The following is a 72,089-nucleotide window of genomic DNA, read 5'->3' on the forward strand; positions in this document are numbered from 1 at the left end:
GCAAGGCCAGCCTCCTGTCTTTCCCCGTCATTGAGTCTGCATAGGCGAGAAAAGGAAGGGTTAGTTGGCCAAGTTATGCAAGTAAGTCAAAAAGCACATAAAAACATGCATGAGAAGAGACAAGTATCCTAAGAGGTGCAAGAAGAGCTACCTATATATTTTTTCAAAGCCACCACATCAAATTCATCCTTGATGAGGCGGGCGGAGTTGTACTTAGCCCCCAGGAGCAGCCCACATAGCTCGCGCTCGTAGGGAGCCATAGCTTCGAGGTCCCTGGACTTCTTGAATTCAACTCCAGGAACCCAGTAGAGGGGGTATCCCTCGAGCAGATTTGGACTTTGAGGGGTAGCAGATATCATGTAGAATCTGCCCTTCCAGTCTTTGAAGGATTGCTGGTACAGGCCCAGGAGCACCCGCCCAGCAACCCCGTTCAGGCTAACCCAGGACCTGTCCCCAGGGTTCTTCGCTTCGAAGAAGTAGAGGAACACGTCCACGGAGGCGTTGTGCCCGAAATAACTGTAGAGGATCTGAAATGCCTGGATGAAGGCCCAGGCATTTGGATGGAGTTGACAAGGTGCGACGTTTAACTCCATCATCAGCTCCTTTTCGAAGAAGGTGAAAGGGAGGCGCAGCTTCAACCTCTTGAAGATAGCGGAGTAGATGAAGACGAAGGGCACCCCATTGGTGGCCCTGTCATCCGCGCAGATGGGCATTCCTCGAGGAGGAATGCGAATTCGGATATTGAAGTCATTCTCCCTGTCGATGGCGCAGTAAGGCTCATCAGGATTGTGGCTCAGCAAGGACGTGAGGTGGCCCTGGGGCAGTAGAGTGGAGGTTTCAGCGAGCAACGCCAGGGAGGCCCATTCGTAGACCCTGGCGTTGTCATGGAGGGAAGTAGCAACAGGCGGTGGTGGAGCTGGCGCACTCGCGGAAGGCTGTGCACCAGAGGTTAAGGCAACTATACGCGCAGTTTGTTTCAAGCGAGCCATCGCGAGATAGCTGCAAATGGAGGAAAAACGAAAGTCAGAATGAATGGAAGAAGAGGGAATGATGAATGTTTCGGTGAAAACAGAAAGGGGAAAGGAGAAGGAGATGCCCAGGTGAAAAGAGGAAGAAGGAGAAGCAGAAGCCAGAATGAGAGCGTGAAAAAATCCTAGCGCGGGTTCGAGAGAGGGAAATAGAGAAGATGAATGCATGATAACCAGAATGATAAATGCAATCGGTAAAGATGACCAAAAAGGGGCCAGGGAGAAGAAAAACCATACCTTTGGATGATCGCAAGAGATTTGGCAGCAGAGAATTTGAGGAAAGAAAGATGCGCAGAGGAAAAGTTCGCAGAGAGTCTGGGAGTAGAATGAAGAAGATGGAGGAACAGTAAAGGAGCGCGCCAATTTGAATAAGAGAAGCGCAAGCGACGCGCAGCGCTGGCCGTCGATGGGGCCACGTGTCGCGAGATTAAGAGAGGGAGTCCAAACGTTAAAGAAGCAGCACGTGAGGTGGCACGTGAGGCGGCCCCACTTGCCACGTGGACTGAGGGCACGACCACTTAGTCTCTTCGCTGAGAACGAGTTCTCGACTCGGGACTGGGGGGCTTGTGATCCGATCGGTCATCGGTAGTCGATGACGTCAGCAACAGAGAACCACGTGGACCACTCGCAGGGTGACACGTGGACCAGGTGGCAGAGAGGTCAGGGAGACGATCGCCAAGAGCGGTGATCGGTGGTCAGTAACCAAGTGACCACCGACAGATCAGGCGGCAGAGAGGTCGGGGGACAGATCATCCAGAATGGTGATCGGTGGTTAGTAGCCAAGTGGCCACCAACAGACCAGTTCTCAGACTAACGCCTGAAGGCAGAACGCGAGAAGCAAATAAACACTGATCAGTCATCGGGTGTATTGTCATCGGGGTCTCGTGTTACACGCAGTTAAACTGGGACTGAGGTTCCCAGCGAGAGCGTTACGCATGGATCTCGCATGAGCACACCTCAGGGAATCATGCACGAGAGTGGCCTGAGGGAACCAGTAAACCAGTCAGTGATTGGTGATTCCCTCAACCCATTACGTGCGTGACATCGTGAAGGGTAAGCTGTATACGCAGAGAGCAACGTCTGGTGAGTGTGCCTAGACCAGCCACACCCGACGTTCTCCTAAGAGTATGCGACTTACCCAGATGAGAGAAATATCCTAAGTTACTCTGCAAGGGCGTAACTTAGGCACACAAAGAGAAGCGCTAGAGCCCTTCCAGTAAGTGACACGTGTGCGGTTAGATGTGAGTTGCAGGCCTCCACGTGTCACCATCTGAGAGGGGTGCGGTCCAGACAAAAGTGCACTCCGTACCATTAAGGGTACAGACAGGCGCAGCCCAGCGCAGAGACGCGCGGACACGCACAGACACCCACACTCTCTGATTCTGCAGGTACACTGTCTCTGAAAAGCATAACAGGGTTCTGCCACATGCCAGAAAAGCATAACAGAATTCTGTTATGCCTAGAAAACAGAGAGAGAGAGAGATAAAAAGAAGGGATCAAGGAGAGAAGGGGGAGACGAAAAACAGAGAGCAAGAGTTTTTCACACACACTACTAGTTTTCTCATTTGGTGGTTCTGTGGACTAACTTGATCGTCGGAGTGCAAACGGCCGCTAGAGGCGTCGTCTGTGTGTTTTGCAGGTCACGTTTGGAGATCCCAGAGAAGGTTCTGAGGGTGATTCTGTAGAAAACGCAGTCGCGTAGACGGGACAGAGTGTGCTACAGAGCGATTCCTCCACGTTCGAGTTGCCGGCAGGATCAATGGCATAATCACTAAACTCTAGGGTGGCTAGCTTAAGCTTATGCTCATCTTGGATCTCATGGATCTCAAATATTTGTTCACACTTAGCCTCCCAATCTAAATATACATTAGGATCACTAGAGCCATTAAAACAAGGAAGCTTGACCGAAGGTAGCCTAGCCTTTGCATCTTGGTAGTAACCATTGCCGTAGTGATGTCTTTCTCCTTGAAGATGAGGTCTTTGTCCATGAAATTGTGGTGGATTCCTCCTTCTCCTATGCTCTTCTTCACGGCCAAAATCATTTGAAGAGGCTCTTGAAGATGGTCTATGAGAATGATGCCCATCATGGATAGAAGGAGATGGTCTAGCTTGTTGGACCTCCATCTTTTGCATTTTCTCTTCCAAGCGTCTAATAGTTCTTTGTGCTTCATGTAATTCACCAAGGATTGAAGCTTTGGAAGGAGAATTCTGCTTGTAGGATGCATCACTTGAAAATCCAGCCATTTGTAATTAAAAACAGCAAACACACAAAAGCAACAAACAAGTTAAAAATTAGCAAAAACAGTGAGCTTGGTAATTGAAACTGCTGAAGTGAAATGAGGTAGAAAAAAGAGGTCACTCTCAAAGAAATAATGTTCTCGCACCAATCTGATCTTGAGGCCTTGGAATCCTCAAATGAAAGATGTCAAAGCAAGCACACCAATCTCAAAAGCAACCACCACAAATCAATGAAACAATAAAGACAAACAAGAAAAGGTATAAACAAAGAAAGGTAATTGCAAAAGGAAAACTATATGTAAGACAAACTCAAAGAGTAAGAATGAAAGACAATCAAGAAAATAAAGAACTCAATGAGAAAAGTAGGCACACAAAAGAATACTTAAGGAAAAGCTCTAGAGTAGATGAAGAAAACAAAAAATTAGCTACTGGAAATTTTTTTTAAAATGCAAACTGTGCTTGATATTCACTGATTTAACTGGAATTATGTAGAGCAAAATGGATTATGAAATTTAAACCACAGAAACTTAAAGATGTTAACTCAATAATGGAACTGGATTCAATTAAATACAGTAAGCCAATTGAGAGAAATAAATTTTTCAAAATCGCTGCCAGATTACCGTATTTTTTTCGGCAGAATTGTACACTTTTTTTATTTTATTTATCATTTTTTGTGTACTTCGTATTTTTGAATGATTCTTTTTTCTATTCTTTTCTAACACTTTGAATATCTCAAATCCAGAATTTCAGAATTTTCCAGTAAGTAAATCAATTGCAATAAGGAAGAAACAGTAAGCACTTTTTTCAGAAACAGAGGAATCCTAGTAGGAATAAAAAACAGGATTATGAACTAGCAAAGACATAATAGAAAATGATGTATTGGAACTTGTATAGGTCTAGAATACAAGTATGAACTCAATTCTAAAAAGAAAATGCACAAAGGATCAATATCAATTCAGAAAATTATAGACACTAAAGCAAGAAACAATCAAAACAAGAAAAGTACTACTAGAAGTAATGACAATTATGGAATAACATGACTAAGACAAAACTTGACATGATTACAAAATTAAAAGACACATCACAAATTTTAACAACAAGTGAAAGGAAGCTTAAGGTAAACTCTAGGAAGGATAATGCCATTCCAAAAGAGCAACCATACTCATAAGAATTATGAGTGCCATAAACCTTTTCACAAGCACTTGGTGTAAAAGAAAAAAAAAACAGCAAGAATACTCAATTAAAATTCTAAAACAGAAACTTAGATTCCAAGAAATTAAAGAGCTCTTGAAATTAAAGTGCACACAACTCAACAATTAAGCAAGAAGAACCTAAGACTCATGATACCACATGATGTGATTCCACTAGCCATATAGAGAATGATTCTTGACATTCTTAGGAATCACCTTGAGTTGGACATTATAGAGGCACTTTTCTTAGAGTTGGATCATTGTTCTAAGACAAGAACTCACCAAAAACTAGTACCAAATCCCAAATTCATTTGGATGAACCAATTATAGTCAAATTGAACCGAACAAAAGAGCAAGAAAAGCAAAGGAACAAGATGAATGGACTGAAATATAAAACTGCCGAACCAAAACTCATAAAAACAGCAAGAACACCAAACCAAAACTCAAGAACACAAGCTAACAAAAACAATAGAAAGAGGAGAAAGGAAGGAGAGAAGAATTGCTCATGAAGATGGAAGGAGGATGGATGATCTCGCCACTAGAAGTGTGGAATGCTCCTAGATGAGAGTGATGCCACCACTTGAGGACTCCATTGATCCATCAAGATAAGACTAGAGAAGAAGGCTCAAAGCTCTCCAAAGTTCACTCAAAATTTGAGTAGAGTTTTCTTAGATTAATTCCAATCTGAATTTTACAAAGAGAGCACCTCTATTTATAGCCTAAGGTGCTGAAAAGTAAGCTACACAAATTCAAAAACTCCCTCCTAAAAAGCTTTTAGAATTTGCGCCTAAAACAAAGCATGAGGAAGGTGTGATCCCTTCTCTCACTTTGGCACCTCCTTATTTACTCCTACACCTATCTACTAACACCCCCCCCCCTAAGACTCTTAACTAAAGACTAAAAGATGCTTTAACAATAGAGGTTTCTAATGTTTCCCTCTAAGCACCTTTGGGATGGTCTTTGGGCTTTTGGGGGCTTTGGCCTTCTTAGGCTTGGGCTTGGGCTTTATCTTTTGCAAAGATTAACAAGAAAAACTTTAAATGTGAAGGCGAATGATCTTGTTCTTCATTATAAAAAGCCACCTTTAGTTGATTCTCATCATGGAAGGTACAAGCGAAGACTGATAGGAAGATGGGGCCCAACAAGAACGCTTAGTGTGAATTCCATCAGGCGAATGGCCACCATATATGAAACTGTTTAGCCCTGGCGCATCAACTAGACGAGTTAGTAAAGAGCGGATTCTTGAAGGACTACCTACAAGAAGAAACGAAAGATCAAACATTGGTGGCTACGGGAGAATATCAGGGGCACGAGGTTCCTATTCATGGAGAGGTAAACACCATCTCGGGGGATTTCCCAAGAGAGGAACGTGCCTCCTAGGCAACAGTGGAGGCACGACAGACAGATCTCGCTCCCGACGTCGACCTCACCTTCATGCAAGCCGATCTCCAAGGTGTTGTATCCCACGATAACGACCCGTTGGTAATTTCTCTAATCGCTGCCGGGAGGAGGGTACGCCACGTCCTCGTAGATCAAGGAAGTTCGACCAATGTTATGTTCTTAACAACCTTCAGTTGTCTACGGTTGTCCGGAGAATAGTTGACACCCTACGCCAGACGTTTGTACAGCTTTGTCGGGAACGAGGTAGAAGTCCATGGGTCCATTGAACTAAGTAACACATTCACGGACAACCTGTCTTCGCGCACCACTAAAATCAGGTACCTTGTTGTCGATGCACCCTCAGCTTACAACATACTATTGGGAAGGCCAGCTTTAAACAGGTTGAAGGTAGTTCCCTCCACAAGGCACATGAAAGTGAAGTTGCCCTCCCTCGAGGGGACATTAATCACCATCGTGAATGTTCAGGGAGAAGCTAAGAGGTGTTACGAAAACATCCTAAAGGCGAGTGAAGGAATATTCTCCATCACGTTCAGACCACCAAGGGAAGATGGAGTGACCCGAGAAGAGATCGTCAGGGAAAATCGACCCGAGCCTGCTGAAGGGGTTGTAGAAAGGGAGATCGGGAGGAATATGTTTAAACATGGGCGATCTCTAAGCATAGAATTGCGGGACCAAATATCCGAAGTCATAGCGAGACACCTCGATGCCTTCGCATGGCCCGCCGCTGACATGCCCGGCATTGACCCTGACTTTTTGTGCCATCACCTCACTATGGACCCCAACGTCCTGCCCGTCCTCCAAAGAAGACTAAAGTTTAACGAAGAGAAGCGACAGGTCATTCGGGAAGAGACAACGAAATTGTTGAAAGCTGGCCACATCAGGGAAATCTAGTACCCTGAATGGCTGGCCAACGTGGTGCTAGTAAAGAAAGCAAACGGGAAGTGGAGAATGTGTGTTGACTTCATGGATCTTAACAAAGCCTGCCCAAAGGATTCTTATCCACTGCCCAGTATTGATGCCCCAGTAGACAGTGCTGCCGGGTGCAGATTGCTCAGCTTCCTAGATGCCTTCTCCAGCTACAACCAGATCATGATGCATCCTAGGGAGGAGTGTAAGACCACATTTATGACCGAATCATCCTGCTATTACTATAGAGCCATGCCTTTTGGGATAAAAAACGTAGGGGCCACCTACCAACGGCTAATGGACAGGGTACTGGCTCCCATATTGGGACGGAAGGTCCAAGCCTATGTGGACGACATGGTAGTCACCACCCAGCAAAAGGAACAACACGCAACCGACTTGGAAGAGCTATTCACTACGATAGCGAAGTATAGGTTAAAAATAAACCCGGAGAAGTGCGTGTTTGGAGTAGAGGCAGGGAAATTCCTAGGTTTCTTATTCACTGAACGAGGGATCGAGGCGAAAGAAGTACAACAGTTGACAGGGCACATGGCTGCTCTGTCCAGGTTCGTGTCAGCCAGAGGGGACAAGGGTCATCCTTATTTCCAGTGCATGAGAAGGAACAACAGGTTCGTTTGGACAGACGAATGTGAGGAAGATTTTGAAGAAGTACCTAGCCAACCCTCCAGTTTTGTGCAAACCCGAGCTAGGTACCCCACTTCGCTTGTATTTCGCGGTCATAGAAAAGGCTATCAGCTCAATCCTGTTACAGGAGCAGAACCAGGTACAAAGACCAATTTATTTCATCAGTAAGGTGTTACAGGGGCCCGAAGTAAGAAACCAGGCCCTAGAGAAAGCGGCCTTAGCAGTAGTATTTTCAGCCAAAAGGCTCTGTCATTACTTTCAAACTTTCACCATCATGGTTATGACGGACCTTCCAATCCGCAAAGTCTTACAAAAACTAGATGTGGCGGGAAGAATGGCACGATGGGCGGTAGAACTCTCTAAGTTTGACATACATTATGAAGCCAGGGGCCCCATCCAGGGCCAAATCTATGCCGACTTCGTATTGGAGCTCTCCTCCGCAGCCACCCATAAAGAAGGGGCATATTTCAGGTGGGTACTCTCAATAGATGGTTCTTCAAACCAACAAATTAGTGGAGCAGGCGTCATTTTGGAAGGTTTGGATGGGTTGTTAATCGAGCAGGCTCTCCATTTCTCTTTCAAAGCCAGTAACAACCAAGCAGAGTACGAGGCCCTGATCGTAGTAATGCTGAGCGAGAGGATTGTTGGCAAAGAGTGATTCTTTGTTAGTTACAGGACAGGTCACAGGAGAATACCAAGCTAAAGACCCTCAGATGGCCGCATACTTAGAGTACGTCTAGGTACTTAGAGAATCATTCAACGTGTTCGAGTTAGTCTGCGTACCCAGAGAGCAAAATGCCCGAGCTGACTTGCTTGCAAAACTCGCTAGTTCGGGCAAGGGGGACAGGCAGAGGACTGTAATTCAGGAAACCCTGAAGACACCTCGAACGATTACAGACAAAATGGCAGAGATCCAGCACGTCGACACTTCGGAAGGGACGAGGAGGAGTCATCAATCGTTAATGCAGGAGACGATGAAAACACCCAGAATAAGCAGGTACCCGGTTGCTGCAATGATAATACCATAGGTTCAACAAATTGAGGAACGGGAAACCTGGATGACAGCTTATCGGTATTACTTGGCCGACAGAACACTCCTGGTAGATCCCACAGAAGTTCGGAAAGTAAAGAAAAACTCAAGTAAGTACACCATAATCGATGGAAATTGTTCAGGCACGGGTTCACTCACCCCCATACTGGTATGTGTGGACGGTGAGCAATGCACACGCATCATGGCAGAACTACACGAAGGAGGAGTGCACAAGATATGATGGAAGAGGTCCAAGCACAAGCCCACATGCAAGCCCACCAAAGGGTAGATTTGGGCCAACCAAAGAGTTATGGCCAAGAGGATCCAAGAAGACGTTCTTTTACATGTTCAAATGCCATAAACTCTAGTGTAGAGTAGACTTTAATTTCTTGTCAAAATTAGCATAGGAACTTTATTTGTAATTTTCTTAGAATTAATTTTGGCACCTAAAACACCAACCTAGGTAAACTTAGAGTTTCTAAAAAAACCTCTAAATTTACCAAGGCCGGTCTAGAAAGCCCATGGGGGTGAGCATAAAAACTAGACACACCCCTCCCCATGTGCTCATTTGTGCACCCATGTGCCATGTGCACCCATGTGCTTCACATTTACATTTCATTTGGCTAGCATTAGGGTTGCATTATGGTCCTCCTTAGCCTATAAAAGGAGGAGCCTACACCTTGTATTTTCAAGTTTAATTGAGTAAGGTTATGCTGCCATTTTTGTGCACAAGCTTTACTTCTCCTAGAAATCTAGGCTCTAAACTTCAATCCTTTCATCTTTTCCCTTGAGCTGGCCGAACCACTCAAACACCATACTCATCATGCACCTACAAGGCCAACACAACTCCTAGGAGGGTCTTGATCATCTCACCCATTGCTTCCGCACCTTATTTTCTACTTTGATTCAAGAAGAACACATGAAAATGCCATCATTTGGTATCATGAGCTTTGGTTCTTCAAGATGAGTAGCTCTTTGTCTTTTCAATTTTAGTTCTTCTTTATTTCATATTGTCATTTAATTTCCATACTTGTCTTGCTGTTTTTTTACATTTTAATTTTGTTCTTGGTGTGCTTATGGAAGATCCAACCAAAGCACAATTGTTCAATTGATCTTGAACAAATTCTGTGCAGCTTGTGATAGGATTCCTTACACCATTGAGTGACTGTTTTTCTTTTAGGAATGTGAGTCCTTATTGCTTTCTTAATTTTGCTTCATTTTATGCTTTGAGTCTTTATTTTCTGAATCTATAAATGTTGTGTCAAGTCATGTGAATCCATATTTGTCAACAATTCTTAGTAGTCCTATTATTGGCTTGATTGTTTCTTGCTTTTGGGTCTCTTTAATTTGTTTGAATCTGCTGTTCTTTGATCCTTTGGTGCCTTTTTAATTTTTAGTTTGAGTTCATATTGTGTTTAGATCATACACAATTCTATTTCACAAATTTCCATTGTGTCTAAACTTTGGTATCTTGCTGTTTTTGTTTCCAGTTTTCAGATTCCCCTATTTACACCTTCTCTGTTTTGGCTGTTTTAACCCAGAAAAATATTTCCACCCATAGAAAAATTCTGATTTTCTGGAAAATGCAAGTTTAAAGTGTTATAGAAAAGACAAAAAAAGAATTAGGTTAAAAGAAGCAACCGAAAAAAAATGATAAATCTTACAAAATCAGAGTGCAAATCCTGAGCGCTCCAGCTGGCCTAACCGAACACCAATTTTGCAAAATTTATTAAAAACAAATGGTGCATCCGTTTTGAGTGAATCCAAAGCCAGATTTTAGATAAGATCCTGAATATCTTGCATAACAAATTTCAGAGCCAAATTCCAAAAATACAGATCAGCATAAATCGGGGAACAAACACGTTTTCTGGCCCACAACATTTTCCAGTGGTGCTGTTTTTTTATTTGGTCATCTAATCTAGTGCTTTTCTTTAGGAATTTCTTTTGTGTGCCAACTTTTATTGAGTACCTTTATTTGTTTGCTTTAATTTCTTGACTCTCTTTCTAGTTGTCATCATCTAAATCCTTTTGGTGGTACTGTTTTATTCAATTAAATTTGTTTCTTGCTTTTGTTCTTTGACCTCTAATTTGGGTGCTGGAATTTAATTCTTCTTTGGTGCTTATGTGAATGGGAACTTGATTTGGTTAAGGTTTAGCCCTTTGCTAGGTGCTGGAAATTGGAGGATTAAAGGCCATCATTCTAAGGAGAAGACAAGGTCAAAGCCGAAACAAATATTCTTGAAATAAACACTACAAACACTTGGAAGATCAACAATCAAAGACAACAAGGAAGTGCACTAATCAAAAGAGGATCAACAAAGGGAGTTCTCTTATTTCCTTTGCAACTTGGTTTATTGTTAATTACCTTGTTAATTACGTTTTAGACGGTGAGTGTGTCTTCAAGGGCTCAAAGTGTCCAAGAAGCCTCACCTAGGGCCGAATAGTATAGCAATTTCTTGATTAGTAATTGTTACTTGTTTGTAATTGTTTTTCTTTTGCTTAGTTAGTGACGCTTTGCATGCTTATTTTTGTTAAGTTTGTGATAAACCGTCTAGCTTTGTTAATTAGTTAGTATACATTGTTTTTCTTGCATTGAAAAAAAAGTTTTGATTTCTCAACTTAATTGTGTTTCAAGTGGTTTACTAAGAGAAAGCTTTGTGAAGACATTGAGGGATAGTTTTTGGCTAAGGCAAAGGCTTGGTATTTAAGTAGTCCACTGTGACTCACCTCCCTTACCTGGAAGACTACCTTCTTTGACTTCCCTAAATTTTTCTCAAGGTAAAATACTTCTACACACAAAGCTTTAGTCATGTCTTCTCACTCCTCTAAATCTCTTAAAAGTGAGGTGAAATCCTTGAAATCTCTTTTGAAACAACTTACTAAGGATATTCAATCAATTTCATCTAAACAATTGGAGAATGAGATCAAAACTAATGAATTGACTAAAGCAAAGAATGAGAAGTCTCAATTTCCAAAAAAATTACATTCTCATGCATCTAGCTCTAAACATCATGATTATCTTGGGGAAGAAAGTCTTAGGAAAAATGAATATCATCAACAATTCCCTAGGAGAGCTAGGAAAGAGAGACAAGAAAACCTAACCAAGCATATCTCTCACACTCCAGCTAGAGAAATTCCAAGTTTAGAATACCTTGGCAATGATCAATTAGCATCTCAATGTTTCAATGAAAGATCTATGATCTTAAGGGACAAAGATGAGAATAGTAGCCAAGAAAAAGAAGCTAGTGAGAGTGAAGAAAATGTAAAAATAGAAAAGCAAGAGAAAACCCTTGGGAAACAAAAGGCGTGGGAGAAGAGTGTTCCTTCCCACAAGGTCATTCAACAAGAAGGAAAAGTTGAAAATACATTTGAAAATATACCTCTTGTTGACCAACCTAGCCTTACCTTTTGTAAAGGAACACTTGCAAGCCTAAGTGAAAAAGAAGAGTCTTTAAAAGAAGCTTGCATAGATAAAAATGAAATAGATTATTTCTCATATGAACTAGGATATCACCAAGTGAATGTCAAGTTTTTTATAAGCATCTACAAAAACAAATTTTTATGTGAAGTAGGGCCTAAAGAAACTTGGCATGTCTTATTGAGACAACCATTGCAAAGTGTACAAATCCTTATAAACAATGGTTGTCACAACGAGACTATCCTTACACATAAGAGAGAAAGTCTTCATGAAGGAGAACTCTTGGGACAAATTAGAGTTGATAAAACTCTAGAGCTTTTAAAAGGAAAACTTTTGTCCCCCATGAGAAAAGAAGTTCAAAGACATTACCTTAGGTACAATTCTTGTTTTCAAACTACACCCAAGGCAATGTCTCATGAACTCTATACTCCTTCACCTTTTGCAAATGATCTTTGGGAAGATACAAATTTCATATTAAAACTCCCTAGGACAACAAAAGGTTTTGATTCAATTTTCATGGTTATGGATAAACTCTTCTCTAGAGAAGTGATACATCTTCATGGTTTATCCTCAAGCATAGTGTTGAATAGAGCTTCAAATTTCGCAAACCATGATTTGAGGATTTCCTTTGGAAAACTTGCAACTAAGTTGCACACTTTAAATTCTTATCATCCTCAAACACATGGTCAAAATACATTTGAAAATCTAGCTCTTTCTACTATGCGTAATATAATCATAAAGTGCACACACAACTCTAGAGATGAGCAAACATACTATAAAGTAGTTCACAAAACTACTTATTTTTCTACTTTTAAAGTTATGTGTGGCCTAAATCATCTTTCTCCTTTTAAGTTGTTACCATCTCCTATAGGATTTATGCCTAAAGAGAAAGTAACCACAAATGAACATTTTAAAATACATAAGATGATTAGAGACCACACACAACCAATAAAAGAGAAACTTTGTCCAAGGTTGCCAAAACCAAAAGAAAAACAAAAATGGCAACCTAGTAAACTTAATTTGCAAACTAACACCTATGCCTTATTTGATTATTTCTATAGGTGGACGTTTGACCCAGGAGGACAAGCTTTGGCGAAGCAAGAGGCTGCTATCCGAGATCAAGTCTGAAGATCTAAGGATAGATCTTCTCAAAGAAGGAGGAGATGATGGACACCATCCAGCCACAACCATCCCCCTAGTTGAAGAAAAAGCTTTGGATTTGAGGACAAATCCTTTTCAAGAGGGAGGGGATGATGGAAGAGGTCCAAGCACAAGCCCACATGCAAGCCCACCAAAGGGTAGATTTGGGCCAACCAAAGAGTTATGGCCAAGAGGATCCAAGAAGACGTTCTTTTACATGTTCAAATGCCATAAACTCTAGTGTAGAGTAGACTTTAATTTCTTGTCAACATTAGCATAGGAACTTTATTTGTAATTTTCTTAGAATTAATTTTGGCACCTAAAACACCAACCTAGGTAAACTTAGAGTTTCTAAAAAAACCTCTAAATTTACCAAGGCCGGTCTAGAAAGCCCATGGAGGGGGTGAGCATAAAAACTAGACACACCCCTCCCCATGTGCTCATTTGTGCACCCATGTGCCATGTGCACCCATGTGCTTCACATTTACATTTCATTTGGCTAGCATTAGGGTTGCATTATGGTCCTCCTTAGCCTATAAAAGGAGGAGCCTACACCTTGTATTTTCAAGTTTAATTGAGTAAGGTTATGCTGCCATTTTTGTGCACAAGCTTTACTTCTCCTAGAAATCTAGGCTCTAAACTTCAATCCTTTCATCTTTTCCCTTGAGCTGGCCGAACCACTCAAACACCATACTCATCATGCACCTACAAGGCCAACACAACTCCTAGGAGGGTCTTGATCATCTCACCCATTGCTTCCGCACCTTATTTTCTACTTTGATTCAAGAAGAACACATGAAAATGCCATCAAGATATGCCCAACGATGCAAGCAGTGCCAACAACATGCTGATTAGCACAACGCTCCCCTAGAAGAGTTAAGATCAATATATAGCCCATGGCTATTCCATACGTGGGGAATCGATATTTTGGGGCCTTTCCCCTTGGCAGTGAGGCAGACAAAGTACCTTGTGGTTGCCATAGAATACTTCACGAAGTGGATTGAAGCGGAACCGGTAGCACAGATCACGAGCCACTAAGTTCAACACTTTGTGTGGAAGAACATAGTGTGCCGTTTCGGGATCCTGAAGAGGCTAGTATCTGATAATGGTACCCAGTTCGCAAGCCAGCAGTTGGGTAAGTTATGTGCAGAGTTGGGAATAAAGCAAGTGTTTGCATCGGTAGAACACCGCCAGACAAACGGACAGGTCGAGTCAGCCAACCGAGTTCTCGATTCCAATAGCACAATATGAATGATTCTTAGGAATCAACTTGAGTTGGATATGAGATAGGCACTTTATGATAGAATTGGATCAAGGTTCTATGTTTAAGAACTCCCCAAGACTAGTACCAAAACCCAAACTCACATGGAAGATCCATGTATTGTCAATTGAATCAAAACAACAACTAGAATTGAAGAAGAAGCAAAGAGGATCGGCAAAAGCAAAAGGAACCGAAGCAAAACAGCAAAGGAACTAAAATACCGAACTGAAAATGCAAGAACACAAGCTAAGACATGAACATAAAAGTAGAAGGAAAGAAGGAGAATAGAAAGCTCATGAAGATGGAGGAATTGGTTGGATGATCACGCCACTTAGAGGATGGAGACTCCAAGATGAGTGTGCTATGCCGCCACTTGAGGTAACCAAGAACTCTCAAGATAAGACTAAGTGAGGAAGACACAAAGCTCTCAAATTCTCTCTCAAATTGAGTAGAGTTTCACTAATACAAATTTCCAATCTGAATTGTACAAGCTAAGCACCTTTATTTATAGCCTAGAGGTGCTGAAATGCAAAGCTAATTAAATTCAAAATTCCCCCCAAATTACATGAAAGTGGCGCCAATCCTAGAGCATGAGGAATGTGTGACTTCCTCTCTTAGTTTGGCACCTCCCTATTACATCTACACCTCCCTACTAAACGCACACCCCCCTAAGTCTCCTAAACTAAAGACCTAAAGATGCTTTTACAAAAGAGGTTTCTTATGTTTCCCTCTAAGCACCTTCAAACAAAGAAATTACAAAAAGAGAAAACAAACGTCCATTAGCTCCTAAAGCCTTGAACATGCTCCTTGTAAGTCTTTGAAGTGGGCTATTGACTCTGATCCTGCCTGTTGACCAGGACGCAAGAACCTTGCCTCGTCAAATCTGGATCGACTCTGCACCGTGTTAGCTTCCGTCCTTCGCCTTGATTCACCTTAAGAACCTGCAAAAGACAGAACGGCGCCGCTGCGGCCGATCACGCTCCGACGCCCAAGTCAGCGACTGAACCACCAAAATACTAAGAGAAAACTAAGAACAGGAACCGTGCAAAATTCTCTCTCTGCGTACTCAAGTTCTCGCAAGCGTAAAAGAAGTATTCTAAAATACGCGTACCTCAGAAGTTCGTTAGAATCTCTTATATACCTGTGCACTTTCTCTCTCCTGACAGTTACACATTTGGACACGTGGCTCGCATCCAGCTGTACACGTGTCACCATTTGGCGCCACTTCTTACTCTTCAGGCTTTTGGCTAAGTTACTTAGGCATGAAACAACTCAGCGCATAGCTGCCTTGGAGCGTGATCTCGTCTGCGCGGCGAGTACGGGTGCCTTCATACACACCTTCCCTGTGGTCTCGCCGGCCGCCTTCATGATCTACTTCACTTGCTTCATCGTGCATGTTCGGGTAAGCTGTTCCCCGACCTCAACCTCTGGCTAGCTAGGGAATGACTATCTGACGACTTCATCCTCTGCTTTGAAAGCCTGGAACAAGATTCCCTGATCCTTCGGCGATGTCCTTCTTTCGGCGATCTCTAATCACTTGGTCGTCTGGACTCGCATCCGGCGACTTCATCTCAAACCCGGTAACTTCCGGTTTAGGTATGCTAGAGATCGGAGCACGCCAACTTAATAACTGGCGACTACACGAGCCCCCCGACCTCCTTCCCTTCTGCCAGTCAGGTGCCCCGTTCAACACGCCTATATAATAGTTTGCTGCCACATCATCACTTCCGACTACCTGGGCGGTACACAAGCCCCCCAGTCTTAAGCGAAGACTTGTCCAGCGAAAAGACTAAGTGGTCACGTCACTGCCGATCTACGTGGCGCTGGCGCAGAATTCCAAACGTTCGTACCTTCTGCTTTTCTGACGCTCCACCAAACACCTTTTCCAATCGCTCGACACGTGGCTTCATCAACGGTCATTTTTATCTGTCGTTTGCTCTTCCAAAAACGTTTGAAAAACCCTTAAACCCTTTTCATTTTTACTGTTTCATCATCTTTCTGCCTTCTAAAAAACGCTTTGAGTTTTCTCTGCAAACCCACGATGCTCTTCGACTCTCTCAATCCCCAACTCCCTTCAACGCTCATCTGATCATCAAAAGGTACCTCTTTTACTTCCTCTGTTGATATTTGCTGCATTTTAACTGATTCGCATCATCCATTATCTGCCTGGTGCATACGCTGTGGGTTGTTTCTTCTTCGTCTCCCTTTTCGTAACTTAGGGCTTCGTCATCCATTACTTTCATCACAACGAACTCTCGTTCGTTCGTTTTTCATTCTTCGTCCACAATCGAGTCCATCTCTACGACCTTCGTTCATTTTTCTTTTTCCATTACTTTCATCACAACAAACTTTCGTTCGTTCGTTTTTCATCTTTCGTCCACGATCGAGTCGACCTTTACAACCTTCGCTCATCTTTCTTTTCCTTTTTCCTTTGCAGTTGCCGCGATGGCTCGTACAAAGACCACCGCGAATCCTCCTCCTTCGTCACGAAACCCTCCATCCCAAGCGCATAACCTACCGCGAGCATCTGGTGCTCCCTCTTCCCAGGCTGAGAGGCCTGCAACCTCTCATCCCAACCTTGCTCAGGCAACTCCACCAGTGGCCGGAGGAGCCTCCATTCCCACTCCAGACTACAAGAAACTCTACCCATGGGCCACCTCAACTTTGCTGAAGGAGACTTCTTCAGTAAACTCTGCGCTGGCGGTGCTACGGTTGAAGAAAGGGGACAAACCCAACCTCTCGTTCCACAAGGAGCACGATGACAAACTGATGGTGCTGCCTTGCCCTCCTGACGTGTCGATCTGCGCGGATGACAAGGGGAACAACGACGAGTTGTTTTGCTTCGTGTACACTACCCTCTTCAAGAAGGTGAAACTCTGGCTTCCCTTCAGCCGTTTTGAACGGGAACTATTAACCGAGCTCAACATCGCCGCCGCCCAGCTCCATCCCAACAGCTGGGCATTCGTGCGGGCGTTCCAAATTATGTGCGCGCATTTGGGACTACCGGCCTCGATAGACGTCTTCCTTTTCCTGTTCGAGGCCAAGAATCCTGGAGATCGCCCCTGGGTGAGCTTGAACGGAATTGCTGGGAGATCGATCTTCTCTATCTTCCAGCAATCTTACAAAGATTGGAAGGGAAAGTTCGTCCAAGTGCGCCAAAATGATGAAGACCCTTCGCTGCTCGACGGCTTTCCCTTGTACTGGGTAAACAAGGGAAATAAGGACTCCAAGGAAAGCTTCAGAAGGCCAAGAAGTCCTAACAACATGGGCGAGTTGGACAAGGATCTATGCCTCTTCTAGAAAAGCGTGGCAGCCGCTAACATTACCTTTCCCACCTCTGCAATAATCTCCTTCGAGTTCCTCGAGGGCCAACTCGAAGCTCACATTGGTTAGTACTTACCTCGATATTTGGGTTTTCGCCTTGTGCTGCATCTCTGTTATCTATTATTGGGCGTCCTGCTTGTTGCGCACTAGACTTGGTTTTTATTTCCTGCACCATTTGTTTGTCTCATTTGCACACGTACTCACACATTTCACCTTTGCCTTTGCGCTTACTTGTATATTTTTGCACTGTGCAAATCTCATGCTGGGCAAAGGCAAGTTAGCTGAACTGAGGGTGCTCGCCCGAACGCACAAATTGGCGTCGAGTTCCCAAACTGTGCCTAACTCAGTGGTGGAGATCGCCGCTGCTCAGGGCAGATCGCCCCCTCAAGGCCCAGCTCCTCCAGAGGCACTGCCCGCCCCTCAACGAAAGAAGCTCGTCTTAAAGAAACCAAAGAGGAAAACTCCTCAAGTGGTTCAAGAAGACGAGGATGAGGATGATGAGGCAACTGAGGACGACCTCATTACCAAAAGGAGAAGGGTGGCACCTTCATCACCACCTGCTCTCCCAACACCAACACCGCCCTCTCACCCAGCTCCAACACCGCCCTCTTCCCCAGCTCCAACACCGCCAGTCCAAGCAGTACCCTTGGCAGCTGCACTTCCTGCGATTGAAGGCCACGAGCCCAACTTCATGGAGAACCCTCCGAGCGCCTCCACGCCATTCGTATCTGCTGGAGAGGGTCCTCCTTCAACTACCTCAATCGCTGAAGCCGCACCAGGTGGGGACGAAGGCGCTCATAACTCGCCAATACTCATTACCGAGTCCCCCACATCACCACCACGCCAGGAAGCCCAACCTCATCAACCAATTCAAGAGGGTGGTGGTGAGAGTCAGCACCAGGCTCCTTCAGCACCTCCACCGACAGCGGCTGCAAGCCTTCCCCTTGCGGTCAAAGGAATCTGGTGGCCCTTCACGGCTAAGCTCAAAATGATGGCAGAGGACCTCCCCTCTATCATAACAAAAGCTGTGGAGAGCTCCAACAAAAAACTTCAGGATGATATCTCCACACTCGAAGAGGAGAATCGCCTGATAAGAATCGAGGCGGAGAAGCTGTCTTGTAACTTGATGATGGCGGAGATCGACCACTCAAGGGTGGAGGATGCTATGAGTGCCGAGCTGAGGGTCGCACGCAAGGAGACCTCCGATCTACACCAGAAACTGCACCTCCTAGCTCAAGAGAAGATCGAGCTGGAGAGTAAGCTGGTTCCCTACCGGCTCAAGGTGGCTGACTTGGAGGCATCAATAAAAGCGGATGCAGCCAAGGTAGAGAACCTTGGGAAAAGGTCGGTTGATCGGGAGGTTCTCCTAGGAAAGGTCAAAAAGGAGAGGGATGACGTCGTGGCTAAGCTCGTCGAAGCCAGAGAGGAGAATGAAAAGATTGCTGCAGAGTTGGCCCAGGCGCGGGAGGAAAGCAAGAAGGTTGCTGATGACCTCGCTCAGACTCGTAGGGAAACTGAAGAACTGAAGAAGCGAGCTGACGAGCTGAAGCAACAAACCGAGGGGCTCAAGCAACAAAACAAAGAGCTTGAGCTGAGCTCCGCCCAAGTCCTCGCCGCTGGGTTCGACGCCGCCCTGGAGCAAGTCGCCTGCCAATACCCTGAGCTCGACCTCTCCATGGTGTTAATATGTAATGAAGTGGTGGATGGGAAGATCGTTCCTTCTGAAGACTAGCTGCTTCCCTCCATCACTTATTTGCCTACTTTCTTTTGCACAATCCTTACTTGTAATTTTCTTTTCCTTGTATTCGAACTGATACCACTTTTATCATAAATTTTTCTGCTTCTTCATATGGTCTCTTTGCTTGCTTTGCTTCTTCTTGTAAAAACCGCTTAAACGAATTTAACTTAGTGATTCTGCGGGCGCAACTGTCTACTTACTGCTTCGAACTCGATCAAACTATCAAATTTCGAACGATAGCATTTTAATAACTTGTGAACTTAAGGCAATGAACTTCAGCGCGAAACTAATGCCCAACTGTTGGGGTGGAGCTGGGCGGGGGCGGTATTAATTTCGGTGAGGAGTTCCCTTTCAAAGGGGGTGAATGGGAGACGCACCCCTACGCGTTTAAACACCGTCTGGTACAGAAAGAAGAAAGGGTTCCCCTTTCTAGGTCTGTCATCCACGCAGACAGGTTCCCCAGGCCTGCCGGGACGGACGGATATGTGAGCGTCGTGAGTGCGGCAGAAAGCGTTAAAGTTATACAAGTGGGGATCCCCACGATGAGCTTCCAGGTCCTGGAAGGTAGTCAGGCTGGTACACTCGTTCAAGAGCTCGTCGGGGGCCCATGGGTAGTAGGCTTTGTAGTTGGACTTGGGGGTCTTGGGGGAGGAATCAGACTCCGCGTTCGTGTGCGTCATGGTGTGAATAAATAGCTGGAGAAAGAAGAAAGGAAAAAGGTTTTAACAAGTGTAGCCATGACAGGAAGGGGAGTGAACCCCAGGAAACACCACCCACGCGAGAAAACCCAGAGAGAAGGAGAAGGGAATAGAGAAGGAAGGAGAAGCGGAAGAACGCGGTAATGCGTAAATATCAACAGTCCCAGGCAGTTCAATAAATCATGCAATGCGACGAAAGGGAAGAGTCGTGGATATGCGGAAATCATACCTTTGCTGTCAAAGTGAAGGCGGAAGAAGAGCACAGGAGGGAGAGAGCAGAAATTGCAGAGAAAGGGGGTTGAAGGCGATGAACAGTGCAGAGACGCAGAGGGAATGAATGTAACATTGGGGTGAGCGCGGGGTCTGGGGGTAACTTGAACGTTACATTCGCAACCCAAGAGGCGCTAACTAGGAGCCGTGAGATCGAGCCACGTGTCGAAGGATCAATTGCCCAGGGGAAACGCAAGGGTCTCTAGAGGCTGGCCGTACGATGGGCCACGTGGCGCGCGATCAAGGATAGCCCAAAAAGGTGTTATTTTCCCCGTTTCAGAGGATGTCCAATCAGTCATTAAGAGCGCTCCTATGGTTCAGAGAGTGTCACGTCAATAATTCGAGAATTGTTGAGTCAGCAGGGAGTAACACGTCATCAGGGTGGCACGTGGACGGCGTGGGCTAGGCCTTAGTCTTTGCGCTGAAGACAAGTCTTCGGCTTAAGACTGGGGGGCTTGTGTACCGTCCCATATCCGGGCGTTGACTAGGTCAAGGTCAAAGTCAACACCAGGAGTCAAAGTCAACACAAGGCCAAGTGCCTAGGTGAAGAGACGCCAAGTGCCAGCGTCGTCAAGAAGAGGCGTCGCCAAGGCAGGGCGTCGCCTAGGTGAAGGCGTCGCCCAACCAGGGCGTCGCCAGATCAAACATTACTAAAGCAAGGCAATCACAGTGTGGTTCCCCGATACCCATGGGTAGGAAAGACCATGGAGGGGGCAACGCCGTGGGAAGGCCCCAAACCCTGGATAACCAGGGAACAGTAACAAAGAGAAGAGAAAGGTGGCTTCAAGGCCATAGAAATAACGCCAGTATAGGGCAACCTGCCTCGTGAAGTGCCCCTGTCGTCCAGAAACGCCCTTGGGATAGATACGACCCAGGAGAGGGGTCACGCCCGGGGGAAGCCAGGCACAGGGCACGAGAGGAAGGTAGATACGCTCTCACAGTAAGTGACTAGAGGCTTGGGGGCATGAGTTGGCACCCAAAAAGTCACCCCTTGCGCAGTAGCACTCCCAGGCAGGAGGACTCACACGTAGAAACGCCCCCAGCTGGGCAGAAACGTCCCCAGATGGGGTCATGGCGTCGTGAGGCCCTCCACGTGTACGACAGCCGGTTCAGAATAGAAACACCCTTTAGTCAGGTACCAGGTAATTAAAGTCATTTAGTACAGTTTCTGTTTCGAGCGTTTAAGGTACTATAAAGGCTCCCAAGCGTTTTAACGTTTTAAATGCGCTACGTTTTCTAATTAGACACGCTGATTGAGTGCGTTACATTTGTGATTAAAAGCGCTTTAAGGCGCTTTAAATGCTTGGGTAGTTTAAATAGCGCTGAGAATGTTGGGAACGGGGTTCGGACTTTTGGCAAATTTTCGAGAGACACTCTAGTTGCTTGCTCGAGCCCTGAGGTTACGCACAAGGGACTAGGGAAAGATTGTTTGCCAGAACGAGAATATACACACAATACACAGTCCATTTTTAAGACCTTCAGAGTGCCATACGCGATGCTCAGAGACGGAGTGCAAACGGCCGCTAGCGCGCCCTTTTGTCCTCTTTTTGCAGGAATCTACAGGTAACCAGTGGGAAGGAGTCCCTAGCTGACGATCTGAGGTCCCGCACGAAGACGTCCCAGTCAACCGGACCGAACAGTCATCGTGCTCCTTGTGGAACGAGAGGTTGGGTTCGTCCCCTTTCTTCAGCCGTAGCACCGCCAATGCAGAGTTTACTGAAGAAGTCTCCTTCAGCAAAGTTGAGTTGGCCCATGGGTAGAGTTTCTTGTAGTCTGGGGTAGGAATGGAGGCTCCTCCGGCGACTGGTGGAGTTGCCTGAGCAAGGTTGGGACGAGAGGTTGCAGGCCTCTCAGCCTGGGAAGAGGGAGCACCAGATGCTCGCGGTAGGTTATGCGCTTAGGATGGAGGGTTTCGTGACGAAGGAGGAGGATTCGCGGTGGTCTTTGTACGAGCCATCGCGGGAACTGCAAAGGAAAAAGGAAAAGAAAGATGAGTGAAGGTTGTAGAGGTCGACTCGATCGTGGACGAAGGATGAAAAACGAACGAACGAAAGTTTGTTGTGATGAAAGTAATGGAAAACGAAGCCCTAAGTTACGAAAAGGGAGAAGAAGAAGAAACAACCCACAGCGTATGCACCAGGCAGATAATGGATGATGCGAATCGGTTAAAATGCAGCAAATATCAACAGAGGAAGTAAAAAAGGTACCTTTCGATGATCAGATGAGCGTTGAAGGGAGTTGGGGATTGAGAAAGTTGAAGGGCGTCGTGGGTTTGTAGAGAAGACTCAGAGCGTTTTGAGAAGGCAGAAAGATGATGAAACAGTAAAAATGAAAGGGTTTAAGGGTTTTTCAAACGTTTTTGGAAGCGCAAACGACAGATAAAAATGACCGTTAATAAAGCCACTTGTCGAGCGATTGGAAAAGGTGTTTGGTGGAGCGTCAGAAAAGCAGAAGGTACGAACGTTTGGAATTCTGCGCCAACGCCACGTAGATCGAAAATGACGTGACCTCTTTAGTCTTTTCGCTGGACAAGTCTTCGCTTAAGACTGGGGGCTTGTGTACCGCCCAGGTAGTCGAAGGTGATGACGTGGCAACAAGCTATTATGTAGGCGTGTTGAGCAGGGCTCATGGCTGGCAGAAGGGAAGGAAGTCGGGGGGCTCGTGTAGTCGCCAGTCCTTAAGTTGGCGTGCTCCGATCTCTAGCATACCTAAACCGGCGGTCACCGGGTTTGTGATGAAGTCGCCGGATGCGAACCCAGACGACCAAGTGATCAGAGATCGCCGAAACGAGGACACCGCCGAAGGGTTAGGGAGGTTTGTTCCAGGCTTTCGAAGCAGAGGATGAAGTCGTCAGATGGTCATTCCCTAGCTAGCCAGAGGTTGAGGTCGAGGAACAGATTACCCGAGCATGCACGATGAAGCAGGTGAAGTAGATCATGAAGGCGGCCGGCGAGACCACAGGGAAGGTGTGTATGAAGGCACCCGTACTCGCCACGCAGAAAAGATCACGCTCCAAGGCAGTTATGCGCTGAGTTGTTTCTTGCGTAAGTAACTTAGCCGAAAAGCCTGAAGAGTAAGAAGTGGCGCCCAAGTCAAGGATGCTCCAGATGGTGACACGTGTACAGCTGGATGCGAGCCACGTATCCAGATGTGTAACTGTCAGGAGAGAGAAAGTGCACAGGTATATAAGAGATTCTAACGAACTTCTGAGGGACGCGCGTTTTAGAACACTTCTTTTACGTTTGCGAGAACTTGAGTACGCTGAGAGAGAATTTTGCACGGTTCCTGTTCTTAGTTTTCTCTTAGTATTTTGGTGGTTCAGTCGCTGACTTGGGCGTCGGAGCGTGATCGGCCGCAGCGGCGCCGTTCTGTCTTTTGCAGGTTCTTGAGGTGAATCAAGGCGAAGGACCGAAGCTAACACGGCGCAAAGTCGATCCAGAGTTGACGAGGCAAGGTTCTTGCGTCCTGGTCAACAGGCAGGATCAGTGATAAACATTGATTTTCAAGAAATTAGCATGAAAAGACTAGAAACTAGTTTTTTGTGGTAGTTGCATGAATTTATTGTATATATTTGATATATAACTCTCTAGATACTACATAATAGTGATAAACATTGATTTTCAAGAAATTAGCATGAAAAGACTTGAAACTAGTTTTTTTGTGGTAGCTGCATGAATTTATTGTGTATATTTCATATATGAGTCTCTAGAAAGTATAAAATAGTGATTGTCATTGATTTTCAAGAAATTAGCATGAAAAGACCTGAAACTAGTTTTTTTGTGGTAGTTACATTAATTTATTGTTTATATTTCATAAATGAGTGTCTAGATAGGTAACCTCGGACCAGGGCACGGACAAATGAAGGCACTCCCACCACACACAGCTTTTGGATAGACCTTAAGGAGCTAATTGTTGTCCCCAACGTGGCGGACAGACTGAAGTCACCTCCGAAGACCGACAGGAGACTAGGGCCCAGCAAAGACACGTGGTGCGAATTTCACCAAGCCTTTGGCCACAGCTTGCGAATTTCCTTAGCGCTGGGGCACCAGTTAGACGAACTGGTAAGGAATGGCTTCCTGAAGGAGTACTTACAAGAGAACCAAGGAGCCCCGACGTAAGTGGCCCCCGCGAGAGATCAAAGGCATGAAATACCCGTCCATGGAGAGATCAACACAATCTTTAGAGGATTTTCAGGGGGAGAATGTACCGCCTCCCAAAAAAAGTAGTATGCTAGAGAGGTGATGGCAGTGGAAGCAGGAGAGCCCAACCAGCCCTCGGAACCCGACCTCTTCTTCACAAAGGCTGATCTGTAGGATGTGGTTCCCCATGACAACGATCCACTGGTGATCTTAGTGGTGACGGCAGGAAGGAGAGTGCATCGAGTCCTCGTCGATCAGGGGAGTTCGGCAAATGTGATGTTCTGGTCAACTTTCAATAAGCTGCAGCTGTCGCCCGATCAATTGCAACCTTAAAACGGATGCCTGTACAGTTTCGCTGGGGACCAAGTGGAGGTGCGAAGGCACATAGAGCTAAGGACAACTTTCATAGACGACATCGCATCCTGCACAGTTAACATAAGGTACCTTGTTGTCAACGCCCCATCAGCTTACAATATCCTTCTGGGCAGGCCTACCCTAAACAAAAGAAGGGCAGTAGCATTGACGAGGCATATGAAGATGAAGCTACCCTCCATTGAGGGAACAGTGATAACAATTAAGTATGACCAAAAGGTAGCAAAGATGTGCTATGAGAATAGCCTGAAGACGAAGAGAGGGGTGTGCACCGTCACCAACCAACCTCAAGGGGAAAGGGGGTTACCCTAGTAGAGATAGACCGGGGAGATCGACCCGAACCTGCGGAGGAGGTGCTGGAAAGGGAGATTGGGGGAAAGAAGTTCAAGCTCGACAGAACCCTATGTCAGGAGGTGCAAGACTAGATTGCTGAAGTAATAGCGCGACACCTGGATGCCTTCGCGTGGTTTGCCTCAGACATGTCTGGTATCAACCCAAATTTCTTGTTCCATCGCCTCACCATGGACCCCCAGGTTCGGCCGGTGCGCCAGAGACGAAGAAAGTTTAACGAAGAGAGGTGACTAGTCATCAGGCAAAAGACCAAGAAGTTGTTGAACGTTGGTTACATAAGGGAGATCCAATATCTCGAATGGCTAGCCAACGTAGTATTGGTCAAGAAGGTCAATGGTAAGTGCAGGATGTGCGTCGACTTCACAGACTTGATCAAGGCTTGCCCGAAAGACTCATATCCACTGCCCAACATAGACGCCTTGGTGGACAACGCATCAGGCTGCAAACTTCTCAGTTTCCTGGATGCTTTCTCTGGATACAACCAGATCCGGATGCATCCCAGGGATGAGAGCAAGATGACATTCATGACAAAACTCTCTTATTACTGCTATAAGGTGATGCCTTTCGGGCTTAAGAATACAGGTGCAACTTACCAGAGGTTGATGGACAGGGTACTCGCTCCCATGATAGGGCGAAACTTCCAGGTGTATGTGGACGACATGGTGGTCACCTCCCAGGTAAAGGACCAGCACGTTGTTGACTTGGAGGAGCTATTCACCACGAGGAGCTAAACCCTGAAAATTGCGTGTTTGGGGTAGAGGCAGGAAAATTCTCAGGGCTTTTACTCACTTAGCGTATAATAGAGGCAAACCCCGAGAAATGCGCTGCGATTATAGCTTTGAGGAGTCCGATCTCGGTGAAAGAGGTGCAACAGTTGACAGGGCGAATGACTGAGTTTTTGATTTTAATTTTGTGTTTTTAATTCTGAGTTGTTTACCATATTCCTTTTAAGTCTTGCTGTTTTAATTTCGTTTTTGGTTCATGTTGATGTTTGAACAATTTTAATCGGTGCATTTGGCTCAAATTGTTCTTGAGTTTCCATTTACAAACTGTTTTTAGATTCCTAATTGTGGTGTTGTTCTGTTTTTGCTTTGTTTGAGTCTTTATTGCAATTTTAATTGGTTCATATGGTGTTGATTTGAGTCATTTTAATTTTGGAATCCAATTTTGTTTTGTCAAGTCATGTGTTTCCAAGAATTGTCATCAAATCCTAGTAGTACTTTTCTTGATTGATTTGGTTTCTTGATTTGATTTTGAGTCCTGATCCGATCGGTCATCGGTAGTCGATGACGTCAGCAGTAGAGAACCACGTGGACCACTCGCAGGGTGACACGTGGACCAGGTGGCAGAGAGGTCAGGGAGACGATCGCCAAGAGCGGTGATCGGTGGTCAGTAACCAAGTGACCACCGACAGATCAGGCGGCAGAGAGGTCGGGGGACAGATCATCCAGAACGGTGATCGGTGGTCAGTAGCCAAGTGGCCACCAACAGACCAGTTCCCAGACTCGCGCCTGGAGGTAGAGCGCGAGAAGCGAATAAACACTGATCAGTCATCGGGTGTATTGTCATCGGGGCCTCGAGTTACACGCAGTTAAACTGGGACTGAGGTTCCTAGCGAGAGCGTTACGCATGGGTCTCGCATGAGCACACCTCAGGGAATCATGCACGAGAGTGGCCTGAGGGAACTAGTAAACCAGTCAGCGATTGGTGATTCCCTCAACCCATTACGTGCGTGGCATCGTGAAGGGTAAGTCGCCTACGCAGAGAGCAACGTTTGGTGAGTGTGCCTAGACCAGCCACACCCGACGTTCTCCTAAGAGTACGCGATTTACCCAGATAAGAGAAATATCCTAAGCTACTCCGCAAGGGCGTAACTTAGGCACACAAAGAGAAGCGCTAGAGCCCTTCCAGTAGATGACACGTATGTGGTTAGATGTGAGTTGCAGGCCTCCACGTGTCACCATCTGAGAGGGGTGCGGTCCAGACAAAAGTGCACTCCGTACCATTAAGGGTACAGACAGGCGCAGCCCAGCGCAGAGACGCGCGGACACGCACAGACACCCACGCTCTCTGATTCTGCAGGTACACTGTCTCTGGAAAGCATAACAGGTTTCTGACACATGCCAGAAAAGCATAACAGAATTCTGTTATGCCCAGAAACAGAGACAGAGAGATAAAAGGAGGAATCATGGAGAGAAGGGGAGGATACGAAAAATAGAGAGCAAGAGTTTTTACACACACACTACTAGGTTTCTAGTCTTTGGTGGTTCTGTGGACTAACTTGATCGTCGGAGTGCAAACGGTCGCTAGAGGCGCCGTCTGTGTGTTTTGCAGGTCACGTTTGGAGATCCAAGAGAAGGTTCTGAGGGTGATCCTGTAGAAAACGCAGTCGCGTAGACGGGACAAAGAGTGCTACGAAGCGATTCCTCCACGTTCGAGTTGCCGGCAGGATCAAGTCCAGTTTATAATCTGAATTGTTTGATCCTATGGTGCATTTTTGTTTTAGATTTGAGTTCATTCTTGAGTCATAGATCCACACAAGTTCTTATATATCAATTCCATTGTGTTTTTGAAGTTTCTTAAAACTGTTTTTAATTCCAGAATTAGGATTCCTCTGTTTTTTATTCTGTGCTGGCTGTTTTTGCTTATGAAATTAAAATTTGTTGGAGAAAAATTATAAAATTATGAATTTAAACAGATTGAAGTGTTAGAAAAAAGTGGAAAAAAAAAGTGAAGCCAAATTCAAAATAGGAAAAAAATGATAAATCAAATACAATCAGTGTGCAATTCTGGCGCGGAAAAACGCTGAAATAGCATCAGATTTAAACAATTTATCAAAATTAATTGGTCCATTGTTTTGGTGTAATTCCAGCGCCAAAATTAGCTAAGATCTTGAACTGTTTTTTACTCAAATTTCAAATTCAAATTTGAACTATACAGCTCAGCATAAATATTTTAAGTCAGGCATTTTGTGCCTCAAAATTCCAGTAGTACTGTTTTGGTTTTATTAATCAATTCTAGTGCCATTCTTTAGGTTCAATTTGTGTGCCACCTTTTGTTGAGTGCCTTATTTGTTGATTGTCATATTCATTCAATACTCTTTCAAGTTATTTCATATAATTACTCCCTTTGCTGTTGTCCAATTCTAAATTGATTTGTTTCTTCGCTTTGAAATTTGTTGACCTCTTTGATTTGTGGTAAAATTTTCAAAACCGGTGCTAGATTAAGTTGGAACTAACCTTTGTGGTGAGTCCATTATCACTTAGTAGGTGCTGTTTTGAAGACCTAACTTGAATATTTTTGGGAGGTTGAACAAGAGTGCAGCAGCTAGTAAGTTTACAAATACACAAAGAGTGGGTGCCCAGAGTAAAACCAAAAAGGAGTGCCAACAAGCAAAAGAAGAACATAGAATAGGATTTCTAATTTTTGTCAATTAATTTGTCATTGTATTTCTTTGAATTGTAATTGCATTAAACTTTGATTAATTAGTGGAATAATTACACATTAGACGGTGAGTGTGTCTTCAATGGTTCTAAGTTCCTAGAAGCCTCACCTTAGGTTTCGTCTAGCTTAAAAGCTTTCTAGTTAGCTACCTTTAATTGTGTTTTTGTTAATTGCTTTGCATTGTTTACTTGATTTATATTGATTAATTGTTTTTCATTCTTCTTGCATAAAATTATGGTTTTCATCCTTAATTGTGATCTAAGTGAATTACTTAGAAAAAGATTTGTGAAAAGTCTTGAGGGATAGATTCTGGCAAGGAAAGGCTTATTACTTAAGAGATCCAAGTGATCCACCTCCCTTTCTTGGGAAGTTACCTTCATTACTTTCCTTCTCTTTTTTGGAGTAAATTACTTACAACACATAGCTTTAACCATGACTTCACATCATTCTAATGAAAGTGAAGGAGAGTCTATCAAATCTCTTTTGAAAAAAATAGCACAAGACTTTCAAGCACTTTCATATAGACAAATGTAACATGAGACCCTTCTAAAAGAAAGGGATACTCAATGTGGTTTAATACAAGATGAGTTGAAAATGGTTAAAGAAAGAGATGATTACACTAAATCCAAAAGGAGTTCTCATGCGTCTAGCTCTAGGGGTAATGATTCTTTGGGAGAACAAAGTCTTAGAATTAATGAATACTATCAACCACCCCCTAGGAGAGCTAGAAAGGAAAGAAAAGAAATCCCAAGAGAGGTTAGGGTAGATCTACCTTATTTCCATGGCGAAGAAAACGTAGAAGCTTACCTAGATTGGGAAATGAAGGTAGAAAAATTGTTTGCTTTCCATAGAGTAAGTGAGGAAAGAAAAGTACCCTTACCCACTCTAAGTTTCCAAGGTAATGCAATGTATTGGTGGATGACCCTTGAGAGAGATAAGCGTCTTCATAAGGATCCTCCCACAGAGTATTGGAATGATCTTAGGGGAGCCTTAAGATGCCATCATATTCCCTCCTACTATAATAGGGAGTTAATGGACAAGCTCCAAAGACTCCAACAAAAGACCATGAGTATAGAGGAATATAGGCAGAAAATGAAGTTATATATGATGAGAGCCTCAATTAGGGAGTCTGAACCCACCACCATAGCAAGATTCTTAAGTGGGCTTAACCTTGAGATTAGAGATAGAGTTGAACTTTGAGGAAAACTTCAAGTCGTAGGTAAGGTTCATACTCTAACTCTTATCCAAAAACGGAGTATAAGAGGGAGGAAAGTGTACCTAAAGAAAAACCAAGAGAAACTCCCAAGAGTGTAGGAAAAGATGTGCTCACTCCACGCACCCGTAGAGTAGGGATGTTAAATTCTTTAAATGTTATGGTAGAAGTCATGTTCAAGCTCAATGCCCAAACTAAAGAACTATGTTCTTAAAAGGGGTAGATGAATATAGTAGCCATGATGATGAACCTAGTGGAAAAGAGGAGGAGAATAGTGAGGGAGCATATCCATGTGAGGGGGAGTTAATGATGATTCGAAGAACCATCAACAATCAATCTAGCCTGAACCTAGAGACACAAAGAGAGAACATTTTCTATACAAGATGCAAAGTTTTAGAAAATGTTTTTGTTCCTGCCGGTTGACTGGTGATGGAAACCAACTAGAGAATGCTCAAGCCCATGAAGCCCAAACCCAACAAGGGTCCCAAGCCCAACAAGGGGTCCAAGCCCAAAGAATTACTAGGAGCATGGCAAGAGCTTTGGGACAAGAGTATAATAAGATGGCTCTTCTTATTTCTTTTATAGAATAGGGGTGCGGATGTAATAAATAGGTGTAAGTAGTAAGGGAGGTTAGGGGGGAGTGTAGATAGGAGTTAGGAGGTGCCAAACTAGGAAGGAAAGTCACACTTCCTTCATGGTGTAGTTGGCGCCGAAATTCCATCAGCATTTGTGTTTCATTTAGCTTGCATTTTCAGCACCTCTTAGGCTATAAATAAGGTGCTTGTCTTTGTATTTTTCAGATTGGAATTTTATAGTAGAGAGACTATACTCAAATTTGGAGAGAAATTGTGAGTCTTGAGTCTTCTTCTTCCTTTGCCTTATCTTGTGAGCTATGGTGAGCTTCAAGTGGCGGCACTCCATCACTTATCTTGGATCAAGGAACCAAGTGGCGTGAAGTGTTCTTCCAATTCTCAAAATCCAGCAAACTCCTTCTATAAGTGTTCGTCCTTCATGTTCTTTCAATTCCATTCGGTAGAATAGCTTTGTTTGTTGTTTCTTTTCATTTCTACCGATTAGATTTCTGTTTCCAGCATTGTTTTCTTGTTTCTGTTCGGTGCAGTTTCATTCATTTCCATTTTCTGTTCGGTTTATCATTTGTGTTCTTCCATTCCTTGTGTTTTGATTCCATTTGACAATATATGGACTTCCATATGAGTCTTGGTTGGTGCTAAGTCTTGGTGAGTTCTTGAATTAGAACATTGATCCAATTCTAAAGTAAAGTGCCATTTATGACCAGCTCAAGTTGCTCCTGAGAATGTCAAAGAATCATGTATTCTTGTAGTTACATTCACATCATGTGGTATCAGAGTCTAGGCTTGTTTCTTGCTTAAATTTTGAGTTGTATTGCACTTTACTTTCAAGAGCTCTTTAATTCAAGTTGTTTACCATTCTGTTTTAGGATTTATTTTGAGTTTTCTTACTGTTTTTACCTCATTCCAGTGACATTATTGAAGTTTCTGTGGTTAGTTTTTCACATTCCAGTTCGCTTTCAATCGTTACAGTTAAATCTGTAAACATAGCACAGTTTGCATTTAAAAAAAATATAATTCCAGTAGCTGTTTTCTGTTTTCTTCAATCTACTCTAGCACTTTTCTTTAGGAATCTTTTTGTGTGCCTTCTTTATTCATTGAGTTCCTTATTTTCTTGATTGTCTTTCATTCATATTCTTTCTAGTTTGTCATACATTGCTCTCTGTTTTTTGGGTTAGCTTTTATTGTTTACACCTTTTCTTGCTTGTCTTTTTGTTCTTCTTAAAGTTGTGTGGAGACTTGTTCTTAAGTAAGTTGGTTTGCTGTGACATATTTCACCTGAAGCTACTCCATTCCACAAGCAAGGCTTGGTTGAGGACATAATATTTTCTTGGAGTGGTTTGAGTGCTTTCTTGGGCATTTTCCAGCAACCTATATCTCACTGTTTTTAATTGTCTAACAAGTTTCTTTCACTGTTTTGTTTTCTTTTTTGTGTATTTTCTGCACATGGCTCATTTCTCTAGTGGTGAGTCCTCCAAACCGTGCTCACCACAAAAGGCAGCCCTTTATGAAGACTTAAAGAATGCCAAGCAATCCAATGTTCACTATCTTGAGGTGATAAGGAAGATGGAAGCTGGTTCGCTGGTTGACTTTAACGACAATCACACACCCGATCCTTTCTGCCTTGGTTCGTGTATTTCTTCAATCGAAACACTCTGTACCTGCAAAGACAAAGGGGTGCCGTTTGCACTCCGACGCTCAAGTCAATCTTAGGGCAAAGAAACACCAAAAAACTCTTTGTTTCTGCCGATTGACTCAATTGCCTTCGTACGTCTAACGACGATCACACGCCCAATTCTCTCTTCCTTTGTTCGTGCCTTTCCTACAATTAACACCTAAACCTGCAAAGACAAAGGGGCGCCCTAGAGGCCGTTTGCACTCCGACACTCAAGTCAGTACTGGGGTTAGGAAACACCAAAACTTAGCTGTAAAAAGCCCTGTGTAAATTGCGTGTGTATTGCGTAAAATGTTGTGTACCTTATTAGGTTTGTTACTACCCTTTATATAGTCTAGGGTTTTCGCTGTTTCCGCCACCCATATTTAGGGTTTCTGAAGGTGTGCCTTAGCGCCGCTATTACCCATTTTTAGGGGCAATCTAGCGCGTAAGGCTCCCTTACTGGAGTGCAACCTTCGACGGGATGGCGACCTGGGTACCTACTTGTGCACCTAATCTCTGGGGCCATCCGTCCTGGGAGTGCCCTAGTTGTTCACGTGCCATGCATGCAGCCTACCCCTGGAACGTAACCGCCACGGGCCTTAGCTCTTCAAGTGGCTCTTTACTTGTGCTACGCCTGAATGCGCTATTCACAACACACGCATGGACCCCTCGTGATCTAGGCTTCTCCCTACTGATAACTGGTGTTTTTTCTGGGATCCACCTCTCATGGCCCAACTCTGTTGTTTGAGTCACCGATGCCCGATGTCACATCCCCCTCACTACATTGTCGAGGACACATCAGCACATCTTGGTGATCGACGTCTGACCACTCTTCGTCACTTTGGCTCGCGTCGCTCGTGAGACACTAGCCCATGCTGCTCGTGGGACCCAACTTACGTGGCCCACCATTACTAGCGATCAACGACCTCCGAGGACTGGTCTGTACACTCTTAATCGTAAAACTCTGTGTAAAATCGCACATTGCGTGTGTATCGGACGGTCCTCGGGTGTTGACCAAAGTCAACATGGTGGGACCCCGAGAGAGGGATCCACTAGAAAGTACTACAGGGCAAGAAGGAGTTTATTAAAGGTCCACGACCTCGGGCGTCGCCCAGGCTCAGCATAATAAAGGCGCCGGGAATTTTTGCAGGCCAAGGAGGTGTCCCCTCCTAATACCCACGAGTAGGGATCACCGTGGGGGAGGCGGCGCAGTAGGAGGTGGCATAGTAGGAGGCGGCACAATAGGGCGTGGAGGCCTTGGGCCTCGGCACCTCAGACAGTAATAATAGATAAAGAAAGGTTGTTTTCAAGCATGAGGTGTAGGGACGCGGTAGTACGCACCACCGCTGGGAAGCCACTAGGACAAAGACGACCCATGAGAGGGTCACGTCCCAAAAGGTGATCTGCATGCATGGCACGTGAGGAAGGCAGGGAACTCATAGGGCGGATGACTCAGAGAATGGGCGCATGAGGGAACCCATGCAGTCACCCGCGTGGAAGTTGCACTTCGACAAGGCAACCTTACCCACTGAGAAGCCCTAAGACTGGGAACAATGTTGCTAAGGAGCGCCCACAGAATGCGCAAGTCTCAGGCTGACACGTGGACAGAAACACCAGGAAGGTATATAAGGTTTTACGATAAACAGAATAAGGTACGTTTTTACACATTTACCACAAGTTAACTCATTTGAGAAGAGCTAGCATTTTCTGTTACGATTCAGTTACACATTTCTCTGAAAATTGACCTTTCGGTGTTCTGTGACGAGAAGTGTTTGGTGTTTCCTGTCCAATAGCTGACTTGATCGTCGGAGTGCAAACAGCCGCGAGGGCGCCATTTGTCTCTCTATTTCAGGTGTTCACGACGGAGGAAGGAGAACGTTGAAACAAAAGCGAAGGGGCTCTTGAAGCGCAGTTCGTAGAGACGCACGAAGGTGGTCAAAGTCAACCGGCCGGAACATATGGCGCCCACCGTGGGGCCTGATCGAAAACATTTGTCCCAACGCAAGAAGTTGAAGATTCAGTGAGAGTTGTGGAAATTCGTCAAAGTTTCTCAGGATTCTTGAAAGGTTCGTCAAGAATCCTCAAGGTTTCCTCAGATCCACCGAAGAAAGTTCAAGATTTGTCAAGAAAGCTCGAGATTCACTGAAGAAAGTTCCAAGATTCGAGAAAACAGTTCAAGATTCGCCAAGAAACATCCAAGAATGAGGAATACTAGGCAGAGTTCTACGACACATGTGGTAGGTGAGAGCTTGACCTTACAGCAGGTCATGGAAATGATGCAAGGCCTCCAGGAGTCGATGGTGGCGTTGAAGGCGGAGCAGGAGCGTATTCAGCTGGACCTTGCAGCGTCCTAAGCCAGAAATGAGGAGTTGCACTGCCCCAACGAAGAATTGCGTCGCGGGTTACGCACCCAACCTGGTAGTCGCGAAACAGAGGAGCAAGAGTGCACAACGCCTCCCAGGGAGTTTCTTATGCCTTTCTCACAGGCAATCATGGATGATGTGATCCCTGCCATGTTCACTAGGATGGAAGAATCGAAGGCACACCTCACAGCATTCCATACTCAAATGATGCTGATTGGCGGTTCTGATGCCGTTAGATGTAAGTTGTTTATGAGTACGTTGGTGGGAACGGCGATGGAGTGGTTCATCAGCCTTCCAGATGGCCATGTGACTTCATTTGCGCAGCTGTCGAAGCTGTTCAGGGAGCAGTACATAGCGAATCGTGCTCCCCCACCCAACTCCTACGATCTCTTCGACGTAAGGCAGTATCAGGGGGAAACGTTGAAAGAGTTTGTTAATCGCTTTGGGGCACAGGTGGTAAGGGTCAACACCATAGATGAGCCGATGATAGTCCATGTGTTCAGGAAGGGAATTTGCCCTGGACCATTCACTGAGTCGCTTATCAGAAGTCGCCCCAAGACTTTTGCTGAAATCAGACGTCATGTGGTGGCGCACATTGTAGCAGAGGGTGAGGTAAACGAGAAGCACGCGAGCGTCGTTCTGCGCGACAGGAGTACCGTCGCGCGCATAGCCCATGAGGGTGAACGAGGCCGCGACGAGGAAAAGGGGTCAAGGAGGAAAGCGGCCCTACGAGCCAAGGAAGCCCCAAGCTAAGGGGCACTCAGGGGAGAATAAGCCGGTGAGGCACAACTTTGTGGTGGAGCTGAAAGACCTGATCGCTGTGCCAAACATAGCGCACAGGCTGAAGATGTCGATGAAGACTGATAAGGTGTTGGGACCGCACAAGGATGCATGGTGTGAGTTCCAGCAGGCGTTTGGTCATCCGATAAACAGTTGCTTGGCGTTGGGGCATCAGCTAGATGAGCTTGTGAAGAGCGGTTTCCTAAATGACTACCTGGCGGGGTCATCAGGGACCGAGGACTTGACGGCATCAGCAAAGGACCAAGCCCACGAGATTCCCGTCCACGAGGAAATCCAGACCATCTCGGGTGGATTCTCTAGTGGAGGGTGCACTGCCTCTCAGCCCGAGAGGTACGAGCGTTCGGTAATTCCAGTAGCAGAGTAGGTGGTGGACGACTCGCTTGACGACGATCTCACGTTCATGAATACTGATCTTCGCGATTTCGTTCCACATGATAACGACCCCGTGGTGATTTCGGTTGTGACCGCGGGGAGGAAAGTACACCGAGTGTTGGTAGACCAGGGCAACTCGGTGGACGTGATGTTCTAGCCTACGTTTAATAAGTTGCAGCTGTCTCCTAATCAGCTTAGGCCATACACGGGGTGTTTGTATGGTTTTGCGAGAGATCAAGTGGAGGTGCGTGGTTATTTGGAGCTGAGGACGACTTTTACAGATGGCACCGCATCTCGCACAGAAAACATAAGGTACCTAGTGGTAAACGCCCACTCGGCGTACAATATCTTATTAGGAAGATCGACCCTGAATCGGCTGAGGGGGGTGTCATCTACACGTCATATGAAGTTGAAGTTACCCGATCTTAGTGGGAAGGTGATCGTGATCAAATCCGATCAGCAAGAGGCCAAGAAGTGCTATGAGAATAGCCTCAAAACGAAGAGGAGTGTGTTCATGGTGGTGGAGCGCCCACCCATGGAGGAGGCACCTGTGGAGGCAGCACCCATGGAGGAGGACTACGTGGGCGTATCCCGCGTAGAGAACGCTCGGGAGAGGCGGCCCGAGCCAGCTGAGAACGTTACACAGTGATGCCTTTCGGCCTGAAGAACGCAGGCGCCACCTATCAGAGGTTGATGGATAAGGTCCTTGCACCCATGTTGGGAAGAAACGTGCAGGCCTACATAGACGACATGGGGGTGACCTCGCAGGAGAGGGGACAACACATAGCAGATTTAGAAGAGTTGTTTGCTACAATAGCCAAGTATCGTTTGAAGCTGAACCCCGAAAAGTGCGTATTCGGGGTCGAGGCGGTTAAATTCTTGGGGTTCCTACTCACCGAACGTGGGATAGAGATGAACCCAGACAATTGTGCGGCGATCTTTGCCATGTGGAGCCCCGCCTCGATGAAAGAAGTACAACAGCTGACAGGGTAGATGGCGGCCCTGTCCAGATTCTTATCCGCTGGAGGGGACAAGGGCCACCCCTACTTCTAGTGTTTAAAAAGAAACAATCGGTTCGTGTGGACCGAGGAGTGTGAGGCGGCGTTCCTCAAGCTAAAGGAGTACCTGGCTTCTCCCTCCGTGTTGTGCAAGCCACAGATGGGCGTGCCCCTCCGGCTGTATTTTGTTGTGACCGAGCGAGCGATCAGCTCAGTCCTTGTTCAGGAGCAGGACTAGACACAAAAGCCAATATACTTCGTGAGTAAGGTGTTACAAGGGCCAGAGGCGAGGTACCAGGTCTTGGAGAAGGCGGCACTAGTCGTGGTGTTCTCGGCCAGGAGGCTCCGTCATTACTTCCAAAGCTTCACAATAGTAGTGATGACGGACCTCCCTATCCGAAAAGTGCTGCAGAAGCCAGACGTGGCGGGGAGGATGGTACGCTGGGTGGTTGAGCTATCGAAGTTCGATGTTCAATATGAACCCCGAGGCTCCATCAAAGGCCAAGTCTACGCGGATTACGTGGCAGAGCTCTCCCCAGGGAGTGCACAGCAAGAAGAGGAGGTTAGTTTCAAGTGGGTACTCTTAGTTGATGGGTCCTCCAATCGGCAGGGAAATGGAGCCGGCGTGATCTAGGAGGGGCCAAATGGGTTGTTGATTGAGCATGCCCTGAGGTTCGCCTTCAAGGCCAGTAACAACCCGGCGAAGTACGAGGCCTTAATAGCTGGAATGCTCTTGGCTAAAGAGATCGGCGCACGGAGTTTGATGGCAAAGAGCGATTCCCAGTTAGTTACGGGTCAAGTAACTGGGGAGTACCAAGCCAAAGCACAGATGGCTACATTCAAGTCTTGAAGGGGGCGTTCGCGGTTTTCGAGCTGGTACACGTCCTAAGGGAGCAGAATGCCCGTACTGACCTGCTCGCCAAGCTGGCCAGCTTGGGCAAGGGGGGAAGGTAGAGGATGGTGATACAGGAAACCCTCAAAACACCACGAAGGTTTGTTGCAGATAACAAGGTAAGCATCCTCCAGATCGGTATGTTTAAGGGAAGGGCGAGGAGTCATCGGTCGTTGACTCAGGACACGCTGAAGACGTTCAGCGTGAATGTTTATCCGATCTCACTGGGAGGGGAGGACCCTATGCAGGTATGCGTGCTGGAGGAGGGGGACACGTGGATGACGCCCTATAGGCGTTACCTTGCCGATGGGATAATCCCAGTAGAGCCTGAGGAGGGCAATAAGATAAAGAGACACTCCACAAGGTACACCCTCGTTGACAGAGCACTGTTCAGGCATGGGTTCACACACCCGATCTTGACGTGTGTGAGCGGAGATCAGTGTACGAGGATAATGGTTGAGCTCCACGAGGGAATTTGTGGGAGCCATGTTGGTTGTAGGTCTTTAGCGTTGAAGGTTGTACGTGCAGGGTATTACTGGCTGATAGTACGGGAAGATTGCGTAAGGTACGCCCAGCGGTGCAAGTAGTGCCAACAGCACGCCGACTGGCACAAGGCGCCACTAGAAGAGTTGAGGTCCAAAAGAAGGCTTGAGAAAGCTAAGGGGACCTGGGCAAAAAATGTTCCCAGGATAGTGTGGGCTTACCACACCACGCCTCAATCCTCCACTAAGGAGACGCCCTTTAGCCTGGTGTATGGATCGGATGCGATGATCCCAGTAGAGATCCACGAGAGCTCGCCACGTTTTCAAAGTTTTGTGGCCGAGGAGTCTAACAACGAGAGGAAGGTGAATCTAGATCTGTTGGACGAGGTCAAGGAGGAGGCGAGGATCAAAGCCGAGGCGTTGAAGAGAAGGGTGGAGCACCAGCACAGTTCCAAAATAAAGCCTCGGCAGTTCCAAGCTGCTGATTTGGTAATGCGGAAGGCTCATCCGTACGAATTGGAGAACAAGTTGTCCCCTAAGTAGACTGGTCCCTTTAGGGTAACCGAGGCTCTAGGGAACGGGGCGTACATGCTTAAAACCCTGGAGGGAGGCGCCATCCCTCGCATTTGGAATGTGTTCCGTCCGGTTGACCTGGGACGTCTTTGTGCGCGACCTCAACCGTCAGCTAGGGACTCCTTCCCACTAGTTACCTGTGGATTCCTGCAAAGAAGGGAAAAAGGGCGCCCTAGCGACCGTTTGCACTCCGACGCTCAAGTCAGCCAGCAAGAAACACCAAAAACTATGCACCTCCGTATCGGAGCACCGCGTATGGCACTCTGAAGGTGGTAAAAAGGAAACTGTGTCTAGTGTATATTTTCTCCTCCTGGCAAAGATCTTTCCCCAGTCCCTTATACGTAACCTCCAGGCTCGAACAAGCAACTAGAGAGTTTCTGGAAAATTTGCCAAAAGTTCTGTACCGCCCTGGTAGTCGGAAGTGATGACGTGGCATCAAGCTACAGTATAGGCGTGTTGACGAGACTCCAGGTTGGCAGAAGGGAAGGAGGTCGGGGGGCTCATGAAGTCGCCAGTTATAAAGTTGGCGTGCTCCGATCTCCAGCATACCAGAGCCGGCGATCACCCAGCTGAAGATGAAGTCGCCAGATGTAAACTCAGGCGACCAAGTGATTAGAGATCGCCGGAGCAAGCACATCGCCGAAGATGAAGGTGGTGCAGATTATGAAGGCGGCCGGCGAGACCACAGGGAAGGTGTACGAAGGCACCCTAACTCGCCAATTCCAGTAGAGATCGCACTCCCAAGTTAGCTATGCACTGGGCAGTACCATGCATAAGTAACTTAGCCAAAAGAGAGTCAGAAGCAGCGCCCAAGTCAAGGAGGCTCCAGATGATGGCACGTGTACGACTGGATGCGAGCCACGTGTCCAGGTCTGTAACTGCCAGGAGAGAGAAAGTGACCAGGTATTTAAGAGTTCTCAACGAACTTCTGAGGTACGCACGTTCAGATATACTCTTTACGCTTGCGAGTTCTTGAGCATACTGTGAGAGAGAACATTGCACGGTTCCTTGAGAGTTCTTGAGTGTTTGCTCTTGAAGTATTTGGTGGTTCAGTCACTGACTTGGGCGTTGGAGTGCGATCGGCCGCAGCGGCGCCGCTCTGTTCTTTTGCAGGTTCTTGAGGTGGATCGTGACGAAGGACGGAGGTTGAAGCGGTGCACACGTCGATCCAAGTTTGACGAGGCAAGTTCCAACGTTCTGGTCAACAGGCAGGATCAAGTTCGAAACCCCGTTTCCAACATTCAAGGCGCTATTTAAGCTACTCCCGCCTTCAAAGCGCCTTAAAGCGCATTTTATTATAAAACGTAGCGCGTTTAATTGGCGCATTTAATTATAAAACGTAGCGCATTTAAGACGTTGAAACGCTTGGGAGCCTTTATAGTACCTTAAACGCTCGAAACGAAAACTGTATTAAATGACTTTAATTACCTGGTACCTGGCTAAATGGTGTTTCTATTCTGACCTGGCTGTTGTACACGTGGAGGGCCTCGCAGCTCCATGACCCCATCTGGGGACGTTTCTTCGTGTGAGTCCTCCTGCTTGGGAGTGCTACTGCGCAAGGGGTGACTTTTTGGGTGCCAACTCATGCCCCCAATTATCTAGTCACTCACTTTGAGAGCGTATCTGCCTTCCTCTCGTACCCTGCGCCTGGCTACCCTGGGTGTGACCCTCCTCTTTAGTCGTATCTGTCCCAAAGGCGTCTCTGGGGCGACAGGGGTACTTCACGAGTCAGGCTGCCCTACACTGGTGCTACCACTATGGCCTTGAAGCCACCTTTCTCTTCTCTTTATCACTACCCTGGACTTATCGGGACCTAAAGCCTTCCCACGGCGTCGCTCCCTCCATGGTCTTTCCTACCCACGGGTATCGGGGAACCACACTGTGATCGCCTTGTCTTAATGATATTTAATCTTGGCGATGCCCTGGTTGGGCGACGCCTTCACCTAGGCGACGCCCTGCCTTGGCGACGCTTCCTCGTGGCGACGCTGGCACTTGGCGTTTCTTCACCTAGGCGACGCCTTATGTTGACTTTGAGTCCAGATGTTGACTTTGAGTCCAGATGTTGACTTTGACCTTGACTTTGTCAACGCCCGGATACGGGACGGTACAGAATGCAACAAATCTCAAGTTTTATTTTAGTTAAAAACTCTGCATTGTATACAGTTTAAGGGGACACTCTTTTCCCTCTCGGGGATTTTTTAATGAGGTCACCCAATAAAGTTGCATTTCGAGCATACGTACTCTCAAGTTTTCTTTACAATGTAGGAAGGAGCGCTCTTGCTTTGGTGTTTGGACGCCTCAGGCGGGTTGGTAGCTTCCTTTAAGGCACCTCCCCAAGCGCGGGCACCAAGCGAGGATAACACGGTTCAATAAGAAATGAACCCGTGGCCTTGATGTTTAGACACCTCGAAAGGAAGTGGCGGGGTGCGCCTCCTTCGAGCATGGGCATCAAGTGCGGAAGGTAAGTTGAAATCAGTGATGAACCGGACGCCTTGGTGTGTGTACACCCGAACCGGGAGTGGCGGTATCCTTCGGGACACCTCCTCCTTGGGCGGGAGTACCAAGTGCCCCGGTTGTCTTGGTGTTTAGACACCTCGAGAGAGAGCGGCGGAGGGTGCCTCCTCCAAGCGTGGGCACCAAGTGTTTTGATCGTCTTGATGTTTAGGCACCCCGAAGGAGGGTGGAGGCGCCCTTTGGGCCGCCCCCTCCCCGGGCGTGTGCACAAAGCACACCGGTCGACTTGGTGTTTAGACACCTCGAGGAGGGCAGCAGCTCCCTATGGGACGCCTCCTCCCCGGGCGTGGGCACCAAGCCTATCGATTGACCTAGTGTTTAGACACCTCGAGAGGGAGCGGCGGGGGCGCCTCCTCGAGCGTGGGCACCAAGCATGAACAATAGGCTTCGGCCAAGTTAAGTCCTCTTTCGCCTTTGAGCGATGACGAGGCCAGTAACGCTCTTCGAGAGGGGGACGCCTTGAGACCACGAAGCACATGTAAAGGAGTCCCTATACCCAAGTAAAATAGAAAGGTAAGGACAATTGAAGGTCTGCGCACGCCTATCTCATTAAAGATTTGTTTAACAGTAAAGTTAAAGGATGAAAGGGCGTGCTACCTATAGTTCGAGAATGCAAGTTACCCATAGTAACGAATGAAGTTAGTATCAAAAGAGTTGTTAATAAGGGAGGTAAGCAAAAACGCAAGAAGGAATAAGCGAAGTAGGTTAAATTTAATGTGCAAGATACATTCACAGTATAAAGAGTTTTTCATATTACATTTTTGAAGCATACAAGTTAAACACCAATATGAGGAAGGCTCCTTGGCACGATTTGTCCTTCAACGACGTGGTTCGCAGTAGCAAAGGGCGAAGTGTCCATCTCAGGGTGTTTGCAAATAACCTGAGACAGAGCATCTTCAAACCCAGCGGCATAGGCGTCCGTAGCGTCGTCGATGAGTTTTGTCTTAACCTTTTTGAAGCCCTCCTCTTGGGCAACCATCTCCTTTTCGGCTTGGACAAGGGCTTAGCCTGTTTGGCCATTTGTTCCTTCACCAGAGTAGTTCATCAGCAAGGGCCTGCTGCTCCTTGGCCCTCACCTCAGCCTAGTGGGAAGAAGAGTTGGCGCGAGCAAGGAGCCCACCAAGGTTGAGGGCCATGCTCTTTGGCACCGCCTCATCAGCGAAGTTCCAGGGTCTCTTGCTGATAGCCCTCAAGATGTGCTGGATGATACGGGGAAGCTCAGGAGCAGGTGCAGGAGTGGGCTTAGGAACAGTCTCAGCTCCCTCCTCGAGAGCAAGATATTGTGGAGGTGAGGAGGCGCTGGGAGGATTGTCCCTAAGAGAGGCAGGGCGCCTGTCAGATGAGGAATGAGAGGTGGCTACTGCGGTGGTTCTCCTTCTCTTGAAAACAGGGCCATCTACAGAGTCCTCATCCTCATTAGAAGGGATGAGCACCACCCCCTTGTTTTTCTCTAGGGGATTGGTGGAGGAGAAACCCTGAGCGTGGCCAAAGGGATAGCCACAATTGGGGCTGGAGAAGTGGGGGTTGGTGTTGTATGTCGTGAGGTGGGGGCAGGTACAATGTGTGGAGAAGCAGGGTTGATGGCTGTTTGTGGTGAAGTAGGTGTTAGGGTGGCTTGGGCAGATGGGGCGAGAGGAGCTATAGGAGAGGCAGGCGGGGCTAAGTGTGCAGAGGTACCCGCCTTGCCAGAGGTAGCATTGTCACAAATAGACTAGACTTCAGCCAGTCTTGCCCGTTTCTCAACATTCAACACCATGCATGCACCAAAGAGAGAGCATTTACCAGGGAAATTAAAGAATTAGCACAAGTATGAGTTGACAAGTAAGCAGAAGAGGTATAAACAAAGCAATGCTTGAAGAAGGTGGGGAAGGGATTCCCATACCGATATATCCAGCGAGCCCAGTTGGGCTATACTCATTCTTGATGAGTTCAGCAGTGTTGAAAATTATCCCCAAGCTGGCCAAGACTTGGCACACCTCGTGATCAGCTGAAGATAGCTCATCCAAGGTCTTGGCCTTCTTGAGTTAGAGTTCCCCTACCTAGTATAATGGAAAGCCATCCAGAGCTGTGCGGTCTGCCTCAAAACAGCATATCCTGAAAAAGTTTCCTTTAAATCCTTTATAGGATTGTTGGAACAGGGAGACGATGACTCTCCTAGTTATCCCACTAAAGCTAACCCAGAGGTTCTTCCCTGGGTTCTTGGCCTCGAAGAAATGTAGAAAGACATCTACTGAGGGGGCGTGTCCGAAGTAGTTGCAGAGTATGGTGAAAGCCCTGATGAAAGCCCAGTTGTTGGGATGCAGCTGAGTTAGGGCCACGTTAATTTCAGTAAGAAGCTCCCTCTCGAAACTGGTGAAGGGGAGACGTTGCCTAATGCGCTTGAACAGTGTTTGGTAAAAAAAGAAGAACGACTCCCCGTCATTGGAGCAGTTATCGACACAAATAGGTTCCCCCCCTGTGCAAGGGCGAACGGAGATGTAGGCATCATGTTCTCTGTCGAATGCTCTGCCTTTAAAGTCGGGTTCACTGTCCAAGTGAGCCCTCCAATCAGCAAAGGAGGTCAAGGTGGAGGTTTCAACGAGAAGTTCGTCAGAGGCCCAGGGGTACAGGGGTTTGTAACTGACGCTAGGAGGTGGAGGGTTGGCTGTGGTTTTCGTTCTCGCCATGGTCAGGAAAGTTGGGAAAGAAAAACAAAGGTTCAGCAAATGGGGGTATGGAGTGAAGCTAAGGAAAACTCAAAAAAACCCTACCCACGCGAAAAACTCAAAAAACAGGGAAACGAGGAAATGCTGAGAAAAAACGTAAATGTGAGAATCTAAACAGTCCCAGACAGTTTATCAGTACATAAGAGCAAGAGTAAAGAACCATCAATTCATAAAAATCATACCTTTTATGGTTGATCAGCAAAAGTTTTGGTTTTTGCAAGAAGGAATTAGAGAAATCTCGAAGAAGAAGATGAAGAGTGTAAGAACAAGCGCAAGTGATGGAACAGTGCCTGGAGCGCGCGATTTTGAAAGACTTAATGTAAACTTGAGAAGCGCAAGCAACGTTAAGTCCTACCCTCACGATTGGGCCACGTGTCTGTTGATTACAGTGTGAACAGGAAGGTGTCACTTGAGCGCACTGTGCCTGTCTTGTCACTGGATGCCACGTAGGACGGTAGGACGAGGCCATAGTCTCTTCGTTGAACAAGTTGTCAGCTCGAAACTGGGGGGCTTGTGTACCGGACGGTCCTCGGGCGTTGACCAAAGTCAACATGGTGGGACATGCAGGACAGGAAGGAGTTTCTTAAAGGTCCATGGCCTCTGGCGTTGACCGGCCTCGGGCGTCGCCCAGGCTCAGCATTATAAAGGCGTCAGGAATTTTGGCAGGCCAGGGAGATGTCTCCTCCTAATACCCACGGGTAGGGATAACCGTGGAGGAGGCAGCACAACAGGGGCATGGAGGCCTCAGGCCTCGACACCCCAGACAGTAATAATGGATAAAGAAAGGTGGTTTTCAAGCAACACCCCTAGTACCAGAGGGGAGAGACCCAACTCACGAGGGATTCGTGCATGAGGTGTAGGGACGCGGTAGTACACACCACCGCTGGGAAGCCACTGGGACAGAGACGACCCATGCGAGGGTCACATCCTAGAAGGTGATCTGCATGCATGGCACGTGAGGAAGGCAGTGAACTCCCAGGCCGGATGACTCAGAGAATGGGCACATGAGGGCACCCATGCAGTCACCCCCACGCAAGTTTCACTTTGACAAGGCAACCTTACACATTGAGAAGGCCCTAAGACTGGGAACAGTGTTGCTAAGGAGCGCCCACAGAATGCGCAAGTCTCAGGCTGACACGTGGACAGAAACACCATGAAGGTATACAAGGTTTTACGATAAACAGAATAAGGTACATTTTTACACATTTACACACAAGTTAACTCATTTGGGAGGAGTTAGCATTTTTTGTTATGATTCAATTACACATTTCTCCGAACATTGACCTTACGGTGTTCTGCGACGAGAAGTGTTTGGTGTTTCCTGTCCAATAGCTGACTTGATCGTCGGAGTGCAAACGGCCGTGAGGGCGCCATTTGTCTCTCTATTTCAGGTGTTCACGGCGGAGGAAGGAGAACGTTGGAACAGAAGCGAAGGGGCTCTTGAAGCGCAGTTCGTAGAGACACACGAAGGTGGTCAAAGTCAACCAGCCGGAACAACATCCCTTTTTACGGTTTCTTACTACCCTTTATATAGCTAGGGTTTCTAGAGGAATCCCCTTGCGCCGCTATTACCCAATCTTAGTGTAATTTAGCATGCAAGGCTCCTGTTCACTAAAGTGTAACGGCTAATAGAATGGCCACTTGGATGCCTACTCATGCACTTAATCTCTGGGACCATCTGTTCTGAGGGTCTCCTAAGCATTCACGTGCCATGCATGCAGCCTCCCTTGGAAACCCTAACCCTAATGGGCCTTAGCGCCTCCAAGGATTATTCACTCGTGCCGCGCCTGAATGCGCTACACGCACCGCAAGAATGGATCCCTTGTTACTTTGTCTTCCCACATATCTGATGTCTTAACTGTTAACTAAGGATAATTCTTGGGCCCACCTTACGTGGCCCAGTACAACTGTCCAGACTGTCGACATCCGATCTCTCCCTCTATAGTGCCAACGTCCGAAGAATGACCCATACCCTGATAGGTGCGTCAACGGTCCACCTAACGTGGGCCCCTTCCAGCTACTCAACATCTACTAGCTGCCCATCAACAATGGTTTCGGTCAAACCCGTTTGAGAAAGGTCCACCCCAGGATGCACACAGGCAACCTGGGCCATGGCATCCCCAAACCCCGCTGCGTAGCCATCAGCAGCGTCACAAGTGAGCTCATCTTTGGTCTGCAGGAAGAGTTCATCCTTGCGGACCAACTTCTCTTTCAGCCTGGCCAACTCCTCCTATACCCTGACTGACTTTTCCTTCAGTAGAGTCACCTCTTCATCCCTGGTGCCAAGCTTCTCCGTCAAACCAACCACTTCGGCATGAAGATCGGTGTTCCTGGCATAAATCCTCAAGGTTTCTTGGGACTTCTCGAACAAGAGTTCTTTGGTCTCTTGATCAGATTTGCGAAGCTCCGCCATCTCCAAGATCATACCAGTCTCACGATGTTTCAGCTCCTTGATTTGAAGGACTTCCTGGCTAGCCGCTTCCCTTAAGCTCTACATTTTGGAAAGGACAAGGCTGGACCCAACTAGGGTCTCCCCAAGGTGCCTCGACACGTGCTCTAGCAGGGGGTCATCCTCCAAGTTCTCCAGCCTCTCCTGAGTTCGGAAGGATTGTAGCGCTCGCTGGAGGAAGACTGGTAGGTCAGCGAAGGAGTCACCATGGTCACCCCTCGAGGCACTCTCCCCCCTACCTTCTTGCACCATGATGTCATGGGGAGAAGAGGCATTGGGAGGGCACTCCCTGTAAGAAGGGGCTTGACCATCTGAGCCCGATGGCACAGGAATCGCAACATCGGCCTTGCATTTCCTTCTGAAGACGAGGCCTGAGCAAGTATTCTCATCCTCAGAAGTAGCACCTCAACTGCTTCATCCACCTCTTTAAGCCTCTTGTCTTTAGCAAAGGGGCCACGGGTAGAGGGACCAGTAGCAGCAGGGATTGGGGTAGAGGTAGGGATGACAAAGCGAGGCGGGCCGTGCGAGCCGGCCCGCGGTCCGCTGGTAAAAAATGCGGGGCGGGCTGACCTTTTCAACCCGCTAACCCGCATTAGCCCGCCCCGCATTAGCCCGTAGCCCGCACGAGCCAACACCGAGGTGGGGCGAGCTGGCTTGCTAACCCGCAAGAAAAAAAAATTGGCACTTAGCAGCAGCAGGGCAACGTAATTAGGTTTTCACAAAATTTCAAAGAAAGAAACACAACATAATCGCGTCAATAATGTTTATGTTTAATTTTTTTGAATTAATGTTTATGTTTATGTTTATGTTTATGTTTAATGTTTTGGAATTAGGTATTTTTAATGTTTTGGAAGTGGAAGAATAGTGATATTTGATATTTATCTTAATATTTAATGTTTTGATGTTTGACTATGTTTGAAAAGGAAGAAAAAAAATTTAGGTTTGATAGTAACAAATATATAGGTTTAATTTAACAATTTTTGAAGAACAAAATGTAAAAAGAAAATATTTAATTTTTAAAAAAAATAAACTCGAGCCAGTTTTTATACGGGGCGGGTCGAGAATTCTAGCCCGCAATAACTTTGCGGGGCGGGCCAAGCGCGGGGCGGGCTGGCCCGCTTTGCCACCCCTAGGTAGAGGGACCTAAGGCACTTTTCTTTTGCGTCGCCACGGTGGCCAAGTGTCTCCTCTTCTCCGTGTTAAGCACCATGCCTACATAAGAAGATAAAAACGCATAAGAGCCCAAACAAGCAACACACAATCAAGAAAAACACTAGCAAAGGTAAGGAGAAAGGGGGGTACCAACGTAGCCCTTAAGAGTTGCAGCGTTGTATTCGAGTTTGAGTAGCTCAATAGAGCTAAACACTACTCGAAGGTTGGAGAAGAAGTTGCACACCTCTCGTTCTCGCAAGGGTAAGTCCTTGAGGAATCTGGGTTTCTTGAGCCTAGGTTCCTCTACCCAATAAAGAGGAAACCCGTCCAAGAAGGTAGGATCGTGTTTGCTGCAACGAATCTTGAAGAACTTCCATTTGAAGCCCTTGTACGATTGTTGGAAGAGGGTCAGCAATACTCTTCCAGCGACCCCATTGAAGCTCACTCACGGCTTCTTACCTGGGCTTTTGGCTTCAAAGAAGTACAGGAACACGTCCACAGACGGCGGATGGCCAAAGTGGGTGCATAAAATGGAAAAGGTCCTAACAAACGCCCAGCTGGTGGGGTGCAGTTGAGCGGGGGCGACATTGACCTCGGTAAGAAGGGCTCGCTCAAAATTGGTAAAGGGCAAGCGAAGGGAGAGTCTTTTGAAGACGGTTGAATAGATAAAGCAAAAGGGTCCCTCCGAGTCCGAGGACTCATCACAGTAGACGGGTTCACCTACCCTACAAGGCACAACCTTCACGAATTTGTCATGCTCCTACCTAAAGACACGAGACTTATGCCAAGTCTCGCTCTTCCTATATGTCATTATACTCTCATGGGTGGTAAAGCTAGAGGATTCCTCTAAAAGGTTACCAGGTGCCCAATGATATAAGGATTTGTAGTCAGGGAGGGGAAAAGGTGGGTTTGTTTGATCCATCTTATGGAGAAGAGCTAGAACAAAGAAGAAGAAGAAAAAAAAACGCAAAGTTCAGAGGAAGAAATGTGTGAACATCAGAGGAAAAAACAAATAAGCAGAAACCCAAAGAACAACGATCGTAAAATGCGAAAAAATAAACAGTCCCAGAACAGTCAAAGTATATGAAGAGCATTGGAATGATAAAACAAAGACGATGATGGAATAAAAAAACATACCTTGGAGTGATTATGCTTCAGGGATTTGAAGTGATTGGGGAAGAAGACAAAGTGTTTGAGAGGTAGAAATGTTTGAAAGATGCTTAAGAGAAGTAATGAAACAGTGAAAGGAGCGTGAGAGTCGAAGGGTTTAACATATAAGGGGAAGCGCAAGTGGCAACGAGTCTCAACCGCTAATCTAGCCACGTGTACGCTGATAAAAAAGTGTGGTGAAACGTCACTTCAGTGCACTATGCACGTCCTGTCACTCATTCTCCACGTAGGTCGCCATAGGCGGTCACTTAGCTTCTTCGCTGAAACAAGTTCCAGCTCGAGCCTGGGGGACTTGTGTACTGGCCAGATCTCAGACATCGACATTAGACATCAGCATCAGACATTGACATCAGACATCAGACATCGGTGGTCTGGTCGCGATAATGGGCGACGTAAGCGAGGCCCCAGAAATAGAATAAGCTGACACCTAGATATGAGAAAGACCTAAATCACGGGAGGGTTCATGCATGTGATATGTATAGTACATGCAGGTCTAGCACAAGTAAGTATTCCTTGGAAGCGCCTAAGCCCACAAGTGTTAGGGCTTCCAAGGAAAGTTGCATGGATGGTACGTGAAAAATAAGGGCACCCACATAACAGATGAGCACACAGTGCTGGTACATGAGTTGGTACCCTGGCGGTCATACTGTTAGACTTTGCACTCCAGAAGAGGAAGGTTTCGCGTCGTTGTTGTGTTAAAGATTGCATGACAACGCGACAGGATGTCTTTCTATTAACCCTAATTTCACTAGAAGACAGGTTCTAGTGGGACAGGGAAGTTAACCTAAAAAAAGCCTAAAAAAGGGAGTTTAGGTCCCTGGTAAAGGTACGCCGTTTCTAAGACTGAACTGTTTTACTTACTCATTGTTTCTGATGGAAGAGGGCCAAGCACCACTTCAAAGGAAGGCCAAACACAAAGACATATTGGGCCAACTACAAGGGCAATGGCTAAAAGGCTTGATGAAGATTGGGACACTGCCACTGATGGCAGAGAAACTTACCTTTACATGTTCCAAGAGGTCCAAAATCAAGCGTAGCATAGTCTTTAAATTCTTGTCAAAGTAGTATAGGAATTTTCTTTTGTAAAATGTAATTAGGATGAATTTTGGTTCTTAAAAACCAACCTAAGTTAGATTAAGGTTACTAGAACCTTCTATCTAACTTAGGTCGGTCACCTAGTGTGCACTTGAAACATCATTTTGGTCACGCTTGCCATGTGACTCTTTAGGCGTCACATTTGCATTTCATTTGGCTAGCATTCCATTGTCATTGACTCTTCATTTCCGGTCCTCCAAACCTATATAAGGAGAAGCCTTCTGTTGAACCAAGTGGTGTTCAATGTTTTGAAGAATCCAAATCCTTTGCATGATGATGAAGCCTCTGCTTTGCTTGATGCTGCTGTGCTGGTTTAAGCTTTGTTCTGGGGTAGTTCAATGTTGTAATCAACCCTTAGATTAAATCTCAAAGCAATTAGCATCTCAATTTTATCAAAGCAAAATGTTTTTCAAACTAAGTTGAAACAACCGATTGTTTGGTCGAAACAACCGATTGTTTACACTTAGGTGTTTTGAGAAAGTTTGAAAACTGTTTTTGAATGGTGTATTTTGTTAAGTAACAAAACAACCGATTGATTCGAGGAAACAATCGATTGTTTGTTTTAAAACCATAACAGAAAAACTGTTTTCTTTGACTGAGCTTTAAATGCTTTAACTGAATACGCTGCAGTCATTAAATGCTTTGACCAATCAACTTTAAATGCAATTAAGAGTTTGTTAAGATTTGATAACAAACCATATTCTTAGATATATTCTGAAAAACTGTTTTAATGTTTTTGTACCGTCCCGTATTCGGGCGTGGACAAAGTCAAGGTCAAAGTCAACGTCGGGGTCAAAGTCAACATAAGGCGCCGCCTAGGTGAGGAGACGCCAAGTGCAAGCATCGCCGAGGCAGGGCGTCGCCGAAAGGAAGCGTCGCCAAGGTAAGGCGTCGCCTAGGTGAAGGCATCGCCAAGTCAAGGCATCGCCCAGCTAGGGCGTCGCCAAGGCCAAGTGTCACAAAAGCAAGGCAATCACAGTGTCACTCTCCGATACCCATGGGTAGGAAAGACCATGGAGGGAGCGACACCGTGGGAAGGCCTCAAATCCCTCAAATCCGGGGTAGTAATGAAGAGAAGAGAAAGGTGGCTTCAAGGCCATAGTGATAGCGCCACTGTAGAGCAACCTGACTCGTGAAGTGCCCCTGCCGCCCCAGAGACGCCCTTGGGACAGATACGACTCAGGAGGAGGGTCACGCCCAGGGTAGCCAGGTGCAGGGTACGAGAGGAAGGTAGATACGCTCTCAAAGTGAGTGACTAGATGTTTGGGGGCATGAGTTGGCACCCAAAGAGTCACCCCTAGCGCATATGCACTCCCAGGTAGGAGAACTCACACGAGGAGATACCCTCGGATGGGATCACGACGCTGTGAGGGCCTCCACGTGTACAGCAGCCAAGTCAGATTAGAAACACCATTTTGTCAGATACAAGGTAATTAAAGTTAATTAATAAAGTTTCCGTTTCGAGCATTTAAGGTACTATAAATGCTCCCAAGCGGTTTAAACGTCTTAAATGCGCTACGTTTTATAATTAAATGCGCTTTAAGGCGCTTTGAATGCTGGAGTAGCTTAAATAGCACTTTGAATGTTGGAAACGGGGTTCGAACTTTTGGCAGACTTTCCCAGAATACACTCTAGTTGCTTGCTCGAGGATTACGGACAAGGGACTAGAGAGAGAGGAGGTTGTTTGCCAGAGGGAGAAAATAGACACTAGAGACAATTTCCTTTGACCACCTTCAGAGTGTCATTCACGATGCTCCGATACGGAGGTGCATAGTTTTGGTGTTTCTTGCTATTTTTACATTTTTAATTTGATTTAGATGCTATTCTAAGCATTTCAATCTGTAGAAATTGTTCAAATTGTTCTTGAGCACCTTGTTTGAATTTTTTTTGTTCGATGCAATATGATGTTCTTGAGTCATTTTATTTTCTAAATCTATATGTTTTGTCTAGTCATGTAATTCCAAGAATGTCAACAAATCTTAGTAGTACTTTTCTTGATTCATTTGTTTCTTGTTTTGAATTGAGTGTTTAATTTGAATTCTGACTTGATTTGTTCCTTTGGTGTATTTTTCCATTTAGTTTGAGTTCATATATGTATGATAGATCCATACAAATTCCTATAACATTCACTCCATTGTGTTTTTGAAGTTTCTCTTTCTGTTTTTTTTTTCAGAATTAGGATTCCTCTGTTTTTACAAATTTTGTACTGGCTATTTTGTGTTATGAAAATTAAATGCGTTGAAGAAAAATTCTGAGATTCTGGATTTCAGTGGTTTGATGTGTACGCAAAAGAAGAAAAAAAGAATTAGTTAAAAAGGAAAAATAGAAAAAAAAAGATAAATCACACAAAAAAAATGTGCATTCTGGCGCTAAAAATTTACGGTAATTGGACAGTGAATTTGAAAACTTTATCACAATTAATTGGTGCATGTTTTTGGTATGATTCCAAAACCAAAAGTTTGCCAAGATTCTGAATCGTTTGTGTTTAAATTTTCAAAAGCAAATTCAAAATAGCCAGCTCAACATAAATATTTTAAGTCACACTTTCTGAACCTCATTTTTTCCAGTAGTGCTGTTTTGGTTTTTCAAATCAATTCTAGGGCCTTTCTTTAGGTTCCTTTTGTGTGTTGATCCTGCCTGTTGACCGAAACGCTGGAGCTTTGCCTCGTCAAACTTGGATCGACTTCTGCGCCGTGTTAGCCTCCGTCCTTCGCCGCGATCCACCTCAAGAACCTGCAAAAGACAGAACGGCGTCGCTGCGGCCGATCACGCTCCGACGCCCAAGTCAGCGACTGAACCACCAATTACTTAAGAGTAAACTCAAGAACTCTTAGGAACCGTGACAAGTTCTCTCTCAGCGTACTCTTGTTCTCGCAATTGTAAAGAAGTAATCTAAACGCGTGTGTACCTCAGAAGTTCGTTGGAAACTCTTATATACCTGGGCACTTTCTCTCTCCTGGCAGTTACACATCTGGACACGTGGCTCGCATCCAGCTGTACACGTGCCATCATCTGGAGCATCCTTGACTTGGGCGCCACTTCTTACTCTTCAGAGTTTTGGCTAAGTTACTTATGCATGACACAACCCAGTGCATAGTTGCCTTGGAGCGTGATCTCTTCTGGGTGGCGAGTTCGGGTGCCTTCGTACATACCTTCCCTGTGGTCTCGCCGGCCGCCTTCATGATCTGCCCTACCTGCTTCACCGTGTATGTTCAGGTGTGCTATCTCCCGAGCTCATCCTCTGGCCAACTGGGAAATGACCATCTGCCTTCATCTTCGGCGATGTCCTTCTTTCGGCGATCTCTAATCACTTGGTCGCCTGGGTTCACATCTGGCGACTTCATCTTCAACCCGGTGACCGCCGGTTCAGGTATGCTGGAGATCGGAGCACGCCAACTTAATAACTGGCGACTACACGAGCCCCCCAACTTCCTTCCCTTCTGCCAGCCAGGTGTCCCATCAACACGCCTATACAATAGCTTGATGCCACGTCATCACTTCCGACCATCAGGGCGGTACATGTGCCAACCTTTGTTGAGTGCCTATTTTTTTGCTTTGCTTGTCCAATATCATTCTGAACTCTTTCTAGTTGTGTCATATCATTAAATCCAATTGTTGTGGTGCTGTTTTTAAAATTTAATTGTTTCTTGCTTTCTTTTCTTGACCTCTATATTGTTGGTGGATAAATTTTAATTGGTGCTTGTTAAGTGGAAATTGACTTGAGGAGAGTCTAACTCTACTTAGTAGGTACTGTTTTGGAGAATGTAATTGCTTAAATCATAGGAGGTTCAAGGCAAGGAGCAGCAGCAAATACAAATACCAAAAACAAACCATACACTTTGAAGGGCACAACAAAGAAGAGCAAAAACAAGCCAAAAGAGTGCATAGATTAGCAAGCTGAAATTAAATTTGTGCAATTCAATTTCTTTTCATTTCTTGAGTTGTAATTACATTTCACTTTTGTTAATTAGTGGATTAATTACGATTAGACAGTGAGTGTGTCTTCAAAGGTTCAAAGTGTTTAAGAAGCCTCACCTAGGGAGCGACTAGTTTAAACTTTATAGATTAGCAATTGTTAATTGTGTTAGCTAGATTGTTTTACGTTAATCTTTGCTTAGCTTTGCTTAAAATTGCTTACATTTATCTTTTGTTTAAAGCTTTGATAAATTGCTTTATTTGTTAAATAGCTTTGCATTGTTTTTCCTTGCATAAAATTTGATTTTTCATTCCTCATTGTGTTCTAAGTAATTTACTTAGAAAAAGAATTGTGTGAAGTTTTTTAGGGATAGTTTTTGGCGAAGGCAAGACTTGGTACTTAAGAAGTCCTTAGTGACTCACCTCTCTTACCTTGAAAGCTACCTTCACTAACTTTCCTCTTCTTTCTTGAAGTAAAATACTTTTAAACACAAAGTTTTAGTCATGTCTTCTCACTCCTCTAAATCTAATGAAAGTGAAATGAAGTCCATTAAATCTCTTTTAAAACAACTTGTCAAGGACTTTCAATTACTTTCATATAGAAAATTGGAGAATGAGGCCAAAATTAATGAATTGACTAAAGCAAAGGATGAGAATTCTCAAAAATAAAATAAAAATAGATTATCATGCATCTAGCTCTAAAGATCATGATTCACTTGGGAAGGGAAGCCTTAGAATAAATGAGTATTATCAACCACCCCCTAGGAGGAATAGAAGAAGAGAACAAGAAAGCCCAAGAGAGGTTAGGGTAGACCTACCCCATTTCCATGGAAAAGAAGATGTACAAGTATACTTAGATTGGGAAATGAAGGTAGAATAACTTTTTGCTTGCCATAGAATGAGTGAAGAAAGAAAAGTGCCCCTAGCCACTCTTAGTTTTCAAGGAAATGCTATGTATTGGTGGACATCTTTAGAAAGAGATAGGCGTCTTCATAGGGAGCCTCCCATAGAGTATTGGAATGACCTTAGGGGAGCTCTAAGACGCCGCCATATACCTTCCTACTACAATAGGAAGTTTTTGGACAAGCTCCAAAGACTCCAACAAAGAAATATGAGTGTAGAGCAGTATAGGCAAAAGATGGAGCTATACATGATGAGAGCCTCCATTTGGGAGGATGAAACCACCACCATAGCTAGATTCCTAAGTGGGCTCAATCTTGAGATAAGAGATAGGGTTGAACTTCTACCTTAACAAGACTTGAATGATTTGGTTCAACTTTGTATTAAAGTTGAACAACAAAATTTAAGAAAAGCTTCAAGTCAAAGAGTAGGTTCATATCCTAACTCCTATTCCAAGAGAGATTTTAAAAGGGAGGGTAGCGCATCCAAAGAGAAACCAAAAGAAACTACCAAACCCTTAGTAAAGGATACCTTCACTCCACCCATTCGTGCTAGGGACACCAAATGTTTTAAATGCTTTGGAAGAGGACATGTGCAAGCACAATGTCCAAACCAAAGATCTTTGTTCTTAAAAGGAATAGATGAATACACTAGTGTTGAGGATGAACATAGTGAAAAAGAAGAAGAAGGGGGAGATGATGAAAGAGTAAATCCTTTAGAGAGGGAATTATTGATGATTAGAAGAACCCTCAATAACCAACCTAGTGCAACCATAGAAACACAAAGAGAGAACATCTTTCACACAAGATGCAAAGTTTTAGAAAACATATGTTCTCTCATTGTGGATAGTGGTTCATGTTGCAATTGTTGTAGCACTAGGATGGTTGAAAAGTTAAGTCTACAAGTAGTTTCTCATCCTAAACCTTACAAATTACAATGGATCAATGAGAATGGGGAACTAAGTGTAGATAAACAAGTGGAAGTCAAGTTTTCTATAGGTAACTACAAAGACAAAGTTTTATGTGATGTAGTACCTATGGAAGCTTGCCACATCTTATAAGGTAGACCATGGCAATTTGAGAAGAAAACCTTGCACAATGGTCTAACTAACGAGATTTCCTTCACCCATAAGCAAAAAAAGTTTGTACTTAATCCTTTACCACATTCTCAAGTGGTAAGCAATCAAATACAAATGAAACATAAGAGGGATGAGGAGAAAAAAAAACAAAAATAGAAAAAGAGAAAATCCTTAGGGATAAGAAGGCGTGGGAGAAGAGTGTTCCCTCACACAAGGTTATTCAACAAGACAAACCTTTTGAAAACACCTTTGAAAATATGCTTCTTGTTGAACAACCTAGCCTTATCTTTTGTAAAGGAACACTTACATGCACTGCCACAAACCTTGAAACTATGATTCTACCTCCTCAAGTTAAAAACCTTTTAAGTGAATTTCATGATATATTCTCTAAAGAGGGACCCATAGGACTTCCTCCTTTTAGAGGTATAGAACATCAAATTGACTTGATTCCGGGGGAAAGCCTACCAAATAGGCCAGCATATAGAACTAACCCCGAGGAAACAAAGGAGATAGAGTCTCTAGTTCAAGATTTGTTGGAGAAGGGTTGGGTTCAAAAGAGCTTAAGCCTTTGTGTTGTACCTGTCTTGTTGGTGCCCAAAAAGAATGGAAAATGGAGAATGTGTTGTGATTGTAGAGCAATCAACAACATCACCATCAAGTATAGGCATCCAATCCCAAGGCTTGATGACATGCTTGATGAACTACATGGGTCAATCATATTTTCTAAAATTGATCTTAAAAGTGGGTATCACCAAATTCGAATCAAGGAGGGTGATGAGTGGAAAACCGCTTTTAAAACCAAGTTTGGATTATATGAATGGTTGGTGATGCCTTTTGGTCTCACTAACGCACCTAGTACATTCATGAGGCTAATGCCTTGAGAGATTGTATAGGTAAATATGTAGTAGTATATTTTGATGATATCTTAGTGTATAGTAAAAACCTAGAAGATCACCTAAGCCACCTTAGGGATGTTTTTCTAGTACTTAGGAATAATAGTTTGTTTGCAAATAGAGATAAATATACTTTTTGTGTAGATAGCATAGTTTTTCTAGGCTTTATAGTAAACAAAAAGGGGGTACATGTTGACCCCGAAAAAATCAAAGCCATCCAAGAGTGGCCAACTCCACAAAATGTAAGTGATGTTAGAAGTTTTCATGGTTTAGCTAGCTTCTATAGACGCTTTGTGCCAAATTTTTCAAGCATAGCTTCACCTCTTAATGAGCTTGTAAAGAAAGATATTACATTTTGTTGGAATGAAAAGCATGAACAAGCCTTTCAAAGGCTAAAGGCTCAACTTACCAATGCACCCATTCTAGCTCTACCAAATTTTGCTAAAACTTTTGAGTTAGAATGTGATGCATCGGGGGTTGGCATAGGTGCGGTTTTGTTACAAGGTGGGCATCCAATTGCTTATTTTAGTGAAAAACTTCATGGAGCCACCCTTAACTACCCCACCTATGACAAAGAGCTCTATGCACTTGTGAGGGCCTTAAAGACTTGGGAACACTATCTTGTTTCAAAAGAATTTGTTATTCATAGTGACCATGAGTCTTTAAAATATTTGAAAGGCCAACACAAGCTCAATAAAAGTCATGCAAAGTGGATGGAATTTCTTGAACAATTTCCTTATGTCATCAAATACAATAAGGGAAGCACAAATATAGTGGTGGATGCTCTCGCAAGGAGACATGTGCTCTTTTCAAAACTTGGTGCTCAAATTCTCGGATTTGACAACATGAAAGAACTTTATCAAGAAGACCAAGACTTTGCATCTATCTTTGCTAAATGTTTATAGAGCACAAGAAGGTTACTATGTGACCGAGGGGTATCTTTTTAAAGAAGGAAAACTTTGTATTCCCCAAGGTACACATAGAAAAATTCTTGTAAAAGAATCACATGAAAGGGGTCTCATGGGTCATTTTGGAGTTGACAAAACTCTTGATCTTTTAAAAGGAAAATTTTATTGGCCACACATGAGAAAGGATGTCCAAAGACATTGTTCTAGATGTATTTCATGTTTAAAAGCAAAATCTATAACAATGCCTCATGGACTATACCCCTTTACCGATTGCAAATGCTCCTTGGGAAGATATTAGCATGGATTTCATCTTAGGACTTCCTAGGACTGCAAGAGGTCATGATTCCATCTTTGTGGTAGTGGATCGCTTTAGTAAAATATCACATTTTATTCCTTGCCACAAAGTGGATGATGCTCAAAACATTTCTAGACTCTTCTTTAGAGAAGTGGTGAGACTTCATGGTTTTCCAAGAAGTAGAGTATCCGATAGAGATCCAAAATTTATAAGCCATTTTTGAAAAACCCTTTGGGGAAAACTTGGCACAAGACTACAATTTTCAACATCTTGTCATCCTCAAACGGATGGCCAAACCGAAGTAGTCAATAGATCTCTTGGTACTATGCTTAGGGCAATCATGAAGGATAATCACAAATCTTGGGATGAGTACCTTCCCCATATTGAGTTTGTTTACAATAGAGTAGTTCACAAAACTACTAATGCTTCTCCTTTTGAAGTTGTATATGGATTTAACCCTCTTACTCCTTTGGATTTGTTACCCCTTCCTAATCCACAAGTATTTGTGCATAAGGAAGGAGCTATCAAAGCCAAATTTGTTAAGAAATTACATGAGAAGGTTAAAATACAAATACAACAACAAAATGAGAAGTATGCCAAATCAACAATAAGGGGAAGAGAGAAATAATTTTTGAGGAGGGAGACTTAGTTTGGCTCCATCTTAGAAAGGATAGATTTCCTACTAAGAGAAAGTCCAAACTTAGTCCCCGTGGTGATGGACCCTTTCAAGTCCTCAAGAAAGTCAATAATAATGCTTACAAATTGGATTTACCTATTGAATATGGAGTACATGATACCTTTAATGTGATTGATTTATCTCCTTTCGTAGGGACCAATGAAGAAGAAGACGATTTGGATTTGAGGACAAATCCTTTCCTAGGGGGAGGGGATGATGGAAGAGGGTCAAGCACTACTTCAAAGGAAGGCCAAACACAAAGACATATTGGGCCAACTACAAGGGCAATGGCTAAAAGGCTTGATGAAGATTGGGACACTGCCACTGATGGCAGAGAAACTTACCTTTACATGTTCCAAGAGGTCCAAAATCAAGCGTAGCATAGTCTTTAAATTCTTGTCAAAGTAGTATAGGAATTTTCTTTTGTAAAATGTAATTAGGATGAATTTTGGTTCTTAAAAACCAACCTAAGTTACCTAGTGTGCGCTTGAAAAATCACTTTGGCTCACGCTTGCCATGTGACTCTTTAGGCGTCACATTTGCATTTCATTTGGCTAGCATTCCATTGTCTTTGACTCTTCATTTCCGGTCCTCCAAACCTATATAAGGAGGAGCCTTCCTCATGTATTCTCAAGATTATTTTGAGTAATGAAATGCTGCCAAAATGTGCCATTCTTACTCCCTTGCCTAAAATCTCTTAGGATTTAGGTCTTAATCTTCCAAAACTGCACCTCAAAGAGAGTTGGCCGAACCTCTCTCACTCTCTCTCTTCCTGCACCTCTAAGGCTTACACAACTCTTAGGAGAGCCTTATTCCACCACAATCCATGGATGCTTCCGCTAATTCCACATCAAAAATGCAAAGATGAAGAGCTCAAGCTATCAGTTTCTTAGCCCAGTACTGACTTGATCGTCGGAGTGCAATCAACAGGTAGGGAGGGCCCCCTCTGTTTCAACGGAGTTGCTCTTCACCACCTCGACGAGAGCACAGTAACCACCAGAAATAGGAGGAGCTACCGTCTTCCTTTGAAGTCAACGACACGGCTAGGTAAACCGACAAGAACAGCCGCAAATTGACGAACGTTGACCAAAACATTACGTCAACCGAGCTCGCTTGGTCGATGAGAACCTGGTGTACCTTTCTTCCCACCATAACAATGGATATCACGACTGGTCATTGTCATGAGGGACCACTCATATCAAATCAGCTTTCGAGAAACAAAGATCTGGGTCTGGCGTATCGTTATGGTCCCTTTCCTCTAATGTCATCACGAATCTTACATACCGCTTGCCCTTGGTAGCAGAGTTGCGTCCCCCAAAGAATCCACCTGAGATGCTGTTCAACTCAGCTTGCACTGGTGCCTCATGTGATGGATCTCTCAATGCATCTTTCCCCTGAGGTTCTCCTTGGTCCGCCTCAAGGTACTCCTTTAAGAAACCACCCTTCAGTAACTCAGCCAACTGGTAGCCTAAAGCCATACACCGTTCGATGTGCGTATCCCTTATGGAATTCACACCAAATATCTTTTCTCGCCACCAAACTCTTGTCATCACGGCCCTTTTGGGGGAACCTCGTCTTGGAGTCGCCTTTCCTGTAAGGTGTGTGTCTCATCTATGCCTTCTTCCTGGTTGAGGTCTCATGGACCCTCAATGGCCAAGAAGCCTTATTAGTCTCCTTCGACTTAGCTGGCTGAGAATACAAACCATTGTTTCTTGCCACCACTGCTTCCTTTGCGTTGATGTGGGCAACTGCTCTTCGCCTAATTTCGGAAAAAGTTTCCAGCGGGTTCCTGATAAGGGAATCACAGAATGGTCCCGACGCAACCCCCTACTCGAAGGCAGTAACCATTACCTTCTCATCGTGAGTCTGAAGTCTCATAGTGAGAGCCCAAAATCTATTCAAGTAGTCTTTCAACGTCTCCCCTTCCTTCTGCCTAACATTGAAGAGGTCATACAACTCTAGGGGCTTAACCTGGTTAGCATAAAACTGTTCTGAAACAGCTTAGTGAACTGGGCAAAAGAAGTAATGTGGTCTTCAGGGAGTCTACTAAACCATTGTATCGTCGTACCCGTGAAGGTACTCCTGAACATCTTGCATTGCATTGCATCTGACCCTCCCGAGACGATCATCTAGGCATTAAACGCCGTAAGATGGCTCTCGGAATCCTCTACTCTTGTGAAGGTGATCTTCAGTGCGACGTAATCCGCAGGTACCGGCTCATCCATGATAGCTCGTGAGAAAGGCTCAAGGTTGTCTCTCACGGGAAAGCCCGAGCCTCGCTCCCATTGGGGACGTCGGTCACGTTGTTGTAAGTCTCTACGCAGATCTCATTGGTCTTGCGCAGCTCTTCTCGTAGCCTTTCTTACTCTTGTCTGGACTGATCATTAGCCTTCTGGAGATTTCTGATTGTCTCCATAAGTTGTTGCAGCGTAGAAGCCTTACCTCCTTCTGGTCCCGATGGCACCTGTCTAGTATTCCTCATCTTCGTATAAGAGCTCAAACACTATGTGGATGGGATCAAGTTTTAGCGGGCCCCACAGTGGGCGCCAAATGTTCTCGTCGGTTGACTCTCCCACCAGTTGACTAGGTTGAACGCCTTCTATTGGATCTGCCTCAGCTGGGTATTGACTCATGTCTCCCTATTGCACTAAATCGTAGCTCCATTGTGACAAAGGGCACCCTACCTGTTGATTATACTCCGTCGCTCAAGTTAGTAAGCGCTCACAAAAATAATTGATTCTCAATTTAGTGTGCAAAAACAGCGTACCTTCACTGGGGGTCTAAGTCCCCTTTTATAACCGCATATGCAACAATCTCACTCTGAGAGAATAAAATCTTAACCAAAAATATACTAGGCACATTTATCTTTTATCACTAACAGAAAAACTACCTGCCACGAGCACCAATGATCTTCAGGTGCTAAACCGCAGGCCAACCTTCTGTTACAAATGCACCTCCCTATCTTTTTAGGGTTAACAACAAATATCAACAAGTATTTTACGTGTAACAAACATACAACAGAAAAATTTATACGTAATAATAACAAACAACAAACGCGCACGTAACTACTTTGCACTTTATCTATTATAAGTACATGCAACTAGTTCTTAGTGCATAACAACTTTATCATGAGTTTCGAGCCTATTAGTTAAATTGGGCCTGCATCGTGGCCTTAATGCAAGGCCCACAACCGAGCTGACCTCTGCCCTATCCGAGAACCAAGCTTCAACCAGTCCAAGGCCGAAGACCAAACTCCTGCCCAGTACATATTTCAAAACAACCGGTAAGAATATAATTTGATTATTTTAATTTCTATTTATGTATTATATTTAATTAATAGAAATGTTCTTTATTTTGTAGAAACCTCATCGGAAACCAAGTCTCCAAAAGAAGCTTTTGGTTACCATTGACGATCCTATAACCTTTTTATTATTAGTTGCTAACAGGTACAAATGCACTAGAGGTTCCATGGGATGACACTTTGTTTGGAAGAAACAATGACATCCCTCTATACATATACATGTCGGATGTGTTAGAGTTTGCATGTCAAAACTAGGAGCTCAATATAACCATCGTTCAATATTTTAGGATGTAAGTATCTTCCACCTATATTTCAATTTACTTTATATTAAATTATTGATTATGCTTTAACTAATAACATGTAGGTATTTTTTTGTAGTTTCTAGTAATGACGGAAATCAAGATGCTTATGGATTCTTGGATCCCTATTTCATTAATCAAATTGGAGACAAGAAAGCTGAAACTTAGTCATACATCACCAACACTTTGATTGAAGAAGGAAAACAAAATATATCTTTTCCCTTATATTAATGAGTAAGTTCAATTATAAGTCTTCAATTATTAGTATTTCATGTTTTAAATATTTACTAACTATATCTTCATGGATGATGTAGGAGTCATTGGCAGTTACTTGTGCTATCTATACCGTCCTATATCCGGGCGTTGACAAAGTCAAGGTCAAAGTCAACGTCTGGGTCAAAGTCAACATAAGGCGTTGCCTAGGTGAAGAGACGCCAAGTGCCAGCGTCGCCAAGGTCAAGGCGTCGCCTAGTTAAGGCATCGCCCAATTAAGGCCTCGCCCAACCAGGGCGTCGCCAAGGTCAAATGTCACAAAGGCAAGGCGATCACAGTGTGGCTTCCCGATACCCATGGATAGGAAAGACCATGGAGGGAGCGACGCCGTGGGAAGGCCTCAAATCCCGATAATCCGGGGTAGTAATAAAGAGAAGAGAAAGGTGGCTTCAAGGCCATAGTGATAGCGCCAGTGTAGGGCAGCCTGACTCGTGAAGTGCCCCTGCCGCCCCAGAGACGCCCTTGGGATAGATACGACTCAAGAGGAGGGTCACGCCCAGGGTAGCCAGGTGCAGGGTACGAGAGGAAGGCAGATACGCTCTCAAAGTGAGTGACTAGATGTTTGGGGGTATGAGTTGACACCCAAAAAGCCACCTCTAGCGCAGATGCACTCCCAGGTAGGAGGACTCACACGAAGAAACGACCCCAGATGGGGTCACGATGCTGTGAGGTCCTCCACGTGTACAGCAGCCAGGTCAGAATAGAAACGCCATTTTGTCAGGTACAAGGTAATTAAAATTATTTAATACAGTTTCCGTTTCGAGCGTTTAAGGTAGTATAAATGCTCCCGAGCGTTTTAAACGTCTTAAATGCGCTACGTTTTATAATTAAATGCGCTTTAAGGCGCTTTGAATGCGGGAGTAGCTTAAATAGCGCTTTGAATGTTGGAAACGGGGTTCGAACTTTTGGAAAATTTTCCAGAAACTCTCTAGTTGCTTGCTCGAGCCTTGAGGTTACGTACAAGGGACTGGGGAAAGATCTTTGCCAGAGGGAGAAAATATACACTAGACATAGTTTTCCTTTTTGCCACCTTCAAAGTACCCTACGCGGTGCTCCGATACGGAGGTGCATAGTTTTTGGTGTTTCTTGCTGGCTGACTTGAGCGTCGGAGTGCAAACGGCCGCTAGGGCGCCCTTTTGTCCTCCTTTGCAGGAATCCACAGGTAACCAGTGGGAAGGAGTCCCTAGCTGACGGTTGAGGTCGCGCACGAAGACGTCCCAGGTCAACCGGACGGAACACTATCCATAATTGATAACATTGTTGTGTGGTTTTGTTCACTACACAAGAAGCCATCCACACATCTCAAGCAAATAGTTAAAGTATAATAACAAGCGATCCATTATGAACTTACCTACATATATAGTAAAGGTGTACTAACAAGGTTTTTTCTATTAATCAAGGAATGGTGTGGATATAGCATACTCAGAGGTTGATCCAGTGCAAATTATCAAAAGCTAACATGGTTGAACCTAAAGGTTTGTAATTTTTGTCTTCCTCTCTTCATTGTTTATCAAAATATTAATATTAACTTTTAATTTATATAGAATTGTAGTGTAATAAACAATCGGGAGGCTATGAGTGTAGCTACTACGTTATGCATTGCATGGTTACCATTATAAGGGTAGACATTCAAAAAGATTGGGAGTAGGTAATAATATTTAAATTATTCTTTATGATAAAAGTATATGTACCTTAATACTAATTTGAACTTATTTTGTAATGCATTTTTTTACGAATGGTAACCACTACCTTTGGAAGCACTAGATTATGTGAGAAATGTTTGGACCATATACTTTGTCAATTACTATAACTCTAGGATAGCTAATGAATAATATATAGGTTTTAATTTATAGGAATTAGATAGATATGAATATATATCAGTATATATTTATCAATATATATAATTTGATTGTTTGAAAGAATGTGTCTGATTATGTATCTGGCTGGGTTTTTAAATGAACAGGTTAATTAAGAGGAGCAAACGCATAAAATAGAATTAACTTAAAAAAAAGTCACCTAATAGACGACGATTTTGGCCAAAACTATTATCTATATCAGGACTATTTGAAAAAGAAAAGGTCCCACGAGGAAAGGTATAGACGACGGTTTTGGCCAAAACCGTCGTTTATACCCTTCTCTAGGTATACTTGGACCGCATTTGATTTTCCATATACACTGCAGTTGGTCAAAATAATTGTTGTCTAGATGTGCTTTATAAACGACAGTTTGAAACCGCAGTCTATTACTCAATAGTATAGAGTCTATTACTCAATAGTATAGACTACGTGCTGATAGACTGTGCTGATAGACTGTGATTGTAAAACCATTGTCTTTAAGAATCATTGTTTAAGAGTTTTTTTGTACTCGTGATTTGTGGATTATTACTAAAAATAAAATTGAAATAACTGTCATGAATAATGATGATATAACCTAAAATGTGTAACTGTTATTTTTTAAAAGAAAAAAAATTATTTAGTTATTTTAAACTAAAAATAGTTATTCAAATATTTCTTCTATTAAATTAATTAATTAATTATTTTTTATTTATTATAAGATAAAATTATTCAATTAAAATATGAAACAAAAGAAGATTATCAAATAATGTAACTCTTTATATAATGGTATAAATATAAGAATAAATTGAAAATATAAATATATTATTAAATATACAAAATAAAACATTTTTTATTTGACGAATTTTATTACAAAATATTCAACAATTTCATAAAAATAAAAAATTATAAATTAAATTAAAACAAACTGAAAAATATTGGTTTAATTTAGATTTTATATATATTAAATTCAAACAAAGTCAAACTTCATGTCATTTTTATGATTATTTCAAATGAGCTTTTAATAAAATCGAACCGGAAGTAACTCAGGTGACAAGTTGTGCTCTTTCTTTTCCTGCTAATAGAAAATTTCTTGAATCAGTTGTAGCAAGAAATATGAAAGTTGGGCAGGTTAGTTGAGAATTTTTTTTGTTTCTAAACTTCGATTTTAATGGTTGAGTACAATAGAAGAAACTATAAAGCATGCATCCACCAAAATCATGGGCACAATCATCTTCAGCAACTTTATCAAGCTTAACAACCGTAGTTCATACTTTATCTAAAGCTTTACTTTTTCATTAAAGAGAAAACCACCTACTCCACAACGAAGATTGATGCAAGGTTGCATAATTATACTCATTTACTTTACAATTAATAGAAATGTGTCCCGATTCTGTTGTGACAACTCAAATTATAAACATAAATAACATACATTAACTGGCAAATGCTTCCATAAGACTTAGATAACCTGATTACTAATTACCAAGTTGTTCAAGTCTATGATTGAAAATTTGATTGTCATAAAGTGAGTTTCCTTATTTTTTGAAACTTTTCTTCTTAATAATTTGAACCGAAAACTTCTTATAAACTATTGAAACCCTTCCACTTATGAGACTTCATTCAAATAATGTGAAGTCAAATATTTACATTTTTCACATAGAATACAGAACTAGAGCTTCATATCAGCTTAGGATTGTTCATCAACCTGCAATTGATAAAACAGCTGGTTAGGTCCACCATATAGATAAATAAACCCCTCAGTTCACTTGTCTGCATTCAATTCAACGCTCTATGCACACTACTACAATATTATTCTTCAGTATTAATAATTTATTTTATCGAGTGACACCGGATTCCCATTGTAATTCATATAAGATATTTTTAAGAAATAGAATATTCCTTCTTTGTCAACATTCGTACAAGAAATAGTGAATAAATCCAAGACATTGGTGAACTAGATAGAGCCTTGGCATTTATGTATTTAAATAGAATATAGAGTATTGTTTCATCCATTCTCCTGTTCTGGGAAATATATAACCGATTGTAAGAATAAACTAGCAACTCTAACCTCTTTTCCCATCATCATCTTACCCCCTCCTCCTTAGTCCTCTGAAGAGGATCACGATGAGGCTATTAAGGTTGAGAACACCACCACTTTTGTCCAATTTCAAGTATATGCTTCTGGGGTTCCTGCTGTTGTTGGAGCCATGGCCAAATGATGCCACAAGAAAGGAACTAGAAACCTGATCTGGACATTTGACTTCAGAAAATCTGCCCTCTAGGCAAGTCTGATGCTTGGCTTTTCATCTCTCTCTGTTGTTGGGTTTGCTGAGAATCAAATAAGGCTTGAGTCATGTCATGAGTTTTCTGTTTAATTAGTACCCTCCCCCTTCCTTTCCCATCTGGGACAATGATATGTTATGTATATCCTTCTCTGCACAACAGCAGCTTCATTTATATTACTACTTGTATGAAAGTTTTATCATACCTCGGTTTTTTTTCTTCTGTTTGTTTAATTTGGATTCTTATAGTTTATTGTATTGATTATGTACAACCGGCAAGGCCGGGTAAGAAAAAGAACAAAGGACCTTACTGTTTTCTCTAAATTAATTAATCAAAGATATTATTTGCAGGATTTATCAAGCTCTTCCAATGAGAATATAATCACATGACATGATCCTTTATCTCTTTGTATTATTGAAAGTAACAGTTACTCCCTTTATGAGATATTGCAGTGTGTGTATACATGCAATGGCTAGGGAGTAGTGCATCAATTGTACAATCTAGAATGGTTTTTTACTTGAGCTAAGTAAGAAAATGAGAATATGCTTTGCTGAAGAAGAAAAGAATGAATAAATTACACAAGCATTCGACCACGACCTGTATGTATTTTGGTTAATAATTGCCTGGTTAAAAACCATGGAATTCCTATGGCAGATTCTTGAGCACGCATAGATATGCTAAGTATGAATAAAAAGCATGTATCATGCATCTACATCTTGCTTCAGATCGAATGAAATAATGTGATCATTCTAAGTTCAAAACGAAGTATTGGATTTTTTTTTCTTGTGGAAGGTAGAATCACTTTAGATAAATCTTCTACAAACAGAAAAATCAAATAAACTTTTCGTTAGTTAAAATTAGTTTATATATAAAATTATTATTATTAACCAACTCATATTAGCTTCTTTAAAAAAATGATTTTAACTTTAATTTTAACTTACAGAAAAAAGTATTTTGTCCTTTTTCTATAATTATTTTTGTTAAAACATTTCTAACAGGCCTGAATTTATTAAACATCTGTCACAATTAGAAGCTGCAGAAAGGCTTTAGAGTTCTATGAATATACAATTGATATACAAAGTTAGCTGCAACTCATATATCGCTCTGATAAATTCTATTTTGGATTTTGGAGCAGGTTGAAAATTAATTGTCTTATTTAAATAGTTTGATACTTCAAATTACTTCATAGAACTACGGTTAAGATACGTTTACTTCTGATCAACAATCATGGCGTAAACAAATGGTATTTTTGTATCTTCAAGTTATAAAAGTGTTTGAAATTGTCATTCATATTATTTTTATCATTCAAAATGATTAAGCGAACAAATCAAACTGGTTCACCTGGTCAAACTTCTAACAATTATATCACTTGAGATCATATAAGTGGCCCTGAACGATCTGAGGTAAATCTTCATCAAAGTTTATAATCAAATTTAACATTAGAAAGTGTAGATTATGCCCCACTGCGAACTTACATGCACTGGGGGAGAAACAATAAATTGAGCAGGTGATATAGTGCTCTTTCAGAGTAAAGGCAAATAAATGGCACATATCTATAGTTTTCTCCAATAATAAATTAGTAAATTTCATCTGCCACACTTTTACTTTGGGATAAGCATAATAATTCCCGTCAACTCACCTTCAGTTTGTCCATGATCTACGTTTTTCCTTTATTAAATGAGTTAGTTGCCATGTGCCCACCTGGTGGAAAGTGATGCGCACCAACAAAACTATAACCTGCCTAAATAAATATGTTTTTATTATTGGCTTGTGAGTCATCAAGGAAAAACTGACAAGCCAAATATGATTAACTTTGTTTCATACTTTGATTACTGAGCAAATCCAGAACCAATAGATCAACACCAATACAATATCCAGAACCGATACAAACAAGGACCCCTTTTTCTACCTTTATATTTCCCACTCTCTATTTTGACTTCAAGAGCCAAAAATTGATGATTTTTTTTCGTAATTAACCACTTGGGTTGTCCTGTACAGTTTTTGAACTTGATAGTTTTCAAGAGTTAGGGGCAGTTGAAAAGATAAAGACTAATAATTTAATAATTTGACTCTGTAAGTGCTACTTACACTAAAACAGAAAAGAGATCTTGTATGAATAAAATCATAACTAGATTTTCTTGTGCGAGTTCCACTATCACTGGGAACAAGTTTGGCAAGTCTAGATTGTAATAAGTCTAGAATAGAAATTGGTCTTGAGTTAGGCTTTGCCCTGTCGGAGTAACAGTGTATATGGCACATAAAAAGAGGTTTATATGATGTTTCCAACCATCTCAGGATGCAAAAATGCCATTTTCCCTAGGATGCCACCTATTTTAACAAAATTAACATAAAACACAGTAAGATATTATGCTAGTCATTGCCACCTCGCATAGAAGTGGATCCCATATGGAGTACAAGGACGAAAAGAAAAGTATACTGAAAGATACAGATCGGTTCTCTTTATTAAGAAAAGCAGAGATGAGAGATGAAAAAGAAGAAAATTACAAAACTTGAACTTTATATCTCTTCCTCTCTTGTCGTATAAGATATGGATAATGTATAAAACAGGAGGTTCTGGGTTGTAACCAATGTGCTAATATAATGGAAGATTCTTCCTTCATCCAATCCATTTTCACTAACACCCAATCGTCCTTCTAAAAAGACGAAAATACCCTTAATGAAATGAAAATTAGTCTGAAATTTATCTAGAACCCATTTTCCACTTACGAACATTTGCGTTCAGAATTCATCTTTGTCTTATGGATATGTGTGTTCGAAATATTAAACTGGAAATCTTAATTTTTTACGGATTTCTATATCCAAAATGAACAACAATGCCTTCCAGACTCGTGCATCCGGAGGCCAATGTCTTTGCCGTTTTTCTTAATAAAGAAGACAAGAGCAAAATGGAATTTTAAAAATTTCGTCGGGTGCCAGTCAAAATTGATTGGGTGCAGGAAGCAATTGCCTACAATCATAGTGGTTCTTTTAGTAAAATATGAAGGTACTGTTACTGTAGGTTTCATAAAAGGTTGTTTCTTCCTGCACCTCCATATATTCTTCTCTCACCTCCATAAATTTTTATATTTCCAAAAATACCCCTCTAAAATATTCCGGATTACGAAATCCGGAAGTCCTTTTTCAAAGTCGTAATTAGTTTCTGAATTACATAATCCAGAAACCTTTTTAAGATGCATAATTAGTTTTCGTATTATGTAATCCAGAAGTCTTTTTTTCAAATGCGTGTCCGGATTACATAATCCGGAAGTTATTCTATGGGGTGACACAAGAAGGATAAAAAGGTATTTTCACGTTTTGTATGGGGGTGGCAGAAGAACTATGGAGGTATAGGAAGAAACAATCTTCATAAAATTGCAAACAACTTTTTTGTTAATTTAAAATTTATACAAGTCTTTCATATAATGTTTATGATAAACAGATTTTCAAACAAATGTAAAGTTAGTGTATATGTGAAGATATAATTCACTTTTATTTTCATTTAACCTGGTCAAGTGTGTGTTGGAATTAAGGCCGTAGTACTGCCAAAACTACTCTGAAGGTAAAAGATTCCAAAAATATCTTAAATACGGTTCAGAGTATTTAAAAACTCTAGTGATTAAAGTAAACATTATGAGAATTAACAATCTTTAATAAAAATGGAATTAACTACATGAGGAAAAATGCACCATTTGTAGACAATTATGCAAATGTTTTAAGAACAAAAATATAAGTTTCATTAATGGCATATGATGCTGTACCGACCAGGTAGTCGGGAGTGATGACGTGGCAGCAAGTGGTAATATAGGCGTGTTGAGCGGAACACCTGGCTGACGGAAGGGAAGGACATCGGGAAGTTCGTATAGTCGCCAATCGTTAAGTTGGCGTGCTCCGATCTCTAGCGTATCTAAACCGGCGGTCACCAGGCTGGTATTGTAGTCGCCGTATGTGAGCTTAGGCGACCAAGTGATCAGAGATCGCCGAGAGGGGGACATCGCCGAAAGATAAGGAAAGCTTGCTCGAGGCCTTCAAAGGGCACGAGCATGAAAGATGAAGTTATCAGATGATCATTCCCTAGCCAGAGGTTGAGGCCAGGGAACAAGTTTACCAGCACATGCACGATGAGCAAGTAATGCAGATCGTGATAGCGGCAGGCGAGACCACAGAGAAGGTGTGCATGGTGGCACCCGTGCTCGCCATTAGAAGAGATCGCGTAACAAGGCAGCTATGCACCGAGTTGCTCCTCACCTGAGTAACTTAGTCAAACAGCCTGAAGAGTAGAAGTGGCGCTCAAGCAGAAGACGTTCCAGATGGTGACACGTGTACAGCTGGATGCGAGCCACGTGTCCAGAGGTGTAACCGTCAGGAGAGAGAAAATGCACAGGTATATAAGGAACTCTTAACAGATTCTGAGGTACGCGCGTTAGAACACTTCTTTACGCTTTGAGAATACTTGAGTACGCTGAGAGAGTTTTTGCACGGTTCCTGGAGTTTCTAGCTTTTCTCTCTTAGAGTTTTGGTGTTTCCGTCACTGACTTGAGCGTCGGAGCGCGATCGGCCGCAGCGGCGCCACTCTGTCTTTTGCAGGTTCTTGAGGTGAATCGAGGTGTGAAGGACGGAAGCTAGCGTGGTGCAAAGCCGATCCAGAAGAAGATACCTTTGACGTGGCAAGACTCTTGCATTCTGGTCAACAGGCAGGATCATCAGGCACCCACCGTGGGGCCGTGTAAAACCTGTCCCCATCCACAGCGTGAGTTCTTGAAGTTTCTGTAGTTTCTGTGTGGTTGTGTGCTGGTGCAACCATTTTCCACCGTTCGTTCGAGCTTTTGTTCTGTGATTTCGAATTTTCCACCGTTCGTTCGAGTTTTTGTTCGGTGAATTCGAGTTTTCTGCCGTTCGTTAGGGTTTTAATCGATAGTCTGAAGTTTTCCACCGTTCGTTCGAGCTTTGAATCGGTTTCTTGAAGTTTCTTGCTGTTTGCGCGGTTTTCAATTGGTTGATTCAGAGCTTTTTCCGTTCGTTTGCGTTTCTGGTTGGTGAATCGGAAGTTTGCTAGAGGAGCGGTAGGTTCGTGGTGAGATTGCAAGTTTCTGCGAAGGTTTCGACGTCCGAATCTATCGGCGTGCTGTTGTGTTTGCGTTTTTGGAAGTTCTTGGGAGTTTGGTAGGTTCAGACCGGTTGATTGCTGGATCGATCGTTTGCTGGAGAAGGTTTTGTTCGTTGGAGTGTGGTTTGCTGAGTTTTCAAGTCCCGTTCAAGTCGTTCAAACCGTTCAAGTCCCGTTGTGCCAATTGCTACAGAAGGCGCCATGACCATGGCGCAAATGATGGAGATCATGCGTGCGCTGCAGGCGAATGTGGAGGCGTCGCGCATAGAGCAAGCGAAGATGCATGAAGACCTGGTCGCCTCTCAGGCTAGGAACGAAGAGCTCAGCAAAGTAACTGAGGAGTTGCGTCAAGCTCTTCAGGAGCAGAGAGGACGCCCAGTTGTTGAAGAGGTCGCGTCGTCGTCACCACCACGCGTTTTCCCAATGTCGTTCGCTCAGGCCATCACGGACACGCCTATCCCTGCGAGCGTAGTACCTGTGAAAGCTTCTTTCACCGGCGTGGAGGACCCTGAGGCACATCTCATTATGTTCCACACGCAGATGATGCTGTCAGGATGCTCGGATGTTGTATATTGCAAGATGTTTGTGAGCACGCTCCAGGGAACAGCGCTGGAATGGTTTGTGAGCTTGCCTACAGGTCACATAACCAATTTCCAGCAGTTCTCGAAGCTTTTTGTCGAGCAGTACATTGTGAACAAGGCGCCACCTAGGGTGTC

The 72,089-nt window shown here is 44.0% G+C and overlaps 1 pseudogene; it reads left to right on the plus strand.

Moving 5' to 3' along the window:
- The first annotated feature begins 29,184 nt into the window (after positions 1 to 29,184).
- LOC150025844 (uncharacterized) lies at positions 29,185 to 58,661 on the plus strand (annotated as a pseudogene).
- Positions 58,662 to 72,089: the final 13,428 nt, after the last annotated feature.

The sequence above is a fragment of the Phaseolus vulgaris genome, chromosome 7 (assembly GCF_051622355.1).
Source record: "Phaseolus vulgaris cultivar YP4 chromosome 7, ASM5162235v1, whole genome shotgun sequence".
NCBI classification, from domain to species: Eukaryota; Viridiplantae; Streptophyta; class Magnoliopsida; order Fabales; family Fabaceae; genus Phaseolus; species Phaseolus vulgaris.